General features: G+C 38.2%; 3 protein-coding genes and 1 long non-coding RNA gene across 7 annotated transcripts; 3 read left to right on the top strand and 1 right to left on the bottom strand.

Moving 5' to 3' along the window:
- The first annotated feature begins 13,081 nt into the window (after window positions 1-13,081).
- Window positions 13,082-24,387, top strand: LOC131321606 (uncharacterized). Of its 2 annotated transcripts, XR_009198588.1 has the most exons (9): window positions 13,082-15,651; window positions 16,485-16,617; window positions 16,726-16,814; window positions 18,121-18,359; window positions 19,299-19,385; window positions 21,584-21,683; window positions 22,431-22,644; window positions 22,738-23,392; window positions 23,559-24,387. XR_009198588.1 is itself a non-coding variant. In XM_058352491.1 (8 exons), exons 1-8 carry the CDS (start codon window positions 13,507-13,509, stop codon window positions 23,052-23,054), a joined length of 3,324 nt encoding a protein of 1,107 aa, XP_058208474.1. In that variant the 5' UTR covers window positions 13,082-13,506; the 3' UTR covers window positions 23,055-24,387. The 2 variants fall into 2 exon arrangements, 1 of the variants encoding a protein (XP_058208474.1); XM_058352491.1 differs by having other exon boundaries at window positions 22,738-24,387.
- Window positions 24,388-25,740: 1,353 nt separating this feature from the next.
- Window positions 25,741-27,084, top strand: LOC131321614 (uncharacterized). The gene is made up of 3 exons (XR_009198590.1): window positions 25,741-25,885; window positions 25,974-26,096; window positions 26,308-27,084. It is a non-coding gene; the product is annotated as an uncharacterized LOC131321614 (long non-coding RNA).
- Window positions 27,085-27,898: 814 nt separating this feature from the next.
- Window positions 27,899-32,396, bottom strand: LOC131321611 (photosystem II D1 precursor processing protein PSB27-H2, chloroplastic). Of its 3 annotated transcripts, none has more exons than XM_058352498.1 (4): window positions 32,264-32,396; window positions 32,047-32,149; window positions 29,152-29,564; window positions 27,899-28,149 (listed from the first exon to the last, which is right to left on the bottom strand). In XM_058352498.1, the coding sequence occupies exons 2-4, from the start codon at window positions 32,120-32,122 to the stop codon at window positions 28,012-28,014; spliced, it is 627 nt and encodes a 208-aa protein (XP_058208481.1). In that variant the 5' UTR covers window positions 32,123-32,149; window positions 32,264-32,396; the 3' UTR covers window positions 27,899-28,011. The 3 variants fall into 3 exon arrangements, with proteins under 3 accessions (XP_058208481.1, XP_058208482.1, XP_058208480.1); XM_058352499.1 differs by having other exon boundaries at window positions 32,047-32,133; window positions 32,264-32,388; XM_058352497.1 differs by having other exon boundaries at window positions 32,047-32,289.
- A 1,771-nt stretch (window positions 32,397-34,167) lies between these two features.
- Window positions 34,168-51,893, top strand: LOC131321608 (uncharacterized). The gene is made up of 3 exons (XM_058352493.1): window positions 34,168-35,361; window positions 44,748-45,055; window positions 51,341-51,893. Exons 1-3 carry the CDS (start codon window positions 34,433-34,435, stop codon window positions 51,691-51,693), a joined length of 1,590 nt encoding a protein of 529 aa, XP_058208476.1. The 5' UTR covers window positions 34,168-34,432; the 3' UTR covers window positions 51,694-51,893.
- The last annotated feature ends 6,455 nt before the right edge of the window (window positions 51,894-58,348 follow it).

The following is a 58,348-nucleotide window of genomic DNA, read 5'->3' as shown; positions in this document are numbered from 1 at the left end:
TATCCATACCAATTTGCTTATTACAATGTGGATGCTCTAACTTCATCATTAATATATAAGATCGCCCAAATTAGGATTTAAAAATTTATGAAGTCAATGGTGTCTAAGCTGACAAATTCTCAGTTTTTCTTTCTTTCTTTTTTATGCGTCTAGCCTACTCATAAATTGATGGAAAAGGAGTACCGCTAAACGGAATAAAGGTAGGGCAAGCTCAAATGGCATCAACCATCACACCAAACACTCGAATCGTGATCTCGGCCTAAATCTAACCCTCACCTTCCATGTGAAAGAAATTAGGAAGTGTCATTAAATTACAAACTTGTTGACAAATTCTCAGTTTGTTTGGTACTTGAGAATTCTCATTAGTTCTATCCAACTTAAAATAATAAATTCTCAGTTGGGATGTTATTAATTACTATAAAAAGCGTAAATATGAGCTTGTGCAAACAAAGCACAATTGTCATTTGACACATTTTAAATTTTATGACTTCAAGAACTGTGTAAGATGTTGCAAATAAATATGAGTTTGCACAAGAAAATTGTAACTCATTTGACAAATTTGAAACTTTATATTTTTCTGAAGGAAAATGATTTTCACACTCTCTTTTTAATCATTTACAACTTTTTTTTATCTATATAAATTTACAAGGAAAATTTTAAAATCAGCCTAATGAGCTGACAATAGTGAGTGTGTGAATGTGTATTAAAAGATATAAAAAGAACACAGAAATATGTGTTTTTCTTATCTTCTAGTGTGCTTATCGTCAGCTCAGTGGGCTGACAATAGCAAGACCAAATTTACAATATTATCATTGAATGTGAAAAAGTGTATTCAATAAAGGGTAAGTGATGAGCGTAAAATATTGACATATTGAAGCCCTAATATCATATGTTTTCTAATTCTTTATTGTGCCTAATTAAATATAGTTATTATCTTTTTGATCATTTATATTAAATGACTTAATTATGCAGGAAAGATGATAATTGCATTCAAAGCAAATTGGGAGGGTCCAATTAAGTTGTGATTTAAAATCAAGAATAGGCCGCAACAGATTTGGTTCTGATACAAGAAAAGATTTGCAGCACATGTCAAAAAGCAGAATTGGGTTTGAGAATCAAGGAAAAAAGGAAAGACAATTTCTAAGAGAAATTTTTGAGTGGGCCAAGTAACAAGGATTCTCCTTATTAAGGAAAAAATAAATCTCGGCAGTATAAAAAAGGGCATTAGGCTTTGCACGAAAAGACCATCACAGGATACTGCTTGGAGATCACGAAGCAGAGCACCAGCACCATGCGCAAAGAAGAAGAAAAATTAGGATAAGTCATTAGTCGTTTTCTTCTGTAAGTTGTTTTAATGGAGTTGTTTTATCTCTTTACGTGTTTATGTGTTTTGACTTCATGAGCGGCTAAATTCTTAAATTAGGGTTGAGGGATGAAACCCCATTAACAATTATTATTTATATATTCATGAGATTTGATTTTACTTGAATATGTGGTTTGATTTTGATTAAATCGTTCTTACTCCAAATCAATTGTTAGGATAGATTCTGGATATGAGTTCAATCATGTTTTTCTCATGATTTGGAATTGTCTTTAACATTGAACTCTGGTTTTTCATTGTTAACTATAAAACTGGATATTTATTATGATTTGTTAAAAGTGGATACAATTAATGATTTGGTTTTATACTTGCGAGCGGAGAGGAACAAATATTAGACTTTTTGATGAATTTTCACGATGGTATTTTCCGTGGTAACAGAATTAGCTATTAGATTTTCATGAAGAAATTTTGGGTAAAGTCAATGATTATGAATATATAATGATATTAGTTAATGAGTGTGGATTCCGAAATCTTAGTATTTTCTCTTATGGTTAAAAAGAAGCTTTAATTTTCTTGTCTTTAATAATTTAGTTCATTATTTTTACTGTTCATTTTTAGTTTAAAAATCAATCACAATTTTGTCAACTAGCTAGGTTAGGGTTAATCGATTTAAGTTTATTTAGTTTTCCTACAAAAATTCACCAAGTTCTTGTGGGTTCGACTTCGCACTTGCATTATTATATTTCACTACGATTTAATATGATTCGTGTGCTTGCGTGTACATTAAAATTTCACATTAGTAAGATAGTAAATTCAAGTAGACAAAGAAAAAAAAAAGTATAAATGATCAATTCCCTTTTCTTTTTTTCTTTTTTAAAATGTCACTATTACTTACCTTTTCTGAAACTTACCAATAAGTTTAGTACCACACGCAAATACTTACAAACTGATATCTTTGTGACAACAATTTTTTTTGTCACTAATATACTTTAGTGCCAATTTTGCTTACAATAAAAATGTTTTTTCTTTGAATCAGATCGTATTAATCATAAAGTACTATAACCGGGACTACATTTTAGTTTGGATATTTTGATGTAATTCAAACTAAAAGCACAATGTAGCATTACTTTTGTTTTTTTTTTTTTTTGACTTGTATGTATTTTATTTCGTATAACTTAATACTAATAATAAGCGGGTAATCAAATTTGCAGTTGGACTTGTACAACCCAAACGTTGTAGCCAGCCCTGCTACCCGTAGTGCATTAAAGAACTACAGGATCCCCCAACTGCCCCGAACCCTAGTCTGATACTCCTCTTCCCAGCGCGTACCACAACCACGTTAACACCCAAATATCTCTCTCAACTCTTCACAGCCATCCAGCCAAGGCCTGATCTAACACCCCAATCCTCTTTTCAGCAGCTTGTTTTCCTCGTTGTACAGCAGCCGCGGCGGCTATGGGTAAAGGACGGGAAACATCAGCAGCAGCAGCTATGGGTAAAGGGGCGGGACGGGATACATACGTTTGTCTTCGTGTTGTTATGGACGGAGTCCAAAGTCCGGCTCCACTGTTATGGTATGTTGTGAATCTCGGTGACTCATTAGACCTCCAGCCATGTTCCAAAGGTAATGTGAAAAGGATGGAAATTGAAGCCAAGAGGAGAGATATTGAATTCATGCAGAAGTCTACAGAAGATATGAAGAGGAAGTTTGAGGAGGAGGAGGAGAAGAAGGACGAATCTGACCCCATGCTCAATCCGGTTTGGCAAACCGAAGGAATTCCAGAGTTGTGCTTTTGGACGGCTCGAGACTCGACCATCTACTGCTTGGGTGCTAAACGTAGTGGTGAACCAGGCTACGGTCGTAATTTTCGAGATTTTGACCTTCTTGACCTTTCTGAGGTTGTAAACATTGGTCCACCAATGATTAGGAAAAGAAGGAATGGTAAGGCTGTAATTGCCCGCAAGAATATTTATGTCTTTGGTGGTGCAGAGTCTAAGAAAGCGCCCTGGGGAGAGGTATTAGAAATCGAAGGAGGAGGAGAAGGGGCCCAATGGAAGGCCTTAAATGAACCGCCGATGCGGATTCCTCCTTTCGATGTGTTTGCTTTTCCGTTGGACGATGCTGCCGATGGGATTATTGTTACTTCTGGTGGCATGGATGGCTTGTTTTTGTACAATGTTTTTAAGAATTCTTGGAATGTGTTGGATGAGAAGTTTAGTTTTGACGGGCCATCTTTCACGGAACCAGTGATTGTCGGGCGGTCTATTTATTGGGTAGGATCAGACGAGTTCATGTGTTCATACGATTTGGATACAAAAGAGTTATATCGTGGAGATATTGACTTTTTGCCTTTGAAGGACGCTTTGGACACTGTCAGAGTCTGTAGGATGAGTTATCGACTACCCTTCCTACACTTGCACGGTGACATATTCTGCCTTATTTGGTTGGATGCAAATCATGACCGTTCCCACCCTCGCTCTGTGTTTGTTTTTCACAAGATGCATGTTTCGAGACGTTTCGGCAAAAAGGAAGGGGAACATTCTTTGCGTGTCAAGCCGGTGTCCACTGATTACTTTCTCACTGATCATGGTTTAATATTCGATTTTGATGGGTTGGTCCTGTAAGTCATTCTTCTCTTTCCTATTCCTCTCCATGTCTATGCTGACTTAGGTACCAACCAAACGTCAATTTATCTTTATTTGGATTATGGTTTGTACATCCTTGAACAGTTCCAGTTCCAGTAATTGAACTATCGTACTATTACATGACAACTCGTGTATGTTTGGAAGTTCATGCCATTTTTAGCATTAGGGCCTACTTCTACTTGCTATTATGTCCTATTCTTACTTGCTACGGGGTACATGGTTTTCCAAACCATTTAAGTTCATGGGGTCGTTGGCTATGGTTGACATTTCTGCCCTTTCCTCCACTTCATTTGAAGCATGCTGCTACATACCAAGTGTCTCGATTTAGGAAAACATAGATGGAAATAGAGTCATGAGGAACTCACGTTCTACTTCATCATGCAGTTCATGGTAGTTGACAAGATAAATTATAATCGTTCTTTGGTATAATTCTTTCGCCGAGTGAATTTTGAATCTTCTGATTATGAAAGTTCAGTGAAGTGAGATGTAAATAATATCTTGTTTTGTATACCAAAAGCATACTCACTGTGTTTGTGTGTCCTATTTTAGAAAGTCAGAAACATTGTCATGTATGTGTCGTGTCTGTGGTACTGGTTTCCAATTTTGATTGCCATGATTTCATTCATTTTGCAAGAGGCAGAGGTGAATATTGATTACAGAACTAACATAATTAGTAGGCTGTCTTGGCGTAAAAAGACTTTCAGGGCTTGTTTTGGCCAGGTTTTGCAAAGAAAAAACACATTAAGTCTTATGGCATTTTCTAAGCGAAGCAGGAGAAGGGGAAGGTTTGAACCTTAAGAGGCAGCAGGAGATGAATAATTTTACGTAGTTTTATAAGTACGATACTGGACTAGTGCTTTGGGGCAATATGGGAGGATTTACTTGTTATTTATGGTTTTGTATAGAGGTGGCAAATGAATTGGTTTGGGGGGATCGAATATGGGTCAATAATATGCGGGTTAAAATAGGTCGGGTCGAATATGGGTTAGTTCTTATTCAAACTCAACCCAACCTGACCAGTTTTCCTTCCTTTACTCCCCATTTTCCTGTTCTCATTGAACTCTTTACATCTTCTTCTCAAGCTTTTGCATTTTTCCCATAGTTCTCAATTTGAGGAACCACCAAATTAGGATAGAATAGACAAAATTTGAGAGAAAATATTACTACTAGCTAAGGGGGAAAAAAACCTCAAAAAATTTATACCGTGTTTGGATGAGTTTTTTGAGAAATTTGGGGTTATGAGTAGAGGGAAATAGAGAGAAATGAGAATAATGATTTAAGATAAGGTAATGAGTAGTGGCGGAGCCACTCTATTCCCATTGGGGGCACGCACCCCCTGCACCTTTTTTCTTTTTCTTTTTTTTAAATTGATAGTTTGAGTTAACCAAATATTTAAAGCAAGCACATCTTATTAGATTAAATACTTGTTAAAATACGAATGACTTGTTTGAATTGTTACACAAATAAACTCCACAAAATAAATGTCTGCAATCATATCAAAGTAAAAATTCGGTGAATTTATTGAAGAGTGATTAATTTTCACCCAGTATGGACAATGAGTAATACGCACATGTTCACCTAGTGTTTAGGTGCAGGAGTAAACAAAATAGTACTCCAAAACTTGAAAACTCTCCTTTGTAACATGATGTAACAACCAACACAAAAATCACGCCGCATCACCAACAACCATCAAGTCATGGGTCGGTGGGATGTCGTCGGCAGTTGGCTATCGTTAGAGATTTTCTTTTTATAATGCCCCCACTGATGTATATTCTTGACTACGTCACTGGTAATGAGTGAAGGATAATGATTGGAAGTAGGAGCAATTAATTGAAATTTTTTTTTCAAAAACCAAACCGAACTGATAATACTCAAACTGAACCGAGCGGTTTTTTGACCGAATTGGTCAGTGTTGATTTGGGAAGGAGGAAAACCGAATAGTTCTGTTCGGTGTGAAAGCACGCCAAAAGCTGACCGAACCGAACCGATATCATCCCTACCACATCCTCTTTTCAGATATTCCTTCTTTTTGAGCAGCAGCAGCGGCTATGGGTAAAGGACGGGAAACATCAGCATCAGCAACAAGTAACAACTAATGGGTAAAGGAGCGGCACGGGAGACATCGTCGTCGTCGTCCGTTTGTCTTCGCGTTGTAATGGACGGAGTCCAACGTCCGGCACAACTGTTGTGTTGGAACGGGGATACCACAATTGTCACACCCCAAAATGAGAAGTGACCGGCCATGAACCACAAGACCAAAGCTCATAGAACATGCAGCCTAAAAAGGAATTTAAAAAAAAAAACTCCCAAGCAAGGATCCATGAAATAGTCAACAATTTTTTTTTATTCAGAACATCCCCCGCCAATAAATTCAACAAAAAGAATGGGGCACAAACATCCCATGAATCAAATAATATCCAGTGATCCAACAGTAATAAAAAAAATCCAGATGTTTGACAAAATGTTTCAATGCGGAAGCGATGAAATAAAACACTAAACTAAGATGAGACACCCTAAAGAGGTCAACAAACGAAATCCCCGAGGTGCCGCCAGAGTCCTTTCCTAACTCCCCAACTTGCCTGAAATTGAAGTTGGAATAAATCCGTCAGCTGACCAGCTCAATAAATGGCAAAACATGTATATTAGAATAAAGTTTTGAAATAAGGATCAAAAATAATTTACCATGTCAAAGTGCTGTCCGTTTAAGGGACAACACAGTGTTGTCCCGGCCGAGTGGGGCGGCCCCGCTCTGGTCTCGTTTCTATGATCGAAAAGTTCACTTTGCAAAGCTCGTCGAGTAAGACAAATATGCAAAAAATTAGCTCGATTGAATATCATTAAGTAAAGTGACTAATCGAAACATTTTTATCTTGAAAAGAATGGATCCGAAACACTGAATCAAATCCACTAAAACCCATTATTGACAAATCATATGTGTTCTGATCAAACACTTAATATAATATCTGATTTTGCAAGATATGCCCCTCGAGTCTTGTATGTTTGCTTGTTTTTCAATGGAACTTAAGTTTAAAAAAAAAAAGAAAAAGTTGTAGGAAACAGTTCTTGGCTTTTGGGTTAATCCTTCAGAACTCATACAGGTAAATAGGTTAATCCTTAAGAACTCATACAGGTAAATAGGGAAAGCCCTCCAGGAGATGGTGTTGGCTAGGAACTTGAAGAAAGGGGTATTTATCTCCAATCTCAAACTTAGATGTGGATTCAAACGGTAATAATACATAGTACATACCAACATTATGAACATGTTTATCTCATTTAAATGTAATTGTTTTTATCTTCATCGATAACTTTGATAAATGTCTTAAGAGAGATATCGGAAACTTCAAGGAAATGGTAAAACTGTAGGTAAAATCACATACCCCTAATTATTCACTTCTTGTGGCTGTGAATTTGTTTTACAAGCTATGTGGTGAAGCAAAGTCAATGTCCGGAAAAAAGTTTAGGTATCAATCCTATTGGTTCTTTCTTTATTTCTTTATATTTATCTATTCTTAGGTATATCTTTCTTAGGTACATCTTTCTTAGGTACCTGTCTTATTAGTTCTTTCTCGGTTTTTTTCCAATTAGAGTTCTCTTATTTAGAGTTGTGTTATATGTTATATATATCTTCTAATGTACGAGGACATGAGTTTCTTTGTATTCAACAATTGCCTATTCTTCGACTCTAAAGATCGAGTTCAATTTTTCTTTAGCACATGGGATTTTGTCGAGCCGAATGTTAGCTCATTTCATACTTTTATGGACTTTATCAAAAGAGCTAACATTCGACCCGATGAAATCCCATGCGCTGAAGAAAAATTGAACTCGATCTTCAGAGTTGAAGAATAAGCAATTGTTGAATACAAAGAAACTCATGTCCCTGTACATTAGAAGATATATATCATATAACTTAACTTTAAATTCCAATTGAAAAAAACTGAGGAAGAACCAATAAGATAGGTACCTAAGAAAGATAGATACCTAAGAATTGATAAATATAAAGAAAGAACCAATAGGATTGATACCTAAGCTTTTTCCATAGAATTGACTTTGCTGCATCGCATAGCTTGTAAAACAAATTTACAGTCACAGGAAGTGAATGATTAGGGGTATGTGATTTTGCCACCTGTTCCACCATTTTCTTGAAGTCTCCGATTTCTCTCTTAAGACATTTATCAAAGTCATCTACGAAGATAAAAATAATTACATTTAGATGAGATAAACATGTTCAGGATGCTAGTTATGTATTATTACATTCTGAATCCACATCCAAATTTGAGAGTTTGACTGTCTGGTCTTGGGAGATAAATACCCCTTTCTTCAAGTTCCTGTGGGCTTCTCCAGCCAACACCATCTTTGGAAGATCATCTTCCCAAGGGCTTTCCCAATTTGCCTCTTAAGGATTAACCCAAAAGCCAATAACTAATTTCCTACACTTTTTTTTGGTAACTTAAGTTCCATTGAAAAACCAAGCAAACATACAATTGCCTCTTAAGGATTAACCCAAAAGCCAATAACTAATTTCCTACACTTTTTTTTGGTAACTTAAGTTCCATTGAAAAACCAAGCAAACATACAAGACTAGACGGGCATATCCCTACAAAATCAAACAAACATACAACATAGGCTAACCTGCCACACAGCTACAATAGAAACAACGAGCAACACAAATCTTCAACTGCATTAAACAGACTAGTTACACTGCATTAAACAAACTAGTTACAGGAAAAAATCACTGGTAGAATATGCCATGATTAACAGATCAATTTTCTGCTCTTTCCTCCAAGATATAATGCATGCTGCAACTCTTGTGAGCTAACAAGACACAGAGTCGTCGGTCCCGGGGTAAGCCCCACAATACCTCAGGCTTGGGCAACCCCCACCATGGGGCAACGAAAAAATAAATGGAAATCCAATGTAACCTTGATTTTATTTATTTATACTTGTATGCTTTTTTATTTTCTATGACTTAATAGTAAGTGGGCAACCAAATTTGGAATCGGGCTTGGGCAACCCAAACATGCTTAAAACTGATAAATTATTTTTGCTTGAAAAACAACGTGCATGACTTTCGTGCAAAGCCTGTAGCGGTTTGTGCAAAGCACGTAGCCATGAGTCGTGACCCCAGTTTGTCCCCAGTTTGTTTTCTTTTCGTGTAGTAGTGTTTTGTGCCGGCTGGGATTAGAATGCGATTTACCAAGTTATACTACCAGCAAAAACTACACAAGCAATCAATATAATCATTGTGTAGTGACAGATATACCTATCTAAACATAGTAAATTCTCACAACGTTTACGTTTTAAGTATCACCTGTCGAATTACAAGTATACCGCACTCAATGATCTTGATCGCCAACGATCTTAAATCCACAAGCTCTCCGATAGACCTCACGGATAATCCCCCTTCCGAACATCTATTTATTTCTCTCTGCCGCCTTTTTTTTTTTTTTCTTGGCTGCCACTTCTCTTCTTATCTGGCTAATGGCTATCTCCCTTTTTCTCTTTTCTTTTTGGCGTCGTTCTAGAAGGCTGTAGACTTTACCTAGGAAGTAAACAACATATATCTATATATAGGCCTCTTTCTCCGTTGCTTTTTCATTTTAAAGGACGGAAGGTGCCGATTAATAATTAGATTGATCCTTTCGTCGATCCGTCTTCTCCAAAATTCGTCTCACTGTAGTCGACCGTCTTTTTAATCCAAAACGTTCACTCTCAATTACAAATAAATAGATTCCTTCTACTCTAATTTTATACAAACTCACTAGCTTATAAAAAAATAATAAAATTATAATTCGATATAAAATACGTGTTTTGTCATACGAAATTGCCAATATAATTAAGACTTCGGAATTTGGTCCTTACACTTGTAAAGAAAGCAATGCCTAGATGTATCCGGATACATACAATCTCGAGCTAATGTTAGCAATCTTCTCATTATTAGTTCAATACTATTGGTTAGGTGAGGTTTGAGTAGTATTACTTACACTTGTAAAGAAAGCAATGCCTAGATGTATCCGGATACATACAATCTCGAGCTAATGTTAGCAATCTTCTCATTATTAGTTCAATACTATTGGTTAGGTGAGGTTTGAGTAGTATTATTTTCTTGACTGATTTTTGTCATTTTGAACTTTTCGTTAATTTTGCACTATCTATTTTTTCATTTTTTTGATTTGTCCTGACGAGAGAAATTTAAAAAGTAAATAGTTATGGCAACAAGTCCACAGAATTATTTTATTAAAGATAAAACTATAATTCAAAACAGTATCTTGAATACTTTTTCAAGCTTGCTTAATGGGTATATGTATATTTTGATTTCTTTCGTCGAGAAAAGTTTGTGAAGTTAAATATTTTGGCCAAACCTAAGTGGTTTAAAAATAATTGTTCAAACTCGTTCTAGCATTGTATGAGCTACTTCGCATAATCTAACATTCTGTTTGGAATTTAAAGAAGGAAACTGATATTCGCACTCTACTTTTTACTGATGTGCTTCATTTTTAACGTAATGTTACTAGTAGCTTTATAAACAAAGTAGGGCACCACCAGTAAAAAATGAAGCGTGAATATCAAAATCCTTTAAAGAAATAAGAAAATAGGATAGAACTACAAAGAAATACAGTAAAAGTTAGGAACGTGTTCAAAAAAATACTCGACAATTTATTTTGGGGCAAATTTTACAAATGGTCCCTCTAGTTTGCATGAGTTCTCATTTTCGTCCCTCTAATATTAATTGTATCAGTTTTAACCCTATAGTTTTCATTTCGTCTCAATTTCGTCCCTCTCCTTGATGTCGTCAATGAAACAAACGGAATTGAAGGGCAAAATTGTCATTTTCTTTCATAGAGGGACTAAATTGAGATTTTATGTAAACCAGAGGAACTATTTCTAAAATTTTACATTTTACTTTCGTTTTTTGCAAATATAATAAAAAAGACCATAAGTAATGTATTTGACAACTGAATAATTTTTTATAAGGTAATCAAACTATATTGAAAAAATTTATATTTATATTTCATTACACATTACAAAATATTAGAAAATGCACAAATCAACTCCTCAGCTACTGTCTTTGTATCATGTTCTTATAATCTCCTTATTTTTTTCACCCGATAAAAAAATGTTCAAAATCCGTGTTTATTTGTTATATGAGTGATCTTATGAGTTTTAAGTCTCAAAATAAATACACTTATACCCATGTTTTAATGTATTTGATCTCTTAATATTCAATAGTGTTTTATTGCTAAATTAAATACAATTACAAGATTTCTAAATACTACTAAACAACTTTTTCTTTTTAATCATTTGACAAAGAAAATAACGAGATTGAAAATTCAATTGAAAAAAATACAATACCAAGACATTTAACATAGGGGTTGCTTTTCGAATTTTCTCATATTTTTTGTGATATATATAATAAAAACTTTAAAATTTTCAACATATTTTGATTATTCAATAGAAAATGAGATGAGAAATGTATTACATATGATGTATTTTGAATTTATTCGCAAAAACAAAAGAAAAAAATAAAATTGTAGAAATAGTTCCTCTAGTTTGCATAAAATCTCAATTTAGTCCCTCTATGAGTAGAAATGACAATTTGTCCTTCAATTCCGTTTGTTTCATTAACGCCGTAAGCGAGAGGGACGAAATTGAGACAGAATATAAATTATAGGGCTAAAATTAACACAATTGATACTAGAGGGACGAAAATAAGAATTCATGCAAATTAGAGGGACCATTTGTAAAATTTACCCTTTATTTTGTTATTTTTTCACCTCTTTCTGCCCGAATCGAAGAATAGAAGGTTTTCGTTTATGTAGTAGTATATATTTTTCCTTCTCTAAATTCCCAACAAAATCATAACGGGGCCTTTGTGAAATCCAACTCGAAATTCAGTGTGCCATGCCAGTTTTTTTTTTTTTTTTCCTCGGCAAATTTTTTTTATTAATCTTTGAAAAGAGTACAAAGATTAAACAGACAAAGGCAAAAGCAACCCGAGACTTGAAACGTTGGCAAAAAACTAACAAAGAAAAGACAAGACCATAAAAAAAAAAAAAAAAAAAAAACCACTTCAACAAAAAAAAAGCCACCAAGACCAACAAAACAAAACCAGACACCAATGGCAACAACAACAAACAACAAGCAACCCACGGCCAACGAAACAGCAGCAGAAAACAGGGCCTTCTACAAAATTTCGCCAACCAGACAGTACATTTAACGGTTAGAATTCTCTTCCTCCACAATATAGGAAATCTACCACGGTAAAATTCCATTTTTAAGAATGGGCCCTTCTATTAGAAAATAACCAAAAAAAAAAAAAAACACTTTGACTAGTATTTACAGTACTTTTCAATACATGTTTTAGAATTTATCGACAACTCAACTGACGGTGTTAGCATTTTCCTTTTAGAATTGAAGTAATTATTCTGTGATCTTGAGATATGGTCACGTGTTGTCTAGAATATTTTACAACCACATTTTTATAGGATTCGTACATCACGTGTTCGATAGACTCGTAGGGTGGTTAGGTGTCTTTGATAAATTGGAAAAAACATCGTCTTTGGAGGAATGTTGCCGCACCGCAAAGCACTTTATAATAAGGGCTTCTTCGGCCTAATTTTTGGAGCTTTTTGACATGGTCTTTTCAGTTATTTTTTCTTAAACTTTACAATGTTCGAGTCTAATGTTTAGATCATATTATTCGTCTTCACGATAGGAATCGAAAAAATAAAAAATTTATAACAAGACCCTTCTAAGAGCATCTCCAATGGGAGATGGACAGTGCACCGGTAATTTTTGGCATCAATTCACTTTGCAATCCAGATGCCTTCTATTAGGCTAAATCCTACGTGGCATTTGACATGGATGAAAGGGAGGAAGCATGCCTACTTTGACTACCTACATCTTGTCGGCCAAATTTAAAAAATGACTGTTTGAATTTTGATATTAAGGGTCGGAGAAGGATAACTTGATGTCAAATAAATAGAATTTGGCACAAGGATTGAAAATAAAGACTTTAATGTCAAATTAAAAAAACCAAAATGTCACATCAGTCTTCAAAAAAAATTGACATCCTCAATTTAAAGTCGGGTTGGAGATGCTCTAATCTTCCAAAGAAACGGTCCTGAAGGCGGAGGGAAAATTAATAGTACACGCATGATCCCAAAGTAAATACATACAGAAAAAATGCGCCAGTAATCGCAATTGGAACTCAAAGAGACAAAGACGGTTGGTTTACTTTTAAACACAATCCAAACCCCTAATACCTCTCTCTCTCTCTCTCTACAATCTTTGATCGTAGTTGCAAGGCCGATTGCGACACTCTATCCGGTGCGTAGTCGTCGAACGGCTCACCGGATCTTTTTCTGGCGAGGTAAGGCTTCTATGTGAACTGGTCCTGATTGCCCTGAAAAAGTTAGGTTTTCTGTTTATTTAAATTAAGATCCGGTAATGCTTAATTTGGGAAGGGATAATGTGCCTTCGATTGGTAATTAGTGGTTAACGTCTTAATTTATTGAAAATTGGGAGGTTAATTGGAGTTAATGTATGAGATGGAAGAGAGGGTTGGATTTGTGAAGAAGAAGACTTCTTCAGGTTGCTTGATTATAAAGAAGAAAGTGGATGGGAGTGGCGGGGTTAGGGCTTCGGGGCCGAGAAAGGTTTTCGAGCCGAATAAGGAGAGGGAAAGGCGGCATTTGGCTCGCAGTGAGTCGGAGTCGAGCGAGGAGTTGTTAGAGCCGTATCGGACGGAAGTTGTTTCCGGAACTGATAAAGTCCGTAAAGCTTCAGTTGTGTGTCATGGGGGCCGCGTGGGAGATAGCAAGTTTGGTCGGAATGGGGAAATTTGGAGTGAGAGGAAGAGAAGTTTAGATGTGTCTGAGTTAAATGATCGTGATTGTAATAGTGGAAAGAGGACGAGGCAGGAGGATAGGTTTAAGAGTGACAGGAAGTTTGAGACAGGATCCATTAGACATGTCAATGGGCAGAAGTATTCGCATTTTGATCGTAATACAAGTAACTTATCAAGTGGGACGGAAGAGGTGAATGGGTATTCGGCTATGAGTAGGTTTGAGATTGAGGATGGTGAAGCTCATCAACCCATGTCTTCCTTGAGACAGAAGTGCCAACTAGTGTCTCATGATACTATCAGGTTGCAGGGTAAAAATGGTGTTTTGAAGGTGATGGTGAACCAAAAGAAGAAGAAGATGGAACCGTTTCACAAATTCTATGAACATCCATTCGAATTTGAGGAAAGAAAGGGTTCTAGGATAGAACCGCTTCACAAATTCTATGAGCATCCGTTCGAATTTGAGGAAAGAAAGGTTTCTAGGCATGAAAAAGATGTAAAGAATAACGTACTTCCCGAACCTTCGATTTACTTGGATTCACAACGCCCTGAGAAAACGATTTCAATTGCTAGGACAGTGAAGAATGATATAAAATTACGAAAACCACTTTCCATTAGTCCTGGGGTTGGAAATTCAGAATCGGACGACAGTGATAAGTTACTGAGGCTGGGACCCACAAGCACACAAGATTGCAGCTCTTTGAAAGGGATAGAGAAGAATGGAGGGAAATCTCCATTGGCTGAAAAGATAGCACCAGTTGAAGGAAAGGAAGGTAAAGCCAGACGTGGTTACGGGACAGAAAAGCAATTATTGCGTGACAAGATAAGGAGTATGCTTGTGAGTGCTGGCTGGACAATTGATTATAGACCCAGAAGGAACAGAGACTATTTAGACGCTGTGTACATTAATCCCAATGGAACAGCGTACTGGTCCATTATCAAGGCTCATGAGGCTTTTCAAAAGCAATTGGGAGTAGAAGCTGTCGATATAAAACCTAGTTCTCAGTTTACTCCAGTGCCAGAGGTATTACTTAGTAAATTAACCAGGCGAACCCGGAAGAAGATTGAAAATGAAATGAAAATGAAGCAAAGAGAAAGTTGTGAAGGAGTTGACATCGAAGAGTCTGTAAAGGGCATCGACGGTGATAAAGGTTATGAGAAACTAAGTTTTGTCAGGGGGCGGAGTGGTAATTCACAGAATGGGAGATCGCATGAAGTCACTTGTGCAAGTGGAGATGATTCGAGTGATACTTTATACAAAGGATCACCCAAGCAGGAGGGGGCTGAAAAATTATGCATTGCATCCAATTCTGGTATTATACGAGGACGAAAATGTCAGAACATTGGCGGACGTACGTTGTTGATTCGAAGTTGTGATAAGGGGTTAAATTCAGAGCGCGATGGCTATGTTCCGAATATGGGAAAAAGAACACTGCTTTCATGGCTTATTGACTCTGGAGTGGTGCATTTAAGTGAAAAAGTGCAGTACATGAACCAAAGACGGACAAAGGCAATGCTAGAGGGCTGGATCACAAGAGATGGCATACATTGTGGTTGCTGTAGCAAAATCCTATCAGTTTCGAAGTTTGAGATTCATGCCGGAAGCAAATTGCGTCAGCCGTTCCAAAACATCTATTTGGAGTCTGGTGTTTCCCTTTTACAATGCCAGATTGATGCATGGAATACACAGGAGGAATCCAGACGCTGTGGTTTTCACACTGTCGACAAGATTGGTGATGATCCAAGTGATGATACTTGTAGCCTCTGTGGTGATGGTGGGGATTTGATGTGTTGTGATGGTTGCCCTGCAACATTTCATCAGAGCTGCTTAATCATAAAGGTACGGAAGCATGATCAAAGATGTTGCACCTTGTTTTGGTTATCTTGTTTATGTTTACGTGCGGAAACGCTGAATTAGTTGTTTGTTTTTGCATATTTTAACCTGTGGTGACATTGGATAGATAACCTGGAACATTAGGCTTGGGAGGAGAGGAAATTTTGATTAGTGTAATCACACATGGAAGATGATTGGGTGTAGTTACAAGAGTTTAGAGAAAGGAGGATGTGGACTTGTAGTTGTCTAGAAAATGCCTGCGTTTCGAATTGGATCTAATATTTTAAAAACGTAGTTTTCCATAACTGAAGTGTAAAAGGGGAAATGTGCACAACTCGTTTGTGGCGCATAAGAAGACGAGGGAGGATTACCTCTCACTATTATAGAGGTCCGTGTTTCTACAGAATGAAGGAAAGTAAAACCTGGAAAAACTTTTTCCGCTTTGAGTTTTATGTGAGGGTGATGCAAAAATTGCATTAGCTTCATTAAATCAGGATGATGCAATCTCATGGCGATGATCAGTTGATTTCCATGTTTATCGGCTCATGTTGCTATCTTATGGAGCGTAGAAGGCAAAAAAGTTTCATGTTGCTAAAATTAGATAGTTATATTGTAGAGGACAGAAAAGGGAAATGTCCAAAAAAATAAAATAAAAGGGGTGGATCACGTAAGCATCAAAATAAGATAACCACATTGTTTCCTGCTATCAAAGTCGTGGGCAGCAAAGTTGGACGCTAAGTGAAAGTTTCAAAAACAAATAGATTAAGCTTCTGTTTTGCTTGTTGGAGATCTGTGCTTTGTTAGGACTCAGCTTATTCACTTCTTTCTCCTTTCTTCAGATGCTTCCCCATGGTCATTGGCACTGTCCGAACTGTACATGCAAATTCTGTGGCATTTCTAGTGAGACTACTGCTCCTGGGAATGGTAAAACAGTCTGTGCACTTCAGACATGCAGCCTGTGTGAGAAAAAATGTAGTTAGCTTAACTCAGATTTTATGTTTGTCTGCAATGTCTTTATCCTTGTATGTATTTCTTCAAATATCAGAGTTTACCTGAGGTTGAGGTTTTGCCTTTTTCAAGATCACAAATCCTGCAGTCAGGAGATTGATGCTTTACCTGATGATTCAAGTTGTTCAACCACTTCCTTTTGTGGGCAGGAGTGCCTAGAGGTAATATAATTCTCCAATTCATGAAGGTTTTGAGTTATATGCAATCTCATTTGGCTACGTAAAGCATTGTGTGCTCAATATATTAAACTGGGGTCTGGATTAATTTGTAGACGTTCCATACTAGTTCTTTTACAGTAACTTGAAATGATAGACAGTGGCTTATAACCACAAGCATGGACATGGGTACGCACAATGTCCAAAGAATCAGGAGATGTACGCAGCAGAGGCATTTCAAATTGAAAACTGTTGTTGATATATCTCTGTTGGTATGCAAAGCAAAGGCACAACATCATTCCTTAGGTACGCATAAGATACACCCTGGGAGAGAGACATCATTCCTTAGGTACGCATAAGATACACCCTGGGAGAGAGAGAGAGAGAGAGAGAGAGAGAGAGAGAGAGAGAGAGAGAGAGAGAGAGAGAGAGAGAGAGAGAGAGAGAGAGAGAGAGAATGGTCCAGCTGTATCCCCTGCCATGTCTAGCTTGATATACGCAGCCTAGATGTGTCTAGCTGAGAAAATTAGATAGAAGTGTCACCAAACGTGTCCCATATGTATTTTTCCGTGTCACCACTATGTCCATGGCCGGTACGTGTCGGCACGCATACGACGGCCAATTAGGCTTTGTGGCACTTCTTTAATAATAGGTGTGTGTGATGCAGATGATCTTCCTCATTCATGCTGAGTAAGTTCGCTGCAATAGTTTAAGCTCTGGTGATATTCAGTGTCTGAGCATGAATATATAGACGTTTATATATTGACAGCTGTCCAATAAAGTTGTAATTTTCACTCAGTTTCTATTCTTCCTAACACATTTCAAAACATCAATGACCTCTTCACAACTTGGATGTATAAAACTCCTTGAATTGGAATGCAGGAGAAGGAAAAAGTACAAACAGTTACTTGTCCATTTGTGTATTTTTGCACTTAGTCCATTGCAAATTCCTGAGAAGCACTGGTGGACGCGTTTAATTTGTATTAGATCTAGTTGCTTGAAATAATTTTAAAATAAATGTAAAATCAACTCACCTCTATCAAGTATGGTGAAGATGTGTTCATAGGCTATTTTACCTTTAAAATGAAAATCTATCAGCTGGATTGTCCCTTTCTCCCTTTTTGAAAATAATGGAGATATGCCACAGACCAATAGGGCATCTGTTGTTTTACCTTGTTTGCTATTCGGTCCTCTGGAGCATACACTGTGATGCATTGAAAATGTAATCTTGTGAAGTTGCTACTTGGTCTTGAAGAAACTCTTCCACTGTTAAAAGGAATTGAGTTTAATCTGAAGCCTTCTACTTTTTCAGCTCTTTGACAATTTACAGAAGCTTCTCGGGGTCAAGAATGAATTGGAATCAGGATTTTCATGGTCTCTCATTCATCGGACAGATCTAAACACGGATACATCACACTGTAGTTTCCCACAAAGGGTGGAATGTAATTCTAAGCTAGCTGTTGCACTCTCGGTTATGGATGAGTGCTTTTTGCCTATCGTTGACAGGAGGAGTGGAATCAATTTAATCCATAAAGTTCTCTACAACAGTGGGTAAGCAGATGCAGCACTTCATTTCTGCCTCTATTGATCTTAATTTTTGCATATTGATTTGCCAAAATTTCTTTCCTTGAAGCAGTTAATCTGGCGCATGCATGAGTTATAAATTATTCCTTATTTTTGTATTTTGTGCATGTGTAAAAATGAGGATGAAAATGTACATTTCCTTATTTTCTTTATTTAGTAAAGTCACGCTTTTGCGATATTTGTGTCCAGGACAAGAGCATTCCGTTTAATGATTAGCTGTTATGATTACGCATGGCTATTTAAATATAACATCTCTGCTCTTTGTTTGCTTTTGTGTGACCAGTTATGACTGTTTGTTTGAGCATGTTGTGTCTCATTTTTATCCTGCTTTATGACTTCAATTCCAGCCCATGCCCTTGTTTGGCTTCCTGTACTGGTCCTGGGTTTCTATTTAGCTCGTGTAGTAATACTCCCTCCGTCCTGCAATGTTTGGCACTTTTGGGAAATCCAACTTTTAAGAGAAAAAATTTGATGTACAATTAATGAGCAAACTTTCCAATGCTACCCATCTGTACTTTCACAACTTTTGTCATAAAAAAAATACTTTCACAACTATTTTCCAAATTGGGTGTCAGATGCCAAAAGTTTTGGCGCTGATTTGTGGCTCCCAAATTCAAAATTGATTTGTTTGTTTGAACTGATTGTTGTCTAGTGTGCAAAAGAAAAGGGTAAAGTGGGAAGTTCACCTAACTTTTCTATTGACTTTTCAAACTAGCCAAATATTATGGGACAAGTAGAAGCACAAAAGTGCCAAACTTTGCGGGACGGAGGGAGTAGTTAACTATACACTGGATAGCTACCTAAAAGTATTTTTGATTGTCCTAGCTTATAAATGTTTGTGTAGATGTACAAATATGTATGATCATATATTTACCTCGTGTATTGATTTGCTTGTTTCCTTTGTAGATCAAACTTCAATCGGCTGAACTATAGTGGCTTTTATACTGCCATTTTGGAGAGGGGTGATGAAATCATTTCTGTGGCCTGTATCAGGTATGATGCCTCATAGCTTCACATCATCTGTGTAATATATGTGCCGCTAGAATTGAAGGGATGAACTGTATTTCCCACTCTTCCAAAAATTATGCGTACAACCCACCAATTTAGCCACATATAAAGAGGCAGTCATATCTCTAGAAGAAGACATTCCTGGGTTGGTGTCCATTTTTCTCCGCATCTAAGTATGTAACGAGCTCATACTGCTTGGTTCAACGTGTCATATTAAGTAATTGTATTGAGAGAGAAGACCTGCGTCTAACGCTTATTAAGCAGACCTCTGGAAAGCCTTTGCATTGGACACTTGCTATTATCTGTCGAAATCATATTGGCCTGTTCTTTTATGAGGAGCTTTAGAATTTTAATTTTTGTAGTGAACTACTGTTTTGAAGGGAAGATGAAAAGAATGAAGCAAACTTCCTTTTTGGAACTTGGTTGTAAGTTGTTCTGTGATTAGTCTACTGCTTATTATTAGGAAGATGAATAAGCATGTGCAGTTCTAAGTTCTGTGATTGGACATGCATCTAACAATATCCTTTTTTATCTATCTATTTTACTTGGGCACTCTTTGCTGAGAGACGCATGAAATGTAGTGAAGTGTGATTAAGGTAAATGTTGAATTCAATGGTAGTTAAATGTAATATGGATTTTGCCTACGAGAGAAGATGAACAAGCATTCGTGAAGTGATCCTTTTCAAGAACATGCGTGGAAACAACCCTATTTCGAGATTTTCCATTTCCGCGTGGTTAGACGCAGGGAAGGCTGACTTTCCGCGTAGGCTGGATGCGCCAACATCTCGACTTTGGAAACTCTCTCCTTTCCGGTTAATCCATCCATCCTCCTCCTCTATCCTTTCTTATATACGACTTTTACAACACGAAACTTCTGATTTGTTTACGTATATAGAGCTTTCTAAAATAGATTTTTGGACTTTATATTCCAACATGTGAAACGTGGAAAGTAATTTCTCACTGTTCTTATATAAGAAAAATGTTCAGTGTAAAAAGATAGTGGTATTATATTATTGTATGTTCATTCCTTGTCTTGTTCCCATCATGCAATGTCCTTATTTTGACTGACACAACAATGATCCCAGTGACCATATCATCTTGTTTATTAGAAAAGGAGGTTGATCTTTTTACTTGCTGAGCTTTGTTGAATCAGATTAGGACTACTAAACACTCACAAGCCTAAGTTCTCACCTTATTCTTGTTGGACTCGTTGGGCACCGACACACCAGGGACAAACAGGGATGCATAAGGGACACGCTAAGTGGTGTATGCAATTATTTATAATCAAATTTATGCAGCGAAATTAGTTTTTTTTTTTAAATGATTTTAAGCAGTGAACATGTATGAGAACTGTTAAAGCATCCAACTCCAAACCAATTGGCCAAGAGTGGAGAGGCTGCCCAGGCTTATATACTAGTTTTGGAGGAGATAATTAACCGATGTGGGACAAATCCCAACACTCCCCCGCATGTGTGACCCCCGATTCGCACGTGGAGAGGTCAACAAAGGATCCGGAACACACGGATCACAATGAAACAAAGTGCAACTATGGCACAAACAAAGGGGAAAAGCCTCCGAAAGCCTAGCTCTGATACCATGTTAAAGCATCCAACTCTAAACCAATTGGCCAAGAGTGGAGAGGCTGCCCAGGCTCATATATTAGTTTTGGAGGAGATAATTAACCGATGTGGGACAAATCCCAACAGGAACGAAGCATGGTGTTACTTCAGAACATAAACTAAAGTTATGACAAACTTATCACTTGTGCCTTGTGGTTTGTCTTTTTTTGGATAATCTCTTACTTATGTGAAAGCAGTGTTAGTTTTCGTTCTTGTGCCAAGTTAGTGTTGGTTTTCATTAGGCGTTCATGATACAATTTTCTATTAATAACAAGTTAAAAGTATGTATTTATTAATAGTTGTAATAGTTGCCATGACCCTTGCTGTGCCCATGCCCCATTTATTTAGAATGATCGTGTCAGTATCCGTGCCCATGCCTCTTGGGATCCAGATTGTTCATTTTTCTTGAATTCCGCGTGATGTTCTTTGTTCATCACAGGTCTGATTACTTATGCTCTGTTTTCTCAGAGCTGACCCAGGAGTGTTGACTAGCATTTTAAATTTATCAAAAGAACAAAGCAGCATTGCAAGTATTTAATTATTGCATTGTTTATGTCTGATTAGGATCCATGGGACCCAACTAGCAGAGTTGCCATTCATTGGGACACGCCATATGTATCGACGCCAAGGGATGTGCCGTCTGCTTTTTCGTGCTATTGAATCGGTAATGCTGAGTTATTATGCTTGCATTTTTATGCAACATCTTGTGCAAATTTTAATTCTGATATTTTTGACACCACCATTGTGTCTCGAGGTCTCTACCTGTATCAGCACAACTCTTACTTCCCTGAACCTTTTCATCTGTGGTATCTTATATGCCCTCTTCATGATGGTTTAAGCTCCATTGTATTCTTTCTTTTCCCTTTCACCAATAGGGAGGGGTTGAAGGTGTTTGACAGGTGGCCATGTGAGCATGCTCTATTATTGGCACTTTTAGTTCTTTAGTTGCCATTGTCAACTAGTTTATACTAGAGTATTTTGAGAACTTTACTCTTTCTTCTTCTTCACCTTGTGCTTGTTTTTTTTTTCCCTTTTTTCTTGTTCTTTTATTTTTCCCGGGGATGTTAAATCACTCAAAACTTAAACTTGAATCACTCGACTTTGACATTCCTGATATTATTTAAGCTCTTGGCACGGTGGCCTTGTCTTGCATACAATGTGTGTACTTCATCTTGTGCATGTTTTTTCTTTCTTTCTTCTTCTTTTTTTTTTCCCGGGGACGTTAAAAAAGCCATAAATCACTCAAAACTTAAATTTTGAATCACTCAACTTTGACATTCCTGATATTATTTAAGTTCTTGGCTTTGGTGTTTGGTATGGCGGCCTTGTCTTGTGTACAATGTGTGTACAAGTTGCGGCCCTTATGGTGCTTTTAAGTTTTACCTATCAAAAAAAAATCTCATCTTTTCAGGTGCTCTGCTCTCTCAAAGTTGAGAAATTGGTTATACCTGCCACCTCTGAGCACATGCATATATGGACTGTAGTTTTTGGTTTCAATCCAATTGAGGAGTCCCACAAGCAACAAATGAGATCCATCAATATGTTGGTGTTTCCGGGTACAGATATGTTACAAAAGCTGCTAGTGGAACAACAAATCACTGATGGGAATGTAGCTATATACTCAGGTTTCTATTAGTTGCGATTGTTTGTCCCTGCCTTGAACTCTATCTTCTAATATTGTTATTCTTTATTGGTTGACCTTTTATGATTCTTTTTAGGTAAAAAGTGCGGTCTAATTCAACACAATCATCATCTCATGCCTGTTGTGGCAAAAAAATCTGAGGTGGATTCCTCTCCTGGTTATGATCTCATCATTTGTAAGGATTCTGGTTCAGATGAGATGAATAACAATGCTGCTCCTGAAACTTCCAATTTGCCATTCCCAGCTATTATCTCAGATGATAGTGCTTGTAGAAAAACTCTTCATCTGTCTGTAGAAAAATTGACTGAATCTTATGCTGAATCAAAGTGCCCCACGTCATCAGATGCAAACTATGTTCACCTTAAGATGGAAAGCTATGTATTGGATCAATGAAGTAATGGTTGTAAGTCTTCTGCGCAGGGGGTCATGGATGATGTTCATGAAACTGATCCCAATGTTTCTTTTATTGAACAAGTTTCTGATCTCGTGGATGAAACTTCAACTGTGAATGTGGAGAGATCAAGGGAGATCAAAATCTTTTTTCCTTTTCCATTGTGAATGGAGCTGACGAAATGCAGTTTAACTCTGATTTTATTCCTAAAAGCAGTTGAATTAGAAGGATGAAAACCGATCATTTGAAAGGACAAGTTTCTTTTGTTGGACCTTTTCTGGTTTCTGCAGTTGGGATTTATGCACAGGGCACTCAGGCTGTGTTCAGATCACGGATTCAGGTATATCTTGAGTTTGGGTAGAGTTTTGTGTGACAATGACAGCACTTGAGACTGGAATCCTGTTTCTGTTAGAGACAAATCTGACTTGAACATGCTAATACCCTTGAAATGCAACAAATACCTCTGCTGAACCTGTTCTCACTTCTTTGGATCTGCTTTTTAACAGAGATTGCAACCGAGGAAGTCAGACGAAGATGCTTTGTTTTGACTTTCCATGTATCTGATAGTTGTACTTGTAATTTACTCTGATTGGATTCATCATAGTGCAAACTGCAAGGGAAGCCGAATTACATGTGGATTCAGAAGCCGTGTTTGAAGGAATTCCTTGTCAGATAAATATTTGATCTTGTACAGATTGATTGGCAACAAATAATACATGTTACATAAACCAAATGATCGGGACACAAGGTTTGGTTTGGTTATTTCGTGCAAATTGAGGGACCAATGCCATTTGGATCTCCTTTTCCGTGATATTATCATTGGCAGCAGGTTGATTAGCTTACCGATTGAAGGCTTTGCCCTCATAGTACCAATAAAATGCCATGGTTCACTGGGGAAATTCTTGCAACCTGTGCTGCTGCTAAGTATGAGAATTTGGGACTTCAGATCCAATACAAAGCACGGGAGATCATCTATCCCAGCAGGCTTGAAGAGGTTTGGAAATGTGTCCTTTGCTGTGATTTGCTATTTATTGGGAAAGGTTTGGGAATCATAAGACCGAAAGTTGAAGCTGGCCCTGTTTTAACATTAATCATGTATATGCGTAGAGTTTGATCGACAACAACTTTGAATGAGCTTCTCTTGTGTGTATATTGGATCGAGTTTCTATTTACTGTTCCTTGTAACTTGGTTGTTACACTGACGGGGAAGGCAATTTCTTAGGTCCTGAAACTTGCATCATGATTTGTGTAGTTCGATCAAGTTTTGGTTGTATATATGATCAAGTGTAAATTACTCTGTTCACCGTACATAGAGTACTTTTTAACATCACAAAAGTTTCCTCTTTTTAGTAGAGTGAAGCTGTCTTGCGAGCTCCAGCAGCAGTATTTGTAGACACGAATGCAAAGTGAGTGCCCAAATTAGTAGGAATGCCAGGTCCGGGTTTTGCGGTTACCAACCCCAACCCCAAAGCCAAAGTACTTATTTATACCCAAATGCAAACCAATACCTGACGGGTTTGGTTTTTAGTGCACCATGACCAAACTGTACGGGGTCCGGTTATTACTTGAACCGCACCAAACCGGCGATATAATAGTGACTCGGTGGTGTTGAGGAGAATAAGACAAATCAAACAATTTGGGGTTTGAGACTTGAAAGAAGTCGTGGTGCATAACCATGCACTCTGTGGCGTACAACCACCAACAGATGGTTTTCAAGAGTTTCTATAGAAGACTCTTGAGATTCTTGAGAGAAAACGAAAAGTTATCGAAAGAAACTCAAACGAGAAATGGGAGGAATGGAGAGGTTTTTATTTTAACTAAAATAAGGACCTTCTTATTTGAAAATGACTGTATATATATATATATATATATATATATATATATAATTCACTGGTGAAGAAGATAATGGGCAAGATTTTTGAGATAATTTAACTTCTGAAGAATTGCAGCATATCGACAATATAATAGAAGGATGAAATCATTAGTCAAAAGAAAAAACCATTATGAAAGTAAAAAGCATAGTAACTTTTGGTCATATCAGCACCGAAAGCAAGGACACAAAGTATCTTAAAATCCTATTCAAACTCCAATTGGACGGGTATCCATCGATTACATCGCTTTGGGTACCATCGATTTTCAGGTGAAATTGGCATATCCCCGAATATTCTCTTGTTTGGTGAAACAAATTCGTATTACCAACACGAACAAAGTAGTATCTTTGATAAATTTCACAATGATTCAGGCAATTGGAAGATTCATCCGTAATAACGTCCTGGCATTATTCGCTAAGGTCCTCTAACTTGGCATCATTAACCAAAACGGTGTCGGCGTGAAGGTCCTCTGTCCGTTGTTTTAAACGCGCGATCAGTCGTGTGTGATTGTTTATTATGGGTTTGGCTGCGTAAAGTCTTTCCAATTCTTTCCGATGAGATGCCAATTGCTGTTTGATTAGCATAATCTTACTCCATGTTACTTTTAGCATTACCTTCTACAGTATGAACGTTTCAGATTACCAAATGATCAAATAACATTCCACAGAATCGCCAATTGGTGGTGGAGAAACCATGTCTCAAAGACTTCGCAGGTTTTTTTTTTTGAAAGGCAGACTTCGCAGGTTAAACATGCGAAGTATGAACATGTCAAACGGTCCCGCTTTCTTTAAGTAATGAACTCGCACCTGTTAGAAGCGATTTTGGATCCAATAAGCGACGCCGTGTTTTTATGAAGTTTTGATCTCCCATCTTGAAGACCGGAGGTTAGGGGACCAGGACCACGACGTTGTTTTGATCGCCGGCGGCCGTACTTCAACGCCGATCATATCCGACAAGAACAGGTAAATCTCTCTCCTTTCCTATTAATAATTAGATTTCGATTTCGATTAATTAATTACTCATCATTTTGAAAGTTCGCATGTTCAACAGGTGAATCTCTCTCCTTTCCATTGTGAATGGGATGGGACTGATGAAATGCAATTTAACTCTGACCTGAATCCCGACAGTGGAGCTGAGTTAGAAGGATGAAAACTGATCATGCCAGGATCAAAGGTAACTTTTACCTTTTTCTGGGTTCTGCTGTGGGGATTTCTGCATGGAGCACTCAGCTGTGTTTAGATCACGAAAACATTTGTACGATAATGAGATCGATCGGGATCCTGTTTCTGGCTTGAAATGCATCTGTTGAACCTATTCTGACTTCTTTTTAGGTCCAATTATTATTTTTATTTATTTTTATTTTTTTATTTTTTATTTTTTGCAGAGATTGCAAATGATCAGGAAGTCTAACACAAAATACTTTGTGTCGCCTTTCCATGTATCTTATAGCAATACTACCAATTTAGTCTGATCTGATTCACCATAGTGCGACTGCAAGGGAAACCGTATTACAGGTGCATTCAGAAGCGCCCGGTTCGAGAGAATTCCTTGTCAAAGAAGTATTGAGGATCCAATTGTGCAGTACATAGTGATTGGCAGAAAATAATTCATTTAACCAAATTTAATTGACTGTGACACAAGATTCGGTTGGTTATTTTGTGCAAATTGAGGGATCTGCCTGCCTCTTATTTTTACCTATGCTTCATGGGGAAATCCTTGCAACCTGAGCTGCTTCTGAATATGAGAATTTTGGGGGTTCGGGTCCTGTACAAAGCACAACAGATTATTTGTTCCAGAAGTTTAGAAGAGGTTAGGAAATGTTTCCTTTGCTGCAATTCGCCATTGTTGGGGGAATAGGTTTGGAATCGACAAGCGATGCTGCACCCCTTCTGAAGTTAACCCTGTTATATATGTGGAGCTTGTTAGACAAAATCTTCAAATTTTCTTCTCTTGTGTGCATGTTGAGTTCTAATTTTGTCCTCGTTGAAATTGTGTCAGGACCGGCCTTCTTAGGTCCGCAAACTTGCCCCATGATTCATGTAATTCGCTCAAGTTTTAGTTGCATACAATCTTACGAGGAACCAAGTGTAAATTTCTCCGGTTATGGTACACGGAGACCTCTTTAACATCTACAACTACAAAAGTTCCCTGTCCTTTTCAATCTTTTTCTCCCTTCTGAAAAGTATGTTTGCTTTAGTTTGCAAACAACGCACGCCGTGCGAAGTTGGTGAAGCTGACCATTGAATATCCGTGTGTAGATATCTGTATTAATCTATACGTACGTATGCGTTAAGATGTACACATATGAGTGATTGTATCTGTATTTATGGTTTGGCTTTGTTTTTGGTCATTTTAGAAGTCCATGTGCCATTGTGATTATAAGGTGCTTTTTAAAACTTCCTCTGTCATGGGATCCTCTAACAAGGGACGTGTAGGCATGTCTCTTCCAAATCACTGGTTTACGTCTCCTACTAATTATGTACATACTCACCTTTCTAATGTCAAAATAAATCCTATCAGTTGGGCCAGTTCGGAGATGAGAAAGGATATGCAGGCACACACAGGAGTCTTCCTGCAAGTGTGTGGAGTGGTGTGCAGGATTAAGCTGCAGTTGGTTTTCTGGAGGCTCAAGGCAGAAGAACCAGCATCTGGTTTAGGCTCAAGGCAGACGAACCACCACCTGGTTTGGTTGATCGGAGATTTCAGATTGTGGGTTTTGTGATTGTGATGTCCAAGAAATGGTGGAAGAGACTTTCAGGGTACGAGAATAAAGATGCAATATGTAATTTGGATGTATGTTTTGGGACAGTTTTGGTACACTATATTCATATTGAATGTATGCAATTTAAAACTGTAATCAACGCTCCATGGTTGGAGCTTCCACGTGTTTACGGTGTTTGTAAAGCTAAGAAAGATTGTCTCCCTTGCCAAAAAATGCTTATTTGCTACTGGAACGTCATATGAAAAATACTTAATTTAACTCAGAAAAGACAGATACAGGAAATACTAGCATGCTAACTTTCCCATCTGCAATTCCATTGCACTAACTTCACGCGTTTGACACTCTCATTACAACAAGGGTCTCTAGTTACAAGAAATCTTCTGCTGTTTTTAAATTGCTTAGAATTTCCGATTTCACCTCCTCCGGAAGTGGTGCAGATGGACCTGCCTTTGAGTAGAAGCTGGCCAGTGATCTGATTGCTTTCTCAAGCACAACATATGACTCCTGCAAGTAGTAAGACACCCCAATCAACCACATGGAAGAAGTGGCAAGCAGTTATGGCTCAATTTTGGCACATTTTCCCCCTTTGGTTGATCATAGGACAGCCTCAAACATGCATACCATCATATGAAAATTCCAAATTTTCCTTGGAGGGATAAACGTACTTACCAACATACAAAAATCCGTAGGTCCCTCAGAGGGCACAAACAGGAAGCCACATTTGTCTTTCACTTGGTGACCATGAAATCTGGTAGACAAATGTCTTTTTTTTGGTGAAACGGAAATTCAAAGCCATCTATAGTCTAAGGGCAAACCTAAGTGTCAGCTTGCATATGTTTTTCGTTTCTACAATTTTGTGTATCCGTTTATGGGTGTTTGTATACGTGCGCGTGAGCTCATGTTCATAAGTATACTCCTCTAGCCTGTGCAACCAAAAATACATAAAGATGACCCAAAATTAGCCACTAAATGTTTCTTAAAAACTTTCCAACAGACTTGAAGACTGAATAGGTTCTCTTTCATTTAATTTGATACTCTTTTCTATCCTTTTTAGCTACTTGCAGAAGTATATTTCCCTTTCAGCATGTTCTTTCTTAATAAGCAGACATTCCATAACCCAAAATTCGAAATGAATCCAGTTGAACCATTCTTTCTCGTTTGAATCCAAGATTTCAAGCCACCAGCACAGCGGGAGGCCTTTTGTGTTTAAGAGTTAGGCGGACAGAAATCAGAATTAAGTTGCTGGATACATCTGACAGTCTCAAAAAAACATCATATAAGTTGTGTAAATTATGCCCTCATACTTTCTTGGAGAAGAAAGGATGTCCATATTATCAGAAGTGAAGGTCCATAGGTCATAGTACCCATCATCCCAAACCGCGTGAATGTAATACCTGAAACAATAGTTCTCTTGTACTCTGGATTGTGAATAACTATAGCAGTCAACCATAAGTTTGGGAAACTTCAACAAGTTAAGAATTCATAGAAACTAGAAAAGAAACTAACCTCCTTGACTACTGTATTTTGTCCCCTCCAACCATTTAGATATTCCCGGATTGATTCCTTTGCTGCATCCGCAGTCCGTCTAAACTTAGCCAAGTCCTTGGGGTCTTCCTTCAGTGAGTCCCGCAATGTCCTCACCAGCTCTCTTGCTGATTTCAAGTAAGCTTTTGGCAACACTTTTCCTGACTTTGTCTTCTCATTGGGGTCAAACAATGATTTTACCGCCCCAATAACACCCTCATCCTTGTCGTCTTGGCCCTTTGCCTTCTCTCCGGCCCAAGCAAATAAACGTAACGGGAGGAAGTTGAAGGTTAAATTGGGAACTAATGAGACACTGATAAATAATAAAACATGTCGCCGGTGAGATGATGTTTCTTGAGAAGGTAACAGAACATGAGACCTGGATCGCAGTTTATCTGTTATGAAAGATCAAGTAGAAAAAATCAAAATAAGGAGGGTGGAGGGAAGGGAAATGGAGGATGAATGAGGAATAAGTAACAGCTACATCAACAGCAGAGTGGAAACAGACTAATAAGTCATGTTAGCACTTTTCGAAGAACAGTGTGGATGCTAGAAGTAATTAAAACAGGAGAGCTGGATGGAGGAGCATAGAAGAAACAGGAAAAAATGATAATGCAAGTTGCTTGAGAGTTGAGACAACAAAAATTATTTGGAATTATTATGACCTACCAACAAAGGAATTACACTGACCGGCTAGAATAGCAAGTGAAAATGCATTGTAAATGAATGCGAAAATTGCTTGGTTGCAGTTAACACACACACGATGAAACACACAATGAAACCCTTTCAGCAGTGGTTCAAGCTACACACGATGAAACCCAGATTTTGAGATTTGGTTCAAACACAGATTTTGGGATTTCCGGATTCAAACCCAGCTTTGGTTCAAACCCAGCAGTGGTTCAAGCTACAACCTTTTCCAGATTCCACACAATCAAACCCAGATTTTGAGATTTCCAGATTCCGGCAACCTTTTCCGGTGACTCAGTTGTAGAATGTTGACGGGCCGTTCAGATGTGCTGCCAGAACTTGGCTCATCAAAGAATCAGCTGCATTCTGGTTCTGTGTCGGAGCTTAATGAAGATGAAGAAGCCGGAGCTTCTGATCAGATACTATACACAGCATCTTTCAAGGAACTTGCAGCAAAGAATGTGCAGTATGAACTATGAAACCATTATATGGGTTTCAATATCCCTGCTACTAGTTTTAGCTTGGGGAGTAGGAGTCATCATGTTGCTGTATCTGCCCATCAAAAGATATGTCCTTCAGAAGGATATTTCCTCACGCAAACTATATGTTACTCCTCATGAAATAGTCTACAAGGTGTCACCCGAGTAAAATCTCCTAGTTTCCTCAATTCGTACCTCCACGTGCATTCGGGTTGCACATGAGGGGGAGTGTTAGACTTGTCCCACATAACTCATCTAAGCCACCCAAATAGCAAACTGAGTCATCTCAAGTTAAGGAAGAGTCGTACCATCACATACCATAACACAACAGAGCATTAAACTAAAGTATTGTAGCAGGGTAGCACTAAAGTAAGCAAGGGAGTTTTGTTGAGGACACATAGCTCCCTCTAATAACTTTTTCTACGTTTGGGGGTGTACTTCTCAACAAGATCCGCCTCCAGGGCTCCCAAGGCCATGCATTCCTCCTCCAGATCAGTCCCAGGGCTCTTCCAATTACTACAATAAGAGTCGGCAGGCTCAAGAGTTTGGAAGTTCGCACTCCTGCACCCCTGCCCTCTCGTTCTCGTGACTAGGAGGAGACCTTGGATGAGGAAGCTGGAGTTGTCTGTGGTGGCACTTCGAAGCCTGCCGACTCTTATTGTAGTAATTGGAAGAGCCCTAGGACTGATCTGGAGGAGGAATGCATGGCCTTGGGAGCCTTGGAGGCTGATCTTGTTGAGAAGTACAACCCCAAATGTAGAAAAAGTTATTAGAGGGAGCTATGGGGCCTTGACAAAACTCCTTTGCTTACTTTAGTAAGCCTACTTACTTTAGTACTACCCTATGTGATGGTATGTGATGGTACGACTCTTCCTTAACTCTCGGTGTGACTCGAGATGACTCCGTTCGCTATTTGGGTGGCTTAGATGAGCGATGTGGGACAAAGTCTAACACTCCCCCTCATGACTATTTGGGTGGCAATGAGCGATGTGGGACAAAGACGAATGGAGAATGAGCGATGTGGGACAAAGACGAATTGAGAAAACTATTTGGGTGGCTTAAATGAGCAATGTGGGACAAAGACGAATTGAGAAAACTAGGAGATTTTACTCGGGCAACACCTCACATGCAGCCCGAATGCACATGGAGGTGTGAATTGATAAGGTGAGACGATTGACTCGGGCGATAGAGACTTGACCACACGAGGTAAGATCACCCAAGACCTGGCTCTGATACCATGTTAGATTTCTTGGAGGGTTCCAACCTAAAACCAATTGGCAATAGGTAGAGTAACCTCTAGAATATATTAACCAAGTTTGAGTGGTTTAGATGAGCGATGTGGGACAAAGTCTAACAGGATCTATTTCGCGTCTTCATTTCTCAGGAAGCACAGAAAACATGCCTAGTTGACAATTTTCAAATCTGCTTTTCCAGGAAACTTTTAGTAAAGCATACATTTTTTTCCGAAACATCGAAGATTGTGTTCCTATAATTTCTTGTGAATTCCCTAGTGCCAGATGGCCTACCTTCAATCATACCGTAGAGGGGATTAGCTGAGGCGCACGAAAGCTGGCCCAGAAACTAGTCGAACAAAAAAAACGACCCTTAACAAAGCTTACCCAAAGGCTGCCCTAATCCAATGTCATGGACACAATCTGTTGTTTCTAAGCAAAACCCAATTCGTACAGGCGAAAATGGAATCAATACTTACAGCCATTCACGGGTTTTGAAGCTTTTTCAGGTGGTATTGAAGCCATGGGTGTCCATCTCGCTAGAAAAACAGACATTTCCTTCACTTCTGAACGTCGAAAGAGCTGATTGGTCATGTCATAAGTATAATTATTGAAATTAATCATCATTTTTTTCAAGAGAGAAAATAGATTTCAGTTCTATGCATCTCTACGGATGGATAGATGTTGGTGGCTTACCTTATCAGTGTAAAGGCCCCCTTTTTTGGCTGTCTTTGCCCGAAGTTCTTGGTCCAAATGGTCTCATGGATGATCCAATTAGTTTAATAATTTAAAATTTTTTTAGTAGCCTCTCGAGAAAGATCTCAAATATGAACGGAAATTTTTTTTTTAGTAGCCTCTCGAGAAAGATCTCAAACAACTATTACACTTAGGCTCCGTTTCAGAACATCTTTTTAAAAAATAAGTACTTATTTTACATTTTCAAATTCAAAAATTATGTAAATAAAAAATAATTTTTTAATTTTTTTTGCACCGTATAAAAGATCTCGATGAGATCTATCAAACAATATCCATATTGGTAGAAAAATTATTTGCGTAAACATATTATTTTTGAGCTTGAAATTGATTTCTTAAAAAATAAGTACTTATATTGAGTTTCAGAACGGGTATCCGAATTGATTTCTTGTCAGATCACTAAAAAAATATTTTTAAATTATTAAACGGATTGAATTATCCGAATGGGTCCGAAGTAGGACTCAAAGACATGTAGGTGCACTGTTTTTGCACAGGACCGGCCCTGAAATTCTTGGGGCCTAAGTCGAACTTGTAAAACTGGGGCCGTGTTTTTCTTTAAAACAAAAAAATATTTACCTCAAGGAAAACAAAAGAAGGGGAAAAAAAATATTTTTAAATTATTAAACGGATTGAATTATCCGAATGGGTCCGGAGTAGGACTCAAAGACATGTAGGTGCACTGTTTTTGCACAGGGCTGGCCCTGAAATTTTTGGGGCCTAAGTCGAACTTGTAAAACTGGGGCCGTGTTTTTCTTTAAAACAAAAAAATATTTACCTCAAGGAAAACAAAAGAAGGGGAAAAAAAGTTGAGAGTTGCATGGGCTGAGAATTGAACCTTGAATATGTTGGATATCAAGACCTAAACTTACCACTTGGCTAGCTATCCCCTCTGGTAATTGGAAGTCGCTAATTAAGTATATATTACGTGTCTAGGTATAGGGACCCTAATTTTTCGCCAAATTTCGGGGGCTTAAGTCCGCTGCCTTACTTGGCTTAGCTCAGAGCCGGCAGTGTTTTTGCACGCACCATCGATTTTTATAGAAGGGTTCATACCAAAAGTAGGAAGAAATTTTCAATACTAACGTCTTTTCATGATCCTATCTCATGTGAGAGATGCGTTATAATAACCAATGTATTGAAACGAATATCTATATGAATGGAATTTTTATAACGTCATACCAAAAATATTTTCCAAAAGTTTTATTAACTTTTTTTTTTGTCAAACGGAAATTAGTTTTTTTAACCTCTAGTCCCCTTCAAGTTACAATTTTTTGAGTTCATTTCGGACCTGAAAAAATGATTGGAATCGTTCAAGAACTCGCAAAAACGAATATCTATGACGAATATCAGTTTAATCAGATTTTATTTTCTATATGAATGAATCACGTTTGTGCAAGGAAAAAACAGACCGTTTAAGGTTTAATATGGCTTTCCTTTTATTTTTTTTCCCTCAAACAAATGCAATTCGTTCATATATTGCAGATAAAGTCGGATCAAATTGACCTTTTGCATAAACCTTTTTTCTCTGTGAATTCTACAAAATGAACGATTCGCATCAGTTATATATATATATATATATATATAATTTTTTTTTTTTGTTGCCGAAATGGACCTAAAAAACAGAAAACCAGAGGGTTGGAGGATCATAAAATCATAAAATTAGACAAAGAGCTGCAAATGAATCGGGTTGCTCACTTGATTCGGCTCGTTAAGGTTTGTTTAGTAATCAAGCTTGGGTTTTATGTTCGTTTGGTAAAGAATCCGAGCTCACTCAAAACTAAACTCAATTTGTTTGTACATGCTCGACTCATTAAATAAATTAATATGGCTCGACTCGTTAAGAGTAGATTACGATAGAGCTGAGGTCGAATAAAGCTTACTGCGGAGAAGCCTCCTTGATCCTTCTCTGTTTAATACTCCGTATTCTCCGATCTTCTTCTTCGCCGCATTATTTTCCTGCTACCGTCTTCGCATCCGATTCTTTTATTACTGTAATTTATAATTTATTAATCCGATCTGTGTCGAATAAGTACATCAAAAACAAAAAACAAAAAAAACTGACTTCAAAACCCTAGCTTGTAGCTTCCCCACATCCCCACAGAAATCCAAACAATGGCCGGCGGTACCCATCCCAAGTCCGCCTCATCCCACAACCCTTCTCCCTCCTCCTCCTCCTCCCTCCGCAAATCCCGCTGGGAATCCGATCACAAACCCTCCGACAAGAAACCCTCCTCCTCCTCCTCTGCCGCTGCCGCCGCCAAACCACCGACCCCAAAACCCACCTCCAATCCCAAAGAAAACCCAAAACCCATCCCCACTCCGCCAACTGACCCGAATCCTCATCCAGGTTTCGCCCCGATTAATCCTCCGCCGCCATCTTACGGGTTCCACATGCTGGAACGGAGGACGATTGCCCTCGCCGATGGCAGCGTGAGGTCGTACTTCGCGCTGCCGCCGGACTATGAGAATTTTGCACCGCCACCGTCCAGGCCGATGTTGCCGGCTCAAGGAGGATTAGGGTTTGGTGGCAGGGGGTTCCCTCTGTTGGGTCCCATGAGCCCCGAGTTTCGGGACCGTGAGGATCTGTTTGCGCGCGATCGGAACGAGGGATATTTGAATTTGTTGAAGAGGAAGGGAGGTGCGGGTGAGGATGAGAGAGGAGGGGGGAGGGACGGGAGTAATGATGAATTCATGAGGCAAAGGCAGCATCTTTTGCAGTATGGGAATGCGGGTTCGATGAATCCGGATAGGTTTCCGGTTGGTTTGAATGAGAGGGGTGAGTTTGTGGCGGGTCCGAGTAATAACCCGGACGGTGGAAGAGGAGAGGAGTTTAGGGCGGCGAAGTATATGAGAGCTGGTGGAGGTTATGAGAATTTCCGTGGTGGTGACAATGTGGGTCTTAAGCATAATGATGTGGATCAAAGTGCATTGAAAAAGGCATTTTTGCATTTTGTGAAGTTGCTTAATGAGAATACGAGTGAAAAGAAGAATTACTTGGAAAATGGGAAGCAGGCGCCTCTTCATTGTGTCGCTTGCGGCAGGTTTGATAAAATTGTGCCAAACTTACTATTATTGCCAGAGATATATTGATTTGAGATGTTTATGCTAGTCTGTGTGATTAGGATCTGTATAAGAGGGACTATTCACTTGGTTCAGCAGTATGTGATGTGATTTTGGGAATATGTCTTAAGTTGAGGCTTCAGCCTTAATTTTGGGGGGTTGCCCTTTTTCTGTAAAGGGGTGTCCTCGGTCAAATTGTGTACTGGTTATGTGGGGAGATTTTGGGGAAGGTGTTAGGTTCAGGTCAAAATTGTTAGATTGGTTTTTGTTTGTTGTGCAAGGGGGCTAGGTAACTTGTTCAGACTTTGGGGAGGGTAAGGTATAAGTAATTAGATTATGAAGATGAAGGACCATGATTCAATTTTTGGAGGGAGCAAATTGCATAAATTCTTTTCTATAAACTAAAAATTGTAGGGGTTCATCAAAACTTTGTAGAAGTTTTGGGGGGGCCACGAGCCCTCAAGCTTGCTAGAAACCCTCTCTGTCCTCCTCTGAGTTCAAGTATGAAACTGGATTGTCTTAGCAATTTTGCTCATTCTATATAGATTGTTAACTACCAACTCATCTAAAAGCTTAAGCTGTTAGTTATTTATATTCTCAATATGGCCTCTCACGTGTAGTCAGGCTCTCTTCCATAAGCGGGCTAAACACGTGCAAATATTTAATCAATTAGGTAGATGGTGAGGTTTAGACACTAGATCTATTGCCTGCTTTGATACCATAATATTAGATTATTAACCATCAACTCATCTAAAAGTCTCATCTAAAAGTTTAAGCTGTTAGAGAATCCCTATTGTAATAAGCAAATGAGCGTGGATAATCAAATTTAACAACAATGCTCAAAAAAACACCCCACATTGTAATAAGCAAAGGTACAAGTTTTTTAGCAAATAACCAAATTTCACCCATTCCATAACCAAACTTAACAACTTTTACCATTAACCAAAACTCAATAACTCAAAACACCTCATATTGGAATCATTTCATCAAGACGAATAATTTGGTGTGGTCGGGTGAGTGATTGGAACTCATTTACGATTGGACAAATGTGCATTATGTATTGTAGGGTTTTTTTTGGTTAGGGATGCAAAAATAACCAATGTGGTGGTAGAGGTTGTTAAGTTTGATTATGGACTAAATGTATAATCAAATGCTGACGTGACACATTTTGATTATTGGTTTTGATTATTACCATTGCGGATGCTCTTAGAGAGGGGGTTAACTTTATTATTTATACTGTCAACAACTCTATCCAAATGACCTTTTCTTTTGGAAATTAGTATTGAGTCGCATTTGATTCCACATTTGTACTGCCTCAGTTTGGTAATTATCTAGTATCAACTTCTTCAAGTGACCATTTAACATTTAAATATTATTGGCAGTGAGGGAGTTTTTGGTATATATCCTTGTTAGATAGTTTTAAGATGATAAATCTCACTCTATTCAATTTGGTTACTGTGTGCAAACGGCCAACACTTTACTCCTAGATGGATGAACTGGGGCAATTTATGCACAATAAAGTGATTGGATCCTCATGGCGGGTAGTATTATGTTATTTCTTATGCAGTCTTGACAGTTAGACAAGATAGACACTAGTTTCTAATTTTAGTCACTTATGAAATAAGTAATGAGTGGCACTTGAGCCTGTGCTGCAAGTCTTCGCTTTTGCATAAGTTTGTGCAGTAAATGTTGATGTTTTGCTTTACATAAGGATTTGGAACTTCTATGACATAACTATAATGGTGGTAACTCTTGAAAGGTGGTTGTCATGATGACCAGCCCATGCTATGTGTTTGCTTCGATTTCAATTGCTTGTTTAGATCTTTCTGTGTGTTAATTGTGGGTTAGGTAATCAAATCTTCATTAATGTGAGCCATTCACTGTGTGGACCGAACGAAATGTGAGAATGTACCCAAATAATATCGAGCTGTATCAGCTGTCATTTATGACCCCGAAGTTATCATGATGATGACCAAGTTTCTCCATGGGTAGCTCTCTCTTTCTCTCAAAGCTACTTTCTAGAAGCCTTCAAATTCTCTAATTTTAGACAATTTTCTTGTAAACATTTGATAGTACTATCTATGTGTACTGCCACATCACGTGGGTATGTGATTTGTTTGTGGAAATGCTCTGATGGCATTAGCTTCCAATTACGAGCTTTCTTTGTACTAATAGTGTGGGTGGTGGCTTCTCTTCATAGCTTCTCCGGATTGCCCCTCTGCTCCGTTGGGAACCTGCACCAAGGCGTGAGGCGGTTGGTCGCCTCTTGCCTTTCCGATGAGCAAGTTAGAATACAGGAGAGAGAGAGAGCAATTTCAGAGTGTAGGGTTGCGTACCTTCTCTAGGGTTTATCCCTCCACTTATATAGGCGAACATACTTGCTCTCCAAGCTAAGAGTGACCGTGACGCATAGCACATGCCCTTGACGTCACAAATAACCACCTTCCTTCTTAGACATTCCAGTCCTCTCTGGAAACAACAAGAAGAACCTCCATGTGGCCTTTACACGGGTTAAACCAACCCGGCCCACAAGACCGACCCGAAGGCTCAGATGCTGGCCAGCAAATTGGACTGTAAACCGATGAGTCGGACCCTTCGGTCTGGCCCACCTCCGCTCGGTCGTCCTCTTCGCTACGCTGGGTCAGCCCAGGCGACGTATGCGGGTCTAGCCAGGAGAGCCCAAACTCTGGCTCCGCCTGCTTCCCCTTTGTGGGCCAACCACAGGCCCAATCTCGGTTCGGCCTGCCACAAATAGGTTTCTTCTTATCTATATTAAGGGATAGAGAGAGTTGCCGTCTTACAGCTAACCAAGTAGGAGAAGTTAGAGTCAAGAATAATGCTTTGATTTCAGTTATTTACAGTTCTTTACTGAGGCACCATTGCGCAAGTATGTGCTAGTGTGAAAATTACTTGTATATGTTGCTTCAAATAGACAAGTTTGTGAGAGGTCTATATTTCATAAATACTGTAATTTTGTAAGAATGATGGATATTTATCCTCTGATTCCCTACTAGTACTGTAAACCCTGTTTGACCTCTGATTATATCATTGCCCCTTCACCCTTGGCAATAACTCTAGACTTCTCGAAATTAAGCTTTTCTTTCTCTTCCCCTTCTCCACATCTTTGTTGGCAGTTAAGTACAGTGTTGAATTGTAGGATACCCGATACGTATGGTATCAAGTGGAAAATGGTACATACTGCGTATTGTGTTGGAAAAGAAATTGCCCTGATACACTTCTGTATTGTAGGATATTTTTCCGTAATGCAGGAAGGTATTTCGTTGGGTATGATTTTTGACAATTATGATGGTCTCGTTGAAATGAAATTGACGTGATGGATGGAGACGCTACTTGATTGTCAAGAAAAACTTAATGTTGGAGTTCTTTTATTGCTTTCAAGTTTCCTGGTTAGCGTAGACATAGTAAATGCTTATAAAGCATGCAAGTGAGGTGGAAATTTGAATGTAAATGCCTAGCTTCTTTTTTATACGTGCAATGACTTTTGACTTTTCTTTTTTGGGCACAGCTATTATTGCGGCTTACATTTACTTTTTGTTTACTATACGTGTTCCAACGTGATATATTGGATAAGAAACCCAATACACGACACGTATTCCGATTTGACAACACTATTTAAGCTCAATATATGATCTAGTTTGTGGATGAGGAAGTTATTTGGGGAATTTATTGTACTTGTGGAAAATCTTAGGCTCCACTTGGTCGAGTGGATTTGAAATGTTATCTTGAAATCCGCTTGGGCTGTTTGGATGACCAATGACGAATCATTGTGAGGATTTAAAATCTGGGCAAATCAGCCCATGGATTTTGTGGGCTGTCAGAACTAATTTATAGGGATTTCAAATGACTCATAATCTGCTGTTATTACAAATCCATCCAATCCAGTCCCGGTTCCCCACCCCACCTCTCTCAGGCATGCACGCGCAGATTGATACACATTTGAACCCATAGTTTGAAGCAGAGATTAGGTAGCGATGATTTTCTAGAATTTTTTCCCTTTTGTAGTTCTGGGGATAATTTGACCTCAAAGGTATGAATCTGTGTTTTTAGCTAGTTGAATTTTTTCTTTCGTTTTCATTTTAACCAATCTGATGTTTGATTTCAGATTGCTTGATCGATAGCCTAGTGACATATTATGGTTTAATATCCACTTTTCGATCCAATGTGTGTTTCTATATATGTTTTGTCATAGTATGTATGTTCTGAGTGTTGATGTGTTTATATGCTCTCAGTGTGTACTATCGGATTATGTGTATTTATTTGCTGGTAGAACAGCTTGGGTAGTTGGGTGTGTCCTCTCTTGCTGTGTATATGGTTCTCTCTTTGGAATCCGTACATTTTTATTCTTTTAAATTATGCGACCAAAAAAGGGAAGCAAGACTTCAAATCGCCAAGCAAGATTGGATTCAGAATCTACGTACCAATATGGAGCATTAATCAGTAGAAACGCATGCTTATGATTGAAGGCTAACTGGAAAAGTTGGCTTGTTGGGTTTGGTTGAGCTTTAGCAAAACCTGTTCGCGAGAAGTTTGTCCTGTTGAAGTACCTTTCTATTTTGGTTTGGTCTGTACGTGAGAACTGCACAGTGCTTGGAGTTTCTGATTCTTTGTGGATTAGAAATTAATATAGTGACACAGGATTTGGAATTTGTGTATGTGGTTGATTCTATGGCTGCCATGTGTAGATATTCAGTAGCTTGCGCTAAGGCAAGGCACTGAGGATGATTTAAAACCATTGGTGAGATTGACATTTTAAGCAATTGAGCATTGATCACAATGATATCTTTGCAATGATCTTTGTGTTTGTTTTGTCCCAGAGTTTACACCTTGTGTCTGTGAATAACAGACTTTTCCGGAGGCAATGTGTCAGTGTCCAAACATGAGAATACGAACAAGCAGAGGATGTGTGTTGGATAAGTTGATTGTTGGTTCTTTTTTTCTATTTTTTTTGGGTTTCTGCTCCGACACGAGGGGAAACACAATGAGAAACGATTGGGTTGTCAAACTGAACTGTCCTTAGCTTTAATGGATCAAAGTGTGGATTAAAAAGTTCAGGACAATAAGCTTCACTCTTTCTTTCTTTTTTTGTCTAACAACAATGATGAAACAATCTTTTTTCTTCTTGCATAGGACCATTTATGAGCTGTTTGAAATATACCTTGCACTCGATATTTTATTGCATTATGTTTGAGTAAAATTGGAATATGTGGGCATGTAATGGGTATATCACATGTTTTATCTACCGCCTGTTTGTCATGTCATGCATTTTTTAAAATTCACGAGTCTCTGCTTGTAACGACTAGTGTGTTGTGTAGTGTCACGTGTTAGAGTTTCTTGTGTTGTAAAAGTGGATGTGGTGACTACCTATTCTGATAGAGCAACACTGTCAATTTTCATATACGCGTAATGCATACCTATTGGTGCTTTTGGAGTTAGACAGTTAGTTATATGTGTATCATGAGCATTGGAATTTGAGATTAGGGTGCTCATTATTTGTTTGATGTTTGGCCTCCAAGCATCATGCGGTGCTACCTTTTACAGCAATAAAGTAATGGGGTCTGGTTAAATGGAAATGGCTTTGTTGTATCTACGTCCTGATGTTAATTGGGCAAATGAGTAGATTTTCTTCCATATGGGAAGTGTTGGCATTCCCATTGCTTACGGTTGTTGATGATTTTTTCTAGGTTGCTTACTGTTGGATCTAGTTAGATGTATTTACACGTTTCTAATTTGTTCTTTGTGATTTCATGGTGTACTTCTACACTATCCATGGTTCTGAACTGGTGAATCATTGTTGCTGATGGCCCTTACTCTTTTTTGATAAAACAAGAGTCGTAATAAGCCTTTTTTGGTTATGCCTAATCTAACTTTTCCTCCAAAATGTGCTTCCCTTTTGTTTCAATGTAAATACACATCCCTATTTACTTAAACCTTCCTCTTTGTTTTGGTTCTGAGTTTTTTCAACCGATCATTATTGTTAGTTGAATGCCAGTTTTGCTAGGATTTGTCCTTGTTTGTTTGGGCAACATGTGATGCTGAGTTTTGGGGGACTGAAATACTCACTTTGTTTGGTTTTGAGAATTTTTTTTGATGTAATGAGGGGTAATGAGTGGAGGGATATAGATAGAAATTTATTGAGAATTATGCAGAGAGTAAAAAAGTTTTTCAAAACTTCTAAACGAACAAAGTGTCTGTGTCTGGCCTCTGGTGAAGTTGTAAGATGGAGAACTGCCCTTTATTTTGAATGAGTTGGCTTTCAATGTTGAAACATGCTTTTGTTCTTGATCTTGATTCACTGCTTTATTGTTTGACATATTGGAGTTTTCTTACAATTTCGCTCATTTTCTTGAAGTTGTGAGTTTTAATTGGAATGGAGAAATATGATTAGTGTAGCCCACGCCAAATAGTTAGGGCTTTGGTGGGTTGTGAGAGTTGTCTGATTCGGCGTGGGCTTATTAATAGTTTGTTTATTACCTGCATCATTGTGGTAGCCTGGACCGGCATAAAAGTTTATAGAGATTTGTTTTGCGGGGATGGTCAAACCATTTTTGAAGGAAACAGAATATATGTGTTTACTATGAGCAGCTTTAGCGGTGTTCTCACATTTGGGAAATCAGTTTCTCAATGTTCACTTTATAATCTTGTTTTATCCGTGTGTATACTATCTTTTTTAGCAATGATTGCGAAGGGTATATTTTGTGGTGGGATACTAGTTGGTGACCCCTTTGTAAGTAGATATTTTCGTTTGTTTGCGTTGAATATAATGGTGGAACTAGACAAGGTACACACGAGAATGTGGAAGATCTTGGACCAAAACTCAATGGTGTATAGCTTTATTGCGAGTTTGCTCATAATTAAGAATGTGCTGCCCCGACTGTTTAATTGATGGTATTCCGGTGAGAGGATTTAAGTGATCCATGATTCTATTGTACATTACGCATTGCTCATCTTCTGCTCAAGAAGATCAAGCTCAAAGAAATCGGCTTATATTTTCGACGACCTTTCTTGGAATGTATTTGAGCTTTTTGGGATTTGTCAAATTACTATGAATGGAAGCTCTTTATAATAGCTTGGGACTTCAGTAAGCATTTCATAGTAAGTTGGGTCGATGTCTTGTAGACTGTTAGGGATGTTGTCTGGATATTTTGTTCCCAACCTAAGGTGACATGTTGATGCAAATCAAAAAGTGCCATGTTGCCCATGCACGACTTCTTTTACTTAAAGGTGTAGCTTCTGATTTTATAAAATACCACTTTAGCTTGAAACATAAAAGAAGATATTGTGAAAATACTGTTTGAGCTTTTCTGAAAATACCTTGTAAAGACCATACCAATTTTTTGGTGGCCTTGTGTCCTTGGAGTTAAATTAGAAGAAATTCATGCTTAGACATATACCGATACTGTAGTCCAAGTAACATAAGTGTGAATGAAGACTAGCCCTAGTACGTAATATTCAAAAATGCCACTAGCTTTAATTTATGCTGAAAGATCTGTTTGGATGAAGCAGATAGTTTCGAAAATCCATCCCTTGCTAGGAGAGACTGCATGTGGCTGTACACTCTCTTATCTATTAATATGTTTGATTGGTATTGCTTTTCGGACGTTAATATTGAGACATTGTGCGCTGCAGTTACTTGAGAAGCACCAGAGGCTTCTTGTCTTATTTGCTTCTTGGTGGTGTAATAGATGCATTCATGGATGGATTAGCGCTCATCTATTTTATTTCTTTCCTTTGGAGATTTTTCGTAAAGGCCACCTTTTATGCCCCTGATATTTCTGTATGTTGGTCAGAGGTTTAGGGCATTTACCTCCACTATAAATATGTTGAATATGCAGTAAGGAATTTTGTAATATTTGGTTTTTTTATTTGTAATTTTGGTGTCCAGCTGAATCTGGTCATTTTGTGCTATAAGTAAATTTGCAGAGGTTTTCTGCTTTCTAACAGGCTGAGGAACTATTAGGTTACTGTGATTCTGTGAATTGGCACAATGCTTGCATCAAGTAGATTCGAATACTTACTTTTCCCCTTTGTGGTTTTACTTCTCCCTGAAATTTTTCTCGACAGGATTTCCCCAGGTTGTCTTCTTTTGCCAGTAGTAGTTCTAGTAAAACTACATTAGAAATCTTGGAAGGCTTACGTGTTGAGTATTTTGTGTGTGTTGCTTTCGATGCCACTGATCAGGATGCGTTTTGCAATTTAGACATCAGTTTTCCCAACATTGGCTTTATGCTATGACATTTCGTTACTTCGAGTGATCTGAATGGCAGGAGAGTAGATGTAGTTGTACTTCTAATGGGTTTGGAATAGTACTTCCAGTGTCACGTGGACGGTTGTGGTTTGTATCTTGTTTTTGGCTGCTTTCTCAGTCACTCTTTTGCTGTTATAACGTTTTGTGGTAAACAGCTTTCTAAGCTTGAAATCAACTTGCAGAGGTTTTCTGCTTTCTAACAGGCTGAGGAACTATTAGGTTGTCGTGAATTGGCACAATGCTTGCATCAAGTAGCTTCGAAAGTTTGAATACTTACTTTTCCCCTTTGTGGTTTTATGTCTCCCTGAAAATCTTGGAAGGCTTTAACTTACATGTTGAGTATTTTGTGTGAGTTGCTTTCGATCCCACTGATCAAGATAAGGTTTGCAATTTAGACATCAGTTTCCCTAACATTGGCTTTATGCTACGACATTTCGTTACTTCTAGTGATCTGAATGGCTGGAGAGTAGATTGGGTTATATTTCTAATGGGTTTGGAATAGTACTACCAGTGTTACATGGACGGTTGTGGTTTGTAGCTTGTTTTTGCCTGCTTTCTCAGTCACTCTCTTTGGCTGTTAGAACGTTTTGTGGTAAACGGCTTTCTGAGCTTGAAATTATGTTAAGAGTGAATTTTCTTTCGAACCGGATGCAGCACCCATCTTCCCCGATAGAAGTTAAAAATGGGCTGTTGAATTGATTCATTTGTATATTCACCGAAAAGTTTGATGCATGCAATTTCACACGTAGAGTGTAGGTTCAACAGAATGGTGGATATCCTCATTTGACTTCAACGAATTTTGTTGTCTTTCGAAGCGTACATTGCTTGTTGGTGAGCAATAAAAAAGAATTGCTTTACAGAAAGACCTTAGGTTTGGTGGTAGATAAAATTTACAGTTCTGGAATTGTCTTGCTAATGCTTGCCATAAGCAATGATAGTGCTGCTTGACGCTATTTTTTCATCCTTCTTTGACATGCCTTACTTTTCCTTTGGAGCTGGTGTATGCATTTTTTGGTCGTCTTGTTACTTCATCCAGTATCCTTTAGTGGTACCGAAACATGTATCTGAGTTCCACGACTCCTTCTATATGTACAATTACAGGTCTTCTAAAGATTTTCCAGATTTGCATGGTCTTGTCCTGCACACATACAACCCAGATAAAGCTGACTTGCTTGTGGATCACCTTGGCTTACACAAAGCTTTGTGTGTTCTTATGGGCTGGAACTATTCAAAGCCTCCTGACAGCTCAAGGGCATATCAGTCATTATCTGCTGATGAAGCCGCAGCAAACCAGGATGATCTGATTATGTGGCCGCCTACGGTGCTCATTCATAATACACACACAGGGAAGGTTAAAGATGGGCGCCTAGAAGGTTTGGGAAACAAAGCAATGGATAATATACTAAGAGGTATTGTGTGCCCATTTTGCTCTTTGTCATCATCTTTCATGCTACTCATCGGTAATATGGCCATTGACTTTCCCATTCAGTCATGGTAGTCCATGCATTCATTCATAGTAGTTCTCATCCACCACAAAATAGGTGATAGGAAGTGCTTTAAGGGCTTGTTTGTTTGACCGGATACGAGTACTGGATTGGACTATATATCCAACTTGTCCAAATAACTGGTGTTTGGTGTAATTATTTGCTACTCGCATTTTAGTGTGTGATATGCAATACCTTAGGGTGTGGTACCGGTAATCCGAACACTATTAATCCGGTGGGATCGTATGTCTGGTGTGCTTACTCTCTCTCTTGGTAGTTTACTGAATCTGTTTGTTCTTGTGCTTATTGCTTATTGCTTATTTCTGCTGGAGTACCTCTTTTACATTTTCCCTCCAGCTTGGTTTGTTGGGATGGTAGTTCCGTTTGGACTATAAGACTCCATCAATGTTACTCATGGCATTTAGGTTTGCTTTTCAAACTTCCTCGCCACTTAATGTTTGTGAACTTAGTTTGGAGATCTGAAGTTTTCTCTCATACAAAGCGTCCGAAGTTTTCTCTCATACAAAGCATGGTTCATGCTGTCCGTTAAATTACTTGCCAGGGCATAAGGGATCATTTTCATGATTCGACAAGAACTTTTATATTTCTTGGCCTCTTGAAAACTTTTGACCTTCTGTTCCTTAAAGACGACATGTGCCTCTTCTGGCATTCTTTTTAGGTAAATTGGTTCTTTCTTCAACACCAACTTAATTAAATAATTTGAAGTTACTCATCATAAGTGGTATGTTTAAATTAATTTGGTTATCAAACTAGAATATTCTATCCGCAGTGCTATAGCAATAGCTGACAGTCAAGGACTTGTTCATGCTCAACACTTCGGAGAAACAGTTCAGTCTAACTGCTGCTATTGGTAACCATTTACACATTCAGTACAAATTGTCTGATGTTTTATGCTTTGTTTGGTTTGGTTTTTGAAAAAAATTCCCAACTCAAAAAATACTTATTACCTCTACTTTCAATCATTACTCTCATTTCTCTCTCCACTCTCCAATCATTATTCTCATTTGTCTCTATCTCTCTGCACTCATTACCCCTATCTCCAATTATTACCCCAAAAACCAAACTAAAAAATTCTCAAAAACCCATCCAAAAACAGCATTAATCTGTAATGGCGGAACCTGTTTGCCTTTAGTATTATTACTTGTTTAGAACCTGCAACAAGAAGTAATTTCCCAAACAAAGATTAAATGATCTTACTCATAACCAGTGGTGGTGCCCATGCTATGGCAAGTGGCTTGGACTATTTTGAAATTTGATGATTATTGTCGTTTTGCAATTGTTTCTAGTTTTTAGCTGCTATATATATTTGGTTGTGGTCTAATGGTTGCTTTACCCTTTCTTTCATCAATCATCATCTAGATTTGGCAAAAATTACTTCTACCCCATAAATATCGTGCCAGTTTTATAGGAATTTCCAGCCTGAACAAAGGATCTAAGGGAATACAGAAACACTGGATCTAAATGATTCTGTGGCTACGTCCATGATCGCTGCATTTTGTTCACAATGGTGAAGAACGATACAAGAGATAGATTTGAGTATCCCTAAAGATTCATACAATATACAGGTAGGCTTGCAACTATGTGGAAAATAGGTAGAAGTTTGATCTGACATGTATGAGTAGGTGAATAGTACCATGTGGCTCCACACTCCACACGCCAAACTTCATTATCTTCATTCTATCTCTTCCATGGAGAAATTTCTGGTTATCCTTTTCCTTTTGGTCTTAAGTCTTTTAAATAATATTCCCCTATATTCAATTTTACGGATATTTAGTTGATTAGGTATATGGGGATTTGATATTTTTTTGAAATGGGAACTTGAGTGCTAAATAGACATAATGTAGTAATGTGTGTATGTATTGAGAATAGGGCTGCAAACGAGCCGAGCCGAGCCGAGCCGAGCTTTACAGTGTTCAAGCTTGTTTATTAAGTTTTTAACGAACACGAGCTGAGCTCAGTGAAAACTTAACGAGTCGAGCTTGAGCCGAGCAGGCCTTGGCTTGACTCGAGCTTGTTCACGAGCTTTAACAAACCAACGAAAAATGTATATATATCCTCGCATAGGACCAAAAATATTTGATTGTGAAGGTATATATCTTTCATTTTCCTATGGAGCGGGGGTGTACTAGTGTGCGTGTGCTCTCGCTTCCCTTGGTTGACTAGAAAGTGAAAACGGAAAAAACAAATTATGAAATAACAATAAAAATCCTAAACTTAAGTATATATACCCCGGCTCGCGAGCCGAGCTTATCCTAGCTCGAGCTCGGCTCGTTTACAAAACGAGCTGAAAAAATCGGCTCGAGCTCTTTCGTTTAACTTTCGAGCCGAGCTTGAACGAGCTGAGCTACGAGCCGCTCGAGCAGCTCGGTTCGTTTGCAGCCCTAATTGAGAAGTTTCAGAGTTTTTTAAGTCCTATAAAAAGTTGAAAATCACCTGCCCTCGTGGGATCCTCACCGTCAGAAAAAGATTTGTGTGAGTGTTTGTGTCCCTCATTCTCTTTCCCTCTCTATCCTGGAAAAATTCCTTTCTTTCTCTTCCCTTCTGTCTCTCTCTTTCTCTGTCTTTGTAATTGAAGAATCTCAGGAGTCAGGATAGTTTTTTTTTTTTTTCAGTGGAAGTTTCCTGTTAGAGTGAGGCTGCATTGATTTAAGTTTCTGAAGCAAAGGTCTTCTATCACGTGGCACTATTCTACATCTATTCAGGGCCATTGTTTCCATAGTGAAGCTTTAGACTGGTCCATACTAATCCTTTCTGTTATGTTACAGATCATATGATAGATATTGACCCTGTTAGAATTGTGAGTTTGTTTTTTTTTGGGTAATTAATTGTAAGTGAACAGAAATTTTCAAACGTAATGCAGCCTCCTAGATAGCACACTGGCAGTGTTGCAAATCATCATTTGAAGACACGTAATTTACAATACTTAGACTTGGATCATGCAATGTTGGAAGGCTTCCTCAAATTATTATCCCTCCAAGATATGCTTCAAATACAACAAATGAATACAACCAACAACTAAACCAATAAGTTGACAGCTAGCAGAATATACTATTACTACTACAACAAACGTCAAACAGAAAAAATCTGAGTTCAACTTAATCCAGAAGAGTCACATCAATCCATGGTATCTCTCTCAATGATATAGTAAATTGCAAATCCGAGAGGGGAATCATATTCTTCTTATCTGCGTATTAACTACCGGTAGGAACAAAGTGATGCGGAGTTACAAACTCTCTTTCTTGTGTTTGCAACTCAGCATCTCTATTCCCATCCGTCATTAATACGTAGATAAGAAGGATATGATTCCCCATTTGGGTTTGTAGTTTACTATATCATTGATACTATGGGTTGATGTGACTACTCTGGATTACGTTGAACACGGATTTTTTTCTGTTCTGCGTTTTTTTTAAGTAGTAGTAATAATATATACTGCATGCTGTCAACTTATTGGTTAAGTTGTTAGTTGTATTCCTTTGTTGTAGTTGAAGCATATCTTGTAGTCATAGTAATTTGGGGGAGGCTTTCAGCATTGCATGATCCAGTCAAGTATAGTAAATTATGTTTCTTCAAATGATGATCGGCTCTGCCATTGTGCTATCTAGGAGGTTGCATTACGTTTGGAAATTTCTGTACAATCTGTTAAAAGAAATTGCTTCATGTGGTTTTAATAGCTAATGACATGGTAGATGAATTTATCAGGTTTTAGACCCACAAGGGTCGTTTATAAGCGAATCGGGTTCCGAGAGAACCTTCATCAATGATTGGACCCTCTTGATTTTGTGCTTGTGTAGAGTCCAAAAATGTCCGATTATTTTGGTTGAAATCCGAAGTTATGTGTTTGAAGCTTGCTTTATCTGTTTTCAAACGTTCATGTCTACTTTGTTTGCCGATATTTTTCACGGTCTGATCTTTGGAACATTTGCTAAGGTGTCTCATAGTTGGTTTGTAGATTCGACCATCATTTTTTACTTTATTTTGACTTTTGAGAGGGTGGTGATGTGAATGATACCACATTCATCAAATAGACAAGGCCAAATGTTTTGTTCTCTTCGTGATTGAATGCTTCTATTTGTCCACTGAAGAAGGCGAAGGCTGGGCAAGAGACTAGGCCAACTTACTGCGTTTCTCTAGATCATCATAGTTTACTTCCACATCGTTCATCTAGCTTTCCTAACGAGGGCTAAGCAATTCGTTGTGTCTGGAGTGCAGGTTGATTGTAGTCCTGTCTCAGTGACTTCATTAAACATATAGAACATTCTCAGAGAGTGCCTTTCTCTTCAGATGTTTTATGGTTAGAGAGAGTTCTGTATGCACAAGCCCCTTAGAGAGAGGGGCAGGTACTGCACAAGCTTGGATGGGCTCTTACTCACAATCTGAAACCTTTCTTTTTTCGGCATGCCGCTCCGCCAAGTGCCACACACGAGTGGAGCCCCTCCCACACAAGCAGCTTTCGAGCTTTCTAGGCCTTGGTTGACTCTCTTCTTTTGAGCTTGACCAAACACACTAGTCAAAGGGCCATCGGTTAGAGACCTCATAGGGTACGGCTTACAGGCTTAGACTCTATTAGGTATCAATCACTAAACTAAAGAAAGTCGAAAAAATCATAAGAGAAGCAAGGCCCCTAGAAGGTTGGGAAGTAGTATGCCCAGTTCCAAAGCCTGCGATAGTCCATCCTTCTATGGGTGCCCATTTGGTGTGGACGAGAATTCCCTCTGGTTGTGTAAGCTTGGGCTCACTTGTATGAGTATGTAGGTTCTTGTCTGAGGGCCTCACTTAGCCATGTCCTTGAGTTAATTGACTTTCTTGGGGCTATGATTTGATGGCAAGAATAAAAATAAAAGCATTTGTATTTTACTGTTAGTCTCCCATTACCATTGATTTGATAATGCCTTCATTGCAATTCATGCATTTGTTCTTGTCCTGCATGGAATCCATAATAATAACGTACTTGGTAAATTTGTGGTTTCATGCTTATTGTGTTATTTAATCCGAGATTGTGATGTCGATTCTATTATATTGGAGTTAGTTTCCCATTAGTTGGGTGATTTCATTCCCCCTTGAAAAGAGTATCTCATGTATTAAACACATCTAAATGATAAATGCAGGGTAAATGAATCAGATCCCATGCTTCTCAATTCCTTCCCTCCTGATTAATCTTGGGGGTTAAATACTGAAGTCACTCATTTCCCTGATCCTAGATAGGAAAAGTAAGTACTAAGTAGTGTTGAAAATCTATGGGGGAAGACTGAAACAAGATAAAGGAGACGATAATTTCCTTGTTAGTCCCAAGGTTTTAGATTTTGATGATAACAAACATACAGCGTTGATTTGTTTCTATCGTGCACTTAGTTTTTTAAATTGCTATAAGTTAGTGAGAAACCCAGTTCCACCCCCCTCTTGGGTTTCTATTTGGACCAACACTTCTCTTGTCTAAAAGGGGGCAAACCCAGTGCACGAGGCTCCTGCCATTGTGGGATCTGGGGAAGGCAGAGAGGCTGTGACCTCCAGGTCACATGGAGCAACTTTACCGTTGCGCTAGGCCCGCCCTTCAATTTCCTTCTCTCATCTATGCAGGGATTCGATTTTGTTACTTGGCTTATGTTTTTTGGGTCTTCCCCAGTTCCCTGCTTATGATTTGATTTCCAAAGGGTTTGAAATTTCATAATGGTGTTATTAGGGGGATTAGTATGCTCAGGTTTCTCATAGTTTGCTCAGTTGGATGCTCAAAAGTTGTTGAGCATGTTTTGTGCCTTTGGTTCCAGTTTTACATCGGTGGTCCATGTTATACTGAAAGCCAAAGGTTTTCCATTTGTTGATCCTAACCTGTATGGTTTGTAACTCCATCCCACTTGTCACTTTTTATCAGAGAAACAGAAAGAGAGGATAAATGCAGTTCCCCATGCTATGTCAAGGCTTGCAATGTATTCTTAATTGTGGGACATTGATTGTGCGATATTTGGTTATTTATTTTTTAATATCTCTTGGTTATCTGAAGCATTTGATCGGCTGGGAATTGCCGCTTTACAGGTTCGAATATTGTGAATCGGAGACTGTTGGAGCTCCCTTGCTTGACAATGGACCCACTGGCTACACAAAGCCAAAACTTGATGGGATGATTAAAGATAACTTGACCTTTACACGCTGCCCTTTATAAGAAATCAAGTTCTCACACAACTTTGTTCATTTCAGGCCTTGGATTTGGTAGTGGAAAGGCAAAGTCTGTATTTGGAAGAGAAGGTCATAGTGGCATTGTAAGAGTTCAGTTTGCGGGTGACCAGTCGGGCTTAAAGGAGGCCTTGAGGCTCGCAGAATTCTTGCAGAAAGAAAACCACGGGCGAATGAGCTGGGCCCGCGTTCAGTCATTGACAGCGGGCAAGGACATTGAGAATGATCCGAACCTTGTGAAGGTGGATGAGAAGACGGGAGAAAAGGCAAGGATCTTGTATGGGTATTTAGGGACCGCATGGGATTTGGACAAGTTGGAATTTGACGCGAGGAAGAAGACTGCAATTGTGAGCCGGAGGGAGCACAAGCCATCATAACAAGATTAAGTATTATAGGTGCTATCTTTACATGCTGTGGTTTTAAAGAAATGATGCATCTTGTTTTACATGGCTTTTGAAGTTAACGGGGGAATCGAGGCTGTTGGTGTTAGTTTGATTTGCTGATAACTTGTGTTAAAAGAACCTAGGCAAATGCATGTTTGTTTTTAATGGTCATTTAACTCAACTGTTTATGCTCTCCTTTCCTCCTCCATTCTTCGTCTTCGAGAACAAAATGTAGTTACGGAGCTTACGGTGTTGAGCTATGATCTTATTTGCAGGTACAGTTGAACCTTGGATTTGTGGGATGAATGGAAAACGAAATGAAATTGAAATGCCAGGAAATATATTGGATTTTTTTCCCTTTTGATTAGGAATAAAATGAGAAGACAACAACTTGGGTGTGTGTTCTGTTGTGTTTGGGTTACGTCAAGTGTGGGCTCGTGACAGAAAACTAAAACAACTAACTTGATTTATAGCTAAATGTATTACCCCTGTCGACCCTAACATGACACAATTTGACAAGATTACATACGTGTCAGACCCTAACATGACATGTGATATGATTTGACAAGATTACATACGAAGCATGCCAACGTATTTGGGCACCTGGGTGATCTGTTAACATGACCGGTGATATTCGTCAACTCCGGGTAACGTAACGGGCAATATGCGTCACCTACGGGTTGAGTTTTGCAATTGGCTGCAAAATCAGAGTTTACTATGTGCCCGGGTTGAGTTTTGCAGTTGGCTTCACAATCAGAGTTGGCTAAAATGACAGGTAATAATGAATTGCCATATGTTAGTTACTACTCACTTGTATTATTTTTTATTTTCTTATTTTCTTACTGTACTTGTTCTAACTTATGATAGGAAAAGTTGTTAATTAATGGCAAAAAGACCACATTTGTATTGGACTCCATGCGGCAGCCCACTGCTTGGATTTAATGTTAAAAGATATTTTCAAGTTGCCGTATTTGAAGAGGACATGAGAAAGGGTGATAAAGGTACACGGTTATATCTACAACCGTCCGACATTGTTGAACATGATGAGACATTTTATCCAAAAAAAAAGGAGTTGATTAAGCCAGCAAAGACTCGTTTTGTTGATAATCTCCCCATCGACATTCGCCTCGCTTCAATGAGATCTCTAAAATCGGTCTCATAAAAGACGGTATACATTTAGTGTACACCAAATGATGTACCCGTAATTTTATTGGAGCAGTTATGCTACAACCACACACACTTACAAATACAATCACACAAATTCCATCACATCTCCATGTTTGATGTGAGTGAATTTGTGTGATTGTGTTTATAAGTGTGTGTGGGATGTTTGATGTGAGTGAATTTGTGTGATTGTATTTATAAAATGCAAAAATGCTACAGGGACCGATTGTGGGGGGACCGAATTCGGACCGACGGCCGCCGGCGGGCCGTCTCCGGCCACCGGACGGCCGATCCGAGCCGTCCAAAAATTTTAAAAAAAAAAACCGAGAATATATACATATACACACGAAAAGGGGTGCTCCGATCAAGCACCCTACACACCTCGGATGACGTTGATTCCCGCGTAGGGCCCCTCGGTTTTTTTTTTTAAAATTTTTGGACGGCTCGGATCGGCCGTCCGGTGGCCGGAGACGGCCCGCCGGCGGCCGTCGGTCCGAATTCGGTCCCCCCAATCGGTCCCTGTAGCAACACTCAAACAACGTATGTAAAAGACTTGCCCCACTAGGATTATGAAACGTCCATTTTGCAGATAATGAGGCACACAGCCCGTCTCGAGCTAAAGTTTGTTTTGCGGCCGTTTTAGATCTTTAAAAAAAATTGAATTTGAGGGAGTGCTCTTACTTTTTCTACCCTTATAATAATCCAACAAAAGTGCCTCATTTTTAATTTCCGCTTTAAGCCTCCGAAAAGTCAGACTAGCTCTGGAGAGGCATACACATCAATAATGAGTGATGGAAGTTTATGGAACTGTGTACACACACTCTCTCTTGATCATCTCTCCAACAACAATTAATATATAACAACACACTTACAAACACAAATCACACAAATTCACACACATTTATATTCCCCCCACAATCGGTCCCTGTAGCATTTTTGTTTACATACTATATAATTCAACGTCAATAAATATGTGAAGTGCATCTGTCTCATCTTATCCATGGTTTTCCCCATCCTAGACATAGATTAGGTTGGACTGAAATTTGCAGAAAGCGATTTTATCACCCTTTAATTGTATGATTGTATCGCCAAGACGAATGTGATCTACAGGGAACACTTGCCTCTTCCATCACCACCAATTTTATATTGAAATATAAAAAGGTGGTCCTATCGTTTAATCGCGTAATCGTTAAAAAATGCATTGTGCCTCCGGCTCTCTGCTCTCAATTCTAACATTGCAATTACGCTTTCAATTCTCGCTCCCGTGGATTTTGATAATTGAAAATGTGTTTTAAAAATATTTTCACGCTTCTGCTCATGCACGTAAATTATGTGACTTATGTCTCATCTCGAATAAAACATATAGGAGTGGTACAATATAAGCTATACATGCATATATGTCAAGGTCAATTCAACTCTCCTTTAAGAAAAGGGGGAAACTTGGGTTTTTATTAACTTGTCATTTTTATATATATCTAAAACAAACATAACATTGTTTGCATAGAAAACATTCGCCAGTGTGTAATGAAAGGCTTTTCTGGGAAGAAATTATTGACTGGGTTAAAAGTGAAAATCCTTGCAAGTGGAGTGTACTGTAATTGGTGCTTCTTTTATACTCTCGTGCATACGGGCATGGTTCGATTTCCGTAAGCACTCATCCCTATCCTCAAGTCCCTTAGGATAGAGTAGATTAATTATGATTAACGAATGGCAAAAAACAAAAGAAGAGAAAGTCCTTAAACAAAGATATTTGTGTCTTTAATTAGGTCACATGCAACTTACATGTTGATAATAAGGTTTTGTTACAAGACGTTTACATGAGATAACTAAATTATTTTTTTGTGCCATCTAAAAGATTCATTGCAAAGTAGTCCCTTCAAAGCACGAACTAGCGAAAGTAGGCATCTTAGCATAGAGCTTGGCCTACTTCCTGCCTGAAAGAACTGCTCTCTAGCCTTTGTCAATAGCGCACCCGGCGCATTTAGATAATCAGTAATCACCCTATAAGACCATCATAACTTAGTTTAATTTAGTTTTTTCTTTTTTTGTAATAGTATTTTACTTCCTGTAAACTGTTCTATACATCATTCACCAATGTAGTTATTGTCATCTCTCTACAGAACAAAAAACCCAAATTAATGACCTTTGGAAAATTGTTTTAGATTATACGAAATTCTCATCCTAATCTTGAATCTTGTGCCCATCCGGGAGACTCAAATGTCCAAATATACCGTGACTGAGAGCTCTTGAATAATATTTTATTAGTCGTTAGCAACATCAAGAAAGTTAGCTATGCCTCCCTCACATGATCCAATGATTTTACTTCTATGACATTCGCTTTTAACTTTTGTATAGAACAGTTTGGCCAAATGGTTAAGGTTTGTGACTTAGATGTCCACTCTCTTTTGCTTGTTCGAAATTGGAGTAATAATTATGCGGACAGTTTATACAGTAATTTACTTAGATTGGTCTCCCGCTAGCCTAGCTGATGGTAGGATTCGTTCTCTCTTGATTTTATTAATTAAAGATGATTTTGTGAGTCTCTTTTACATTCCCTAGGGGTTCGAGCCCCACTAAGGACATTATCGGAATTCAAGACTATGAAAAACCTTTGAACTCCCTGTTGACTACTATAACATACTATAATATATAAAGTGTGAAAAAAAACTGTTTTAATGTAATGTAGTTATTGTATTTTGTCTAGAGAGAAAAAAAAACAAAAACAAAACAAAAGATTTTTGTAAATCGTTTTGAAATTATAGGAATTTTACCATCCGAATCTTGAATCTTGTGCCCATCTAGGAGACCAAACGTCCAGAAATAGCGTGACGGAGAGCATATGGAATAATTTTTAGTTCTCAGCAACATCAAGAAAGTTAGGCCTCACATGATCCAATGATCTTACTACAACACATTCGCTCGTATATACTTTTGACTCTTCCGCGGAACAATCTTGCCAAATACTTTTTAATTCTTGTGCGATTAGTTCAAACGATGCTTAACTTCAATTGGAGTCCCACTAGGCTAGCGGATGACAAAAGTCATTCTTCATCTCGTATATACTTTTGACTCCTTCGTGGAACAATCTCGCCAAATACTTTTTAAATCTTGTGCAGTCAGTTCATACGATACTTTAATTCAATTGGAGATTTGGAGCCCCACTAGGCTAGTGGATGACAAAAGTCATTCTTCATTGCTTACATTGTTGCTCACAATGGGTTATAAAAGATAACGACAATGTAACGAATATCGTCTTAAAGACAGAAACAACGTAACACACCTGAAAACATTTCTTAATTCCTCTTCATATTTATCCTCTTTCATCGGCTTCGACAATTTTGCATCAACAACTCAAGCGTAGAACAGAATACAAATGAGCATGCCTTTCATTTGGCTCAATCTCCGCAACAGTAGATATGTATGTCCAGAGGAGTACTTCGCTAATTCACATAACCCCATTCCTAATGTTTTGTTTGGATCACTTCTTGAAAAATATTTTTCAAACTTAAAAAATACTCATTATTCCTACTTCTAATCACTACTTTAATTTCTCTCTCCCCTCTTTAATCATTATTCTCATTTTTTCTCTCTATCTCTCTTCACTCATTACTCTTATATCTAATCTTTACCTTAATTTATCTCTCCACTCATTACCCAAAAATCAAATTAAAAAATTTACAAAAAAATCATTCAAAAAAGGCATAAGATTCTTACGCACACACGCTCTACGCTCCCATCATCAATCGTTGCTCTCTTTAATTTTTTTACTTGTTATAAAGACGACCGTGTGAGCCATATTTATGCTTGCGTATGCGCATTATGCGACCAGGCCCCGTTCCGGAACTAAAAAAAGCTCGTATTTTTTAAGAAGTCAATTTCAAGCTAAAAAATTATGGGTTTATTGAAATCTAAAAATATGCAATATGGATCTTGTTTGAAAGATCTCGATGAGATCTTTTATACAATGCAAAAAAAATTAAAATATTATTTTTTATTTACATTATTTTTAAATTTAAAATTATTAAATAAATTATTTATTTTTTAAAAAAGTTTGTGGAATTGAACCTAAGGTACTGTGGAAGAGTAAACAACACGTATGGGGAATATTGTTTTCAAAGGCCGGCAACCTATCTCTTTTACTTTTAAATCTGACTACAACCATGTGGTGTGCTGTAAAAATGGGCCCCCACCACTCCCACCCTCCTCCATCTAGCTCCCTCCTTTCCCCAGCTTTTCACCTATCCTTCCCCAACCCTCCTGTTCCCCCCTAGCAACTCCAAAGACTCCAACCCACATAAATCGAAACATTCAAAATAGAGAATAAATGTGATATATTGAGAAAAAAATTCGTAAATTTTTATTTTTTTTATTATACTTTTTAGGAGAATCTTGAAATGATTCATTATTTTTTTTTAGAGTTTTGGTCTCCAAAATAAAGTTACGGTCTGCATATTTAGAGATCCAAAAGTAAAATGGCAGACTAAAAATCTCTTAAAAGAACAAGGAGTACCTCCAAATTTTATTCAAAAAGTACAAAACCTAAAGAAAAGATGAAATAATTTACAAAATCTCCCTCAATATATTACATCTATTTTCCATTTTAAAGATTTGAAGATGAGTTGGAGATGATCCGTAGCTTCGGTTTTGGAGAAGGGAGAAGGATCCTCTCAAAATGGAGGGATGATATATTGCTCCTCACTCTCACGAGTCACAACGCAAAACTGAGTAGGGTTTACAAGTTGGATCAGACACACCTTTTGGACCCTACAAACTAGGAGGGAGGAGCATTGCTCTTGGGACACAAAATAGTTTTTGTTTTTTTCAAAGTGGCAGGCTCTCCTACTCTGTTACACCATTTGTGAGTACTTATGTTCATGTCTAAAGAGTATTAACCATGTTAGATAAGATTGATTGGTTTTTCATTCAGTATGATTTTAAAACATAATTGCCTCAAGAAAATAAACTCACACACTGATCACGACCCGTTTATTTCAAGATAAATGATTAGGATCATGTGATCATGATCAAAATCTCATCGATATCATTTTTGGTATTACAAACGTTTTTTCACGAGTTATGAAAATGAACGATTTCAATTATCAAAGATGGTTTGAAAAAGATTAATAATAAGCCCCATAATGCAGTGCAGCGGTAGGTGATCCACCTTAAATCCTTTGTACCAATAAATTAGTGTACCTCTGTATTGGTGTACTTTAGGTCATTAGATTGCGTTAAAATATAAAAATTTTATGCGATCCAAAGGGCAGAAATGCACTAGTACCAAAATTGAACTCTAGGTGATGTGCACGTGATGCACGGTGGTGGGTGATGGTGCAGGCGGCGAAGGGTGGTGGCGGACAAGTCGACAATGTGGTGCAACATATCGTTTCAGGCAAATCTGCCTTTGCTCAATGCTACAAGATTTCCTGATCCCGATCGCCAAAGAGTCTCCTAAGAGCAAGTTTACTAGATGAGGCATAATGCC

Source organism: Rhododendron vialii, chromosome 4a (genome assembly GCF_030253575.1).
Source record: "Rhododendron vialii isolate Sample 1 chromosome 4a, ASM3025357v1".
NCBI lineage: Eukaryota > Viridiplantae > Streptophyta > Magnoliopsida > Ericales > Ericaceae > Rhododendron > Rhododendron vialii.
This window is presented reverse-complemented; position numbering and strand designations above follow the sequence as displayed.

What these genes read in the sequence shown, in the direction of transcription:
- LOC131321606 (XM_058352491.1), top strand. Translation starts at nt 13,507, where the DNA reads ATGTATGAGATGGAAGAGAGGGTTGGATTTGTGAAGAAGAAGACTTCT. An exon ending in AAAGTTCTCTACAACAGTGG is followed by an intron (nt 18,360 to 19,298) that starts GTAAGCAGATGC and finishes TTTCCTTTGTAG; the next exon opens with ATCAAACTTCAATCGGCTGA. An exon ending in ATTTCTGTGGCCTGTATCAG is followed by an intron (nt 19,386 to 21,583) that starts GTATGATGCCTC and finishes ATGTCTGATTAG; the next exon opens with GATCCATGGGACCCAACTAG.
- LOC131321611 (XM_058352497.1), bottom strand. Translation starts at nt 32,194, where the DNA reads ATGATGATTAATTTCAATAATTATACTTATGACATGACCAATCAGCTC. An exon ending in TTCAAAACCCGTGAATGGCT is followed by an intron (nt 29,565 to 32,046) that starts GTAAGTATTGAT and finishes CTTTCATAACAG; the next exon opens with ATAAACTGCGATCCAGGTCT. An exon ending in AAAATACAGTAGTCAAGGAG is followed by an intron (nt 28,150 to 29,151) that starts GTTAGTTTCTTT and finishes TACTACTTGCAG; the next exon opens with GAGTCATATGTTGTGCTTGA.
- LOC131321608 (XM_058352493.1), top strand. Translation starts at nt 34,433, where the DNA reads ATGGCCGGCGGTACCCATCCCAAGTCCGCCTCATCCCACAACCCTTCT. An exon ending in CATTGTGTCGCTTGCGGCAG is followed by an intron (nt 35,362 to 44,747) that starts GTTTGATAAAAT and finishes GTACAATTACAG; the next exon opens with GTCTTCTAAAGATTTTCCAG. An exon ending in AATGGATAATATACTAAGAG is followed by an intron (nt 45,056 to 51,340) that starts GTATTGTGTGCC and finishes TGTTCATTTCAG; the next exon opens with GCCTTGGATTTGGTAGTGGA.